We start from the raw sequence: 54,144 nt of genomic DNA, 5'->3' as shown, positions 1-54,144 counted from the left end.
AAATTTTAAAATTAGAGACAAAAATATATTTGAAGGCTATCACAAAGATTTTCAATATTGAAACTAGCTTTCTCGACATTATTTGAAAGTGCACTTTACTTTGATTGTTTAAAGCCTCGGATTTATTTGAGGAGACGTAGAGTTTTATCATCTAAAATAATTTATTTCAATCATTTATGAATCTTTGAAGGAATATTTCAACAAAAAAATGATTTTAATGCTAAAATAAATCTATTCCAGTTATTTTTGAAAGATCAACTTCTTAAAAATTTAATGAATAAACTAAATCGAGGTTGTACTTACCGGAAAAGTATAGAATGTGGCTATTTACTTTTGGTACAAGGTGGTCACAATTAATTTTGACCATTGGATGTGAAATTTGGTGGTTGTATTTATTCCATTGACCAAGCTCAAACTTCAAAAGAAAATTTTTCAAACTTTGTAACACATCCAAGCTATAGAATTTCACATCGAACAGTTGTAAGTACATGTGACCACCTTGTATTAAATATAAATGGTTTCATTGTATACAATCCCATACTTATAAATATGAATTAAAATTTTATCATTGGTCGATATCATTAATTAATAAATAAAAATAAAATTATATTATAATTATCTTTTAATTGTAAAGGAAATATATATGAACATTCACATTGTCTATTATCTAGAAGGCTAGAAGGCACCAAATGCAGTTAAATTCGTGGTTGATCAAACTTCGAGAGGCCACAAGTACTCTTATAAGGTATTAATCTTGAATCTTAATTAACCAATTGTCAATATTACTTTACAACATTTAAACCATATTTTCATGACAAAATAAATCTATTCTAGTTATTTTTATTTTATAATATTCCCAAAGAGGACTTTTAAAATATGAAAATTGTATGTTATAGATTAAATTTTGGATATCTAAAGCGTTGTAGGATAAGTTCATTTTATGAGCATAACATAAAAAGATCCATTTCTCATAAAGTAATAAACTAAAGTGAGGTTACATTTATAAGTATGAATTAAAATTTATAATTGGTCATATCATTAATTAATAAATAAAATAAATTTATGTTATGACCATTTTTTAATTGTAAAGGCCATAGATCTATATAAGTTACATGATCGACACCTAACTCATTCTTCGACTCTATGACTCTTAAGAAGAATGTGAATATGAGGACTGACAAGCCTCCACTTGCTGTTAAGACCACACATATCTCAAAATTACTTACTTGAGTTGATTGCTATTCTTTTTGTGACAAGAAAGTTGTCTATTGATTCACCCGAAAAGTGTGCTTTAATTTATTTGTTAATTTTATTTTAGAAAAATTTTCCCCATTTTCAAAATTTTACTCTTAAAATACTTTAAAAAAAGAAAGAGTTCGAGAGTTCACTCGAGATTGCTTGATTGAGAAGCAGTCTAGCACTGGGAAATGAGGACAGTGTTGTTGTTAATGGAAAAGTCTAAATTAAAGATTTACGAGAGTTGGTTGCTTGAATCAGAGAAATATCAACCCAAGCGAATCTAGCTAAAATTGTAAACACATAGCTCTAGGAAATTCCAAAAGAGAAAAGGAACAGTGGAAAAGCAGTCCTATTTAAAAAAAAAAATTAAAGAATTCAGAAATTCAAAGGTTTAGAATTTGATAAAGCCTAAGATTAAATGGCATGTTGCTAGAAAATCTATTTCGGAGTTTGATGGCAATCAACGCAAAGAAACATCCTAAGAAAAGCTTCAGTCGAAGACATCTCAAGGATGCTCCAAAAACGCACTGGTGTGCCCTATGACCATTTGGTATAAGGAATATCCAAAAGATTGAGAGATGCTGCAGGTATCTACTTCTTTACCACTCACTTATTCTTCGAAAAATAGAATGTGCCAAACAAAAGTAATTGTAGACACTCAATTTGAAATTGAATAATTTTCTTAACTCGTAAAACCCTAAATTTCAAGAAACTTGTAACTTGGCACCTTGGTCAGCTTCTCAAACCTGAAACCCACCAACTTTAAACTAACCTAATACCCAAACTAGTCATCTTAAGCAGGTCTAAGCCTAACAAATAAAAAATTCACCTGAATACTAATTCGAGACCCAAAAACTTGAAAACTGATACCTTAATTCCTAACCTTTTAGACCCTACTCACTCAAATTGGACCAAATGATTCCATATTGTAGAGGAGTTTGTAAGCATTCTAACAGTCAATAATCGCTCAATTTCTATGTACGGTTTTTAAGTTATGGCCCAAACAAATTTGTTTGTACAAATTCTATTTTGGTCCTGCATACACGGATTTTTCATCTCAAAGATTTTGGAAGCTTCCGGAATCTTTTAAGAGGCAATTTGACTCTGAAATTAACCTTAAAAATCTCTATTCTTAAGGAAATATTTCTTAGAACATGCCAAGATCAAAACCTATATAAACCCCCTAATCCTATAGAGATGGCGAGCCACTTCGATGGGCAATCATCAACAACCTCAAAGTTCAACCTTATTCCCCTTATTACAAGATGTGTGAGTTTTGTGTAAGGTGCCCACCTTATACTATACAAATAAGGTGTATCTATAAATTTTGCCAAAAGATGTAATTCAGGCGTTGGAAAACTTTATGATGGTTTGAAAATATATGTTTAATTCTAATCAAAAATTAAAAATTTCATAAATAATGCAGATTGAATAGCTCTATAAACAATTGAAAATCTTAGAAATAGATAGTCCAAAAAATTTCTTACAAGATGTATTATCTTTAGGCCTTGAAATTTGTTTTTCTTTATATCCATATATCTTGAAGTTTAGATGATCAATTAAAAGGTTTTTCAATTTTTAGAACACTCTTTCCTACTGGAATTTTGAGGTGCGCCTTACTTCTATAGTATAAGGTTGCAACCTTATATATACTTTTTCCTTATGGGATATATCACAAAATCATCATAAAGCAATTTTTGTCAATAATATCCCTTTATTTATCACCACCTTAATTTTGAAAAATATCATCTGAAAATTTGAATGTTTTGAAATCTTATGAAAAATTGAATTTTTTGTTTTGGAATGTTTGAATTAGTTCTGGGTACTGTGTTTGATAACATATATATATATATATAGTATATTATGTTATATTATATTGCATTAATAATACTGATATCAACAAAAACGTTTTGAAAGATTAAGTTCCTACCCTCTCCCCTCCCCCCTTTTGGAACTTAATCTTTCATATTTTAGTAAGGAATGAGAACTTCATTAGAAGATTGCTTTATGAACTTTTAGATGGAAATGGAAATAATGAGTCAAAACCCTGAACTTTTGGAAAATCTTTATAAAAAACAAACGCGCCCTTAGAGAAGTCCTACCTTTATCGAATTTCAAACCCAAATCAGCTTTTCAATTAAACAATCAAAGGAAAGTCCTTAAAAACTTGCACTATTTTGAATTTCCTAGCCCCTAAGCTAATTTAATTGGTTGTAATGTGTTTGTTAATGTCATTTTGTAAAAGATTGGAAAGTGTTTTGGCCATGAATATTTACTTTTACATTTTTTCCATCTTTTTTAGAAAATTTATTTCCATGTTTTTTTAAAAAAATTGAAATTTCCCCTTAACACAAATCAATTTTTTAAAATCCATTTTTTTCAATACTTTTCAACTTCATGTGAATGTGATTTTTTTTTAATCATGCTTTAAGTATATATTTTTATTTTTTTGGATTTGTTTTCTATTTTTTAGTACTTTTTGGACCGGCCAGGACTTGCCCGGTAAGTCCGGTTGAGCTGGCCGGTTTACCGGTTACTTGAACTGGCCTTAGCCGGTTTTTTAGGCCGATTCGATTTTTTGAGCTGATTGTCTTCCCTAGTACCACTTTTTACTTAGGTGGTCTCCAGACCACTTTTTACACTCGATTAGGCACCCAAACACAGATAGTAGTTGGTCTCCATATGCTTTGAAGCTATGCTAACAACTGAACTGTTGGGGCCCCGTAGAGTCTCATGTTTACGAAATGCATGCTAAATACTACCAAAACCCTGGACTACAAATAAAATTAAATGTAGTATTCCGAAAACATTGTTAATATACATCTTTCATTCATCTTTAAACAATTAAAAAAACAGAGAAGATTGTAAGCTTTTTAGAAGCGCTGGATCAGCTTCTCCCTCATATGGAGGGTTAAGAATCATCTTCAAGGGCAAATTGAATGGAGCATTTTTCGAGCTCCAAATCATTAAATTGATTTATGGATGAGTAAATAGAAAAGAATTTCCAGATAGAAGTACTCTCCTTGCGTTTTGGAAGTGGGACCAAATGCAAACCGCAGTCTTACCATTACCACCAAATATTTTCACCTTTTAATGATAAATAGGGCTCTGTGTTAAACCACCTACCTCATTGGACAATATACAATACAATATATTAGGGTGCACTTTCCCATATAAAACTATTAATAAGTTCACATAACACTCTATGATAACAAAAAAAAAAACTCTTATGATAATAAAAGTTACCTTGTGTTTGGCTGCAAATGGAAATGAATCTCTATTTTTTAAAATGAAAATAAATGAACAATTGTTTTACTAGATTTTACAAACTGCATTAAAACTCACTAATGATTGAGGTCCATCTGGCTACCAACTACACCTCCATATCTGACCACTAACTCCTGCATTTGCAACCACCACCTCACCTGGCTCCATCCACCCCACATCCACCATCCCTTCTCCAACCACCATATCAAAACCCATCAAAAAGGAAAATTCCCTATTTTTCTCTCTAAAATCCCCACTATTAGGTTCTCTCTCTACAATATATTTCTCTAGCTTCTCCCCTCTCTCTCCTTGATAGAATGCTTTTAAGACGAATTTATTCTCTCTAAAATCTTTATTGAGTCACATATCCCCTCAAGCTTATCCCCCTATTGGTCGTGCCGGTCCCAAGGGTTCATAAAGGCAGAGGATTATGTTAAGTAGGCAGCATGAAACTTTACCACAACTTTTTATGAATTTTGAATCTAACACGATTCATGTAGCCAACCCCAAATAGCTGGGATAAAGCTCTGATGATGATGATAATGATGATGATAGTGATCTCTCTTCAAGCTTATACTCAATTGACAACATCTTCATTTAGTCGAGGCATTATCGATCATACAGGATGTCCAGTAAGCTTCCACAACTCTTCTACCTGAATTCATGATGATATAAAAACCCTAAAAACCTGTATTCCACTTGATTCTTACACCGATTCTTACAGAAAACAATTCATATGACCAAGCATATAGAGGTAAAAATGTGTTCTCGTTGATTTTCACTAGATAAGAACCATCTACTCAAATCCACACCAGCGAAATCCTAGTTCTGCCGATCCTCACAAGAAACCCATAAATTTGCTTCAATTCGTCACAATGCAAGCACCCAAACATGCCCTTAGAAATGTTGTAAAATTGAAATAAAACATGAATAAAGTTCAATGCATTGCAATTTAACAAAATATGAAGAAGGTATGAATGCCACGTCTTTATTGAGTGAAACATATGGACATTAATTTCATTTATTATTTCGTCACCAAGCTTTATACAAGTGGGATCTCCGTAATATCATGTATTCCTCCCACAACAATATCTCAACTTATTAGATAACTTCATCCATTATAACACACGAACAACTATTATTATTTTGCAGGCGGTCAACCCTTTCCAGTTCACCACCATGGCACCACATCTAAGAGATAAGTGGTTAGAATTATAAGAATTCTATTTTTCTGTACCTGCATCGTCTGCGTACCTGTGGTAGAAGAACTAAACTCTAATATCTGCCAAAAAAAGATGTTACGGACATCAGTCCAAAATATAGGCAGCTTTTAGCATAGTTTAAGCGCATGAGAATCTTCTATCAATAAAAAAGAAATAACAATTGGGTACCTGCATTTTTCAATCAAAAAGTAAGCTTAGCTAAGGAACTCCATTTGTGGGATTTGGTGCTGCTTCTGGCCTCTGACCCGAAACACTTGAATTTTGTCTGACCAATTCGTATGGAGTTTCTTGCTCTTCGTCCTGAATGATATTTACAGAGGTGGAGCAGAGGAAGAAGAAGGATGCTGTGTATATGGAAACATGCCATAAACTGCAATTTCAACAGAAACCACATCACTACTTTGATATGGCATTCATGGGTTTCACTAGATTACAGTGCTCATGAACTCAGACTTAGGCATGGAACCAGGCAGGGCGCTAGTCCGAGTCACAGACCTGGCCAAGTCTGAATCATACTCTGCCGAATCTTTAAGATAACACTAAACATCGGGAACTGGTGAGACAGCTAATTCCCAAGGGTTTTCACTCGACCTGGCAAGGACCCAACTCCCTGATGGGTCCAACTAATGCGGCCAAGTGTGAATAAGAACTCGGCAAGTTTAAAATCCCAGCCAGATCAAGAAGGTTCTGATTTTAAAGCAGGAAATTTGAATAAATAAAAAGTAAATGCATGTTGTAAGTGTATGTGAGCATGAGAGAGAGAGAGAGAGAGAGAGAGAGATGTGAGCACGAGAGAGAGATAGAGAGAGGGAGAGATGTGAGCACGAGAGAGAGAGAGAGAGAGAGAGAGAGATGTGAGCACGAGAGAGAGAGAGAGAGAGAGAGAGAGAGAGAGAGAGAGAGAGAGAGAGATGTGAGCACGAGAGAGTGAGAGAGAGAGTACCTATGCCAAATCCAGTAACTTTCAACAGATTCCAGATTCCAGCATGTACCAGCTGCAAGTAATGCAATGAACCCTAGGAAGATGAAACGCCATTGGAATCTCTTCCTCAACCAGTCTATGAGTTTAACCACTCCTGTTTTTAGTTCTTGCCATCTGCAGTAAATAATAAATGGATATCGCTGATTAATGTTTCTTTGTTCAGTTGTACATTTGTATTTGGACTTTGAATTTTCTGATTAGTCCATTTTCCCCATTGAACCTACTTTTTAAGCACCTAAAATACATTAACATATCCTTATTCTAATTTTCTGATGGATGAGAAAAGGCTGTGAATTTTTAAGGGGATAATTCATTAAAAAATAAGTTAATTATGATTAAATAATTTTGACAGAGGTTACGATAGTCTTCTACAGTGGGAAAACATCCTGTGATAAGGAACGTTTTGTCCTTTTTAAAAAGTGAAAACATCTGAAAGGATTTGCGTGTTCCTTCCTAGTATAGTATTTTCCATTTTTAGAAATACACCCCTCCCCTCAACCCCTCCAAAAGGAAAAGACAAAAGGAAGAAAACAAAAAGTATTCACTTGATTGATCTTTATCATGTAAATCCCAATTGTACAAACAATCGATACTTTTGAGATGAATCGGAAACTGAATTTCAGCTAGGTCAATACAATATTGGCATTTCCAAAACAAATGTAGGCTGCAGTAAAGGTGTTCTTGAACTATAGCATCATGTAACATAAATTTTCTCTGAATAGGACATGAATTCACTAGGGTTTGTATATATTTCTTCATGTACAAATGCTTACACACTTGAACTCATAATTTCATTCCACTGAAAAGAAAGAAAGAAAGAATGAGCTATGTCGGAAGCTTACTTCCTTAGAAGTAACAAGATTTGACTGATAAGGCCTTCATACCTTTCCATTACATTTAGATTGAATTGGGGACAACTAAGTGTATGGGCTCGTGAAGAGTAAAGCTCTATCATCCATCCAACAACAAGCCCTAAGATGCCAAGAGAAACAACAATGATGATATTTTCTGACCTGCATAATTAGCTGGGGGTTAACCAATGATTTCTAAAGAAGGAAAGTAAACCATAATCTACTGGTGTATGAAAAACCATGGTCCCCAGAGGTCATTACCATCAAGTGAAATGATGGATAATGATTGGGAGAAAGAGGCTCCTAACAGAACAAGACATGGCGTCAATGGTGAGCTCCACTCTCCATCACCATCAGTCATTTCATTGAACGGTGATTACCTCCATGGACCATCGTGTTCCATAATCTGCTTGATCATAGTATATATACAGAATCTCCTATGTGTGCCAAATAAGTAAGTTTGTCACCCTAAAAATTGTATTATACCTGGTGGGCCCTTCTGCAGCAATAAGAGCAGTGAGAATAGCAACACTTGTATGAATTGCTCTTTTAGAGACTTCTTCTATTTTAGCCATGTATATGAAAGTGCTTACAACCGCCACAAATGAAAGCCAAAAGTCCATGAACTGATATTCAATTCATTTAATAGAGTTAGAAGGTGATCATTCCTATAGAGCAAATATAGTTATATAACATAACAGGTAACTTAATAATCAGATTAATAAATGAAAATACTTAGATAAATATGAGCAACATATAGAAACCAGCATGAGAAAGGAAACATAATTTCATATGAATGAACAAGGGAAAATACAAGAAACAAAAGAAAGAATGATGGATCCACATGACATTATTACCTTTTGATATGGTTAATACACACACACATAACAAAGTCAAAAGGAAAGGCAGTTTCTGGATATGTGGCATCTGAAGATCTTAGCTCTTCTAAATACCCCATGTACAGTGCATTCACGATATTTATAATAATAAAGGATACTCTTGTTTGAGTGGGAGTGTTGGAATTTATCCATACAGGACCACTGGGCTCTAGCAATGAAAAAGGCCTTAAAAGTGGTGTGCATGAGTGAAATGGATCTCGCATTGGTTTTTGGACTAAGTCTTGGCTGATTGAGTCAGCGAAACCGGACACTGGGTGCAACGGTGGCTCAAGGACTAAGGCACCAACTGCTAGGCTTTACAGGTCAGCCCTCGTCAAGATTGGCAGAGAGCTCAGTGGTTTGTAGCTAGGGAGAAAGGATACTCCTACCGCCTGCATGAGGGTTGGACTCCACTAAGGGCAAGGGCCAAAGCCGCGACACATCAAGCTTACAACACGGATGCATGATAGCATGTATTTTTTAGTTAGGACCAGTGAGGTCTACATGCATGTGCTTAGAGAGGATGCCTACACCTGCGTAATGTTAGTCTTAGTGACTTGTCCTTGGGGGAGCACCAGAAATCCATGGTAACTCGGTAGTTCATCTTCATCTTAGCTAACTTTGATAGGCCAATCATGAATCCCTACAAATGGACAAATGGGTCATGGTTGTTGGGTTGTTTGAGTGGAGGAGTGTGATTACTGGGTTAGGTAGTGTGAAGTGCCTAGTTATTAGTTGGTACTTTATCCCATAGCATACTCACTCTTTCAGGGTTTGGAAAGATTGGTTCTTTATCCCATAGCATACTCCCTCTTTCAGGGTTTTCCAAATCTTTCCAAATACACCCCTAGGCATTTATAAATAAGGCACTTGTCTCTCTATTCCATTATCCAATCAAGTGAGTTTTTTAGCCCAACGAGGAACAACATTGAGAATGGTATTCTAAAAATAATGATACAATGAAAATTTTTGAATTTCCTAAAGATACATCTTCCAGTTCTCTGCCAAATGCTATCCAGACAGCATAATCACTCTTCTAGGAAATGCCAATTCCAAGAGACACATTTTCCTAGGAATCCCATTTCCAAGGAACCAAACGGGGCCTAAATGCACCGCAGACGAGCCTCGGTTCACATACATCATATAAATGGTTTTAAGTCAAACATAGTGATGGAGCAGAACAAACATAAGCATACCAGATTTTGAATGCAGAAAAATAACATAACATGGTGAATGAAGAAAAAAACACAGTGGCTTGAAAACTTCCCAATGCCTTACATGGCAAATTGAGGACAAGAGTTACAGACCATTCTTGAAACAAACACAAATTTGAAGAAGAAACTTTATATGTTTTTTTATTATTAAAAAGGATGAATCTCTCTCTCTCTCTCTCTCTCTCTCTCTTTCTCTCTCATGTCCATTGCCATGCTCTTATGAGAACAATGTTGTCAGTTGGAGCATAAGTAGGTTATAGCATACACGCATCCTTCGTCCACACTTGGATCATTTAATGATCACCTTGAACACTAGCAATATCATTCATAACTTGTTTCTAAGCTAAGATAACCCTGATCATTAGCAAGACCAACTTCTCTTTTGATTGTTTAAGACCCAAACGCAAAGGACAACAGAGTTATAACAACAAAAATGCCACAATTCAACAGATGAAACAATTAAGTATAGCGTGCATGAGGTAGGCCTCTCAATTATAATATCTCTGAGCATTGAGATGAAACCAAAATTTAAGTGAAACCTTGGTTTACCTGTAAAACATGGAAAGATAGAGCACACCAACTACCAACATCACATGCATGATACAGCCCACTTGATAGTCCACTTGAAGTGAAGAGTACCCATTCAGCAAAAGCCTGAGCAAACGAATCCAAAAAGCTCATATACCAAGCTAACATTAAACAAATGTTTCATTTAACAAACACAAGCTTGATAACAACAGCAAAACCTTACGAGGTATAGAAGGGTATGCCATATTATTTTGAACAACATCAATGAAAAAACACCGAAAATCATAGTAGCTCAAACAAAATACCTAATAACTTACCACATCAATTGAATTTTTGAGGCAAAAAAGAGAGATTCCCACAAAAGAAATAATCCAAAGAAATATGTTTGTGTAGCAGAATGCCAGGTTTGATGCTGTAGGAGACAAAATTCAGTAAGAGTGCTATGGCTAGTCTGGCACCCTAGTTTCACAACATTTATCCAAACCATTCCGAAGGAACATAATCAAAGGGGAAAGAATGAAAGCAACATGAGACCTATGCACAACAGGTAACATCACTACATGTTACAGAGCATATGCCCATGGCTCCACTAATTTTAACACATTCTTTAACAAATAGAAGTTCAGTGGAAATCATTCCAACTGACCATGATTCCAAATATTGACAGCAGGTACATAATAAGCTGGGAAAGCATACTATGATTGGGCTACAAAATATCACAGTTCCTAACGGTCATCTACGTCCCAATAACATGGATAATGATGGAGTGAAAGAATGGACCTACCACAACAGGACATGACCTATACAGATTCCATCCGCCCGTAGGTGTGCAACACTGAGATGATCTATATATACATTACATGGATAAGTGGCACAAGAACAACAAATATTGGAGTCATTGTTTGAAAACCCAAAACTGATTATTGAACCAGTCAACAACTAGACCAGTCCAGATAGGTAATCCAGACCCAACCGGACCAGTTCGATCAAGAGAAAACAGAAAAAAACGACACTTCATGGTTTTAAGCATTTTAAACTATAAAACCATGAAAACTCTCCAATAGAACCCCCTTTTCCCTTTTCCCCTTTCACCCCACATCTCTTCCCTTGCCCCCCCCTCCCCACAGCCCAAAAAAAAAGGGGGGGCCCCAACCCAAAGTCTAAAAACCATCACTTGACCCATCTTCATCTTTCCAACTCAAAACCACCTCATTCATCCCCTTCTCTGCAACATCATACCAACCAACCCAAATCCACCCAAGCCATCTTCTTATTTGTGACTGAAAATTACCGACGATTCAATCCGGAAACAACTCAACCAATTTTCTCAAAATCACCATTTCAGTCCTAAAACCACTCAACCAATCTTCTTCTTAGCAACTCAAAACCACCAATTCAATCTCAAAACCACTCTATCAATCTTCTTTTTAACTCAAAACCACCAATTGAATCCCAAAACCACCCAATCTATCTCTCTCTCTCCCCTTCAAGCCCCCTTAAAATCCATGAAATGGTAATAACCATGGTTCCAAAGTCCATCATTTTTATTAATGTTTTCAAATCTCAAAAAAACATAAAAATAAAAATCAACTCTTGATTTCATCTATAGTGGTTTAAAATAAAATTATTGTTATGGATCTAGTAAAGCATTAAAAAAAAAACATAAAAAAAATAAAAAACAAAAATCACCTCTTTATTTCATCTATAGCAGTTTAAATCCCAAATTTATTGTTATGGATCTTGTAGAGCATTCAAAATAGAAACAAAATGGATAGTTCCTAAGAAAAAATAGAGATAAAATGAGAGAGAAATCAAAAGAATGGCAGACTAGGGGAAAAAAAGGGATTTTCAAGGGTACATTTAAGGGATTTGCCCGACTTTTCACTTAATCGGGTGACTTCTAACAAAATTGACAGGTTTTCTGATAAAACAGAGCTCTATATAAATTAGACCAAGTCCCAGTTAAGTAAAGGAACAAGGGCGGTCAACATTGCAAAAAAAACAAAAAACAAAAGCGGTCCCTCACCAAATCCGATCCAGAATGAAGCTTTTTAAAACCTTGATTACAACCAACCCCATGTACAAAACAAATACAAATTATCATATTGCTAATAGATCGTATAACTGGAGTACGAATCCATGTGCATTGACTCCAACATCAAGTACTCCTCAATTGCTTTCTCTCTAAATGATAGAACAAGTCCTCAAGGCAATTGAGGCCAAGGGAGCCTTGTCAGGTGTGTTTTCATCTATTCTTTAGGTCATTGATTCTAGTGCTACCACACATATGACAGATGATATGCCGAATATTTGGCACATCACTCATTATAATGGACAAAAGGAGTGTCTAACGCTGATGGAAAGTTTCTTCCAATATGAGTTGTTGGTTACCTATTTTTCCTTTCAACTCCTCTCCTCTCTCATAGAATGGCTATCCATGTTCCTAAACCCCATGCAAATTTTTGGGTTTTGGGTGTTTCACCGCGGTTTACAAGACATCACAATGGACATGAATGACCAAATAACCGGGACCAAGTTTTAAGAGATCTGGAGGCACAAGATGCTCTCACTGTCTTCGAAGTATTAAACGCCCCCATCTAAGTAAAAATCTGAGGTGCTAATGGATCCCAGCGAGTACACTCCTAAGATACAGCCAGATCAAAAACAAATTCCTGAGTCCCTAAGTTACACGTTCAGAAGACCCGTACAAAACTACAGTCTATAAATCTCACATGTTTTTCCAATTGGTATAATGCTACAAACATCAAGTGGAACAAGACTTCTCTCACAACATAAACATCATCCAATCAGTATAATACAAACATTGATTGGGAAACATAAAAAAGCTAATAACAATAAATGTTACCTGAAAATGAGAGAACAAAGATTAAAAAACAATCCTTTCTCTCACTAGAGAGAGTACACCCAAAAGAGTATGGTACCTCACCCATGTGGTGGCCCTTTCTCTCTCTAGTTCTTCCTCTTACCTCATTATTTCCTCTTGAAACTTAAGGCCTCACCTTAACTCGTACCACTCTCTCTCCTCCAAAACCCTTTTATATGAGTGAAACAATATTATAATAAAATACAAGATAGGTGGCAAGAGAAAAGAATGTAAGAGTGTCACGTGGAGAGAGAGAAGTGCCATGTATCAAAGCACATGGCTCCATAAGGGGGAAGAGATGGGTGCGGTCAGCATGAGGTAAGGTGCATTAAACGCATTAAATGCAAGAGAGAAGTGAAAAAGAGAGATGATAAGTGGGTAGTGGTCCTACAAGGCAACAAAGAGCCAAATAAAATAGCAGCCAAATAATGTTGTTTTGAAACACATTTTTCGCAAAAAGCTAACAATTCCCCACCTGTTTCAAAACAACAGGTCTCTCTCTGAACATATTAGGAAAGAAGAATGCACAAGTGAAGGTGTCTTTTGGACTTGAATCTTCATGTAGTGTTATGCGGAACTCTTACCACGACAGTGAGTGGACACACCTTGAACTATGTCCTTTATTGATAAGCCTCCCATATGCCACAAATTCTCTTTCAAAAACTAACATTTTCTAAAAAGCTGGCGCTTTTAAAAGCCCTGTGGCGATCTTGTTTTCATGAGCACTCTAGGGAATGCCCAATTCCCATAGGAAGCAACCTTTACTTCCACACTCATATAGGTGAATCTATGGAAGATGTCCTACAGTACGATACACTAGCCTAAGCCTTACATCATCTTGGAAAATGGAATCATTAAGAGCAAAGCTCAACCTCTCGATTCATTGAAGTAAATTGTACCACACAGCCAAGTATGGGGCAAAATTTTTATAGATTTTTATAATATAAATTTTGTGGTACCCACATCCTTCATACATCACACGAGCGACTTGTTTTCCCCTTGAACCTTGGACTTGGGATCTCCTTATCCTAGGTAGGTTTCCCATCGCCATGTGGCAATAATACATTTGAGCTCAATCTCATCCCTCTAGCTTTCTTCCAGACTTGGTGCCTCGCAAGGTTTTCTTAATATTCTACCAAGTGCTGGTATAACTGATATGGAGTACTAATATGACTCCATCTCATGCATGAGTCTCAACTGATTATGCCTCAAGCATGTATAACTGGATTTGTTGAAATAAATCCCTAACCATTCGCTTGGTATACAAAAGCTTCACATTCATACTGTATGAGATTGCAAGCAAGGGTCTTGAACATGTGGTACGTCTACCATCAAGTCCTTAGCCAATGCCTCCTCACAATGGGTTTCAAGGCAATTTTCTCCAATCATTTGGAGATACAAATCTACCTCTTGGAATCCCAAAAATACACCCCCACCACCAGTGGAGATACATCTGAAAGTCATAGATTCATAAGAATCTTGAAAACATCACTGTACCTTTTAATACAATGGATCACCCACATTAAGTAGGTCATGATCTATAGTTCCTTTCAAATTGACCCTACAAGCCGCATCCAATGCTCTTAACTTGGGTACTGGTATTTCTATCCACAACAGAGGTATAAATCCAAGACTTAACGAAATATTTTCGGATTTCAAGGGAATAAGGACCTCACCAGATGGGACTTGTAACTCAAATGTACCTTTGCCAAAAACCTTAGCAGAGATAGGGTAGCCACGCTACAAACATCAATTGGAACAAGACTTCTCTCACAACATAAACATCATCCAATCGGTATAATACAAACATTGATTGGGAAAAAAATAAAAGATCTTATAACAATAAATGCTACCTGAAAATGAGAGAACAAAGCTTTAAAAACAAATCATTCTCTCACTAGACAGAGTACATCCAAAAGCGTATTGTACGTCACCCATGTGGTTGCCCTTTCTCTCTCTAGTTCTTCCTCTTACCTCACTCTTTCCTCTTCAAGCTTAAGGCCTCAACTTAACTCGTACCACTCTTTCTCACTATCTATCCTCCAAAACCTTTTTATATGGGTGAAACAATATTATAATAGTGTACAAGATAGGTGGCGAGAGAAAAGAGTGTAAGAGTGTCACATAGAGACAGAGAAGTGCCTTGTATCAAAGCACGTGGCTCCACAAGGGGGAAGAGAGGGGTGAGGTCAGCACATTGTTAGAAAAACCGGGTGATCTAACCACTAACCACCCAGTTAGATCAGAACCGGCCAGTGGCCAGTCCCGGTTTTGGGTGGTTTTGGTGATCGACCGGTATTTTAAAAAAAAAATCAAAACAATGCATATAAATTCCCAAAAATAAGGAACTTGGTTTGTAATGAATTTTTTAATATTTTTTACATTATGGTAAAGATTAAAAGTTGTTTTTGTCATTGTCACATTAATTAAAATATCGATTTGTTAAAATCTATTTTTTTCATTAATTTTCAACTTCATTTGAATGTGTTTTGTTTTAATCATTCTTTATATGCTTTTCATATTTTCGTAGAGTATTTTTTTTTGTATCTTTTTTATTTTTTCAACATGTTTTTGACCGCTCGGGACTTGCCAAGTTAGAACAGTTTAATAGGTCAGTTTACCGATTAGGGCTGATTAAACCACTTACGGGCCCATGTCTGCTTAACCGCTCCGGTTCGATTTTGCGAACACTGGGTCAACATCAGGTAAGGAGCATTAAAAGCATTAAATGCAAGAGAGAAATGAAAAAGACAGGTGATAAGTGGGTAGTAGTCCTACAAGACCACAAAAAGCCAAATAAAATAGCAACCAAATAATATTGTTTTGAAACACATTTTTACCAAAAAGCTCACAATCAATCTCATACCTGTTTCAAAACAACATATCTCTCTCTGAACATATCAGGAAAGACGAATGCACAAGTGAAGGTGTCTTTTGGACTTGAACCTTCACATAGTGTTATGTGGAACGCTCACCACGACTAGTGAGTGGACTCACCTTGAACTATGTCCTTTATTGATAAGCCTCCCACATACCGCACATTCTCTTTCAAAAACTGTGATTTTCTAAAAAGCTTGCACTTTTCCAGGCTCTACGCCGATCTTGTTTTCATGAGTGCTCTAGGGAATGCCCAATTGCCATAGGAAGCGGCCTTTACTTCCACACTCATATAGGTGAATCTATGGAAAATGTCCGACAGTACAACACCCTAGCTTAAGCCTTACATTATCTTGGAAAATGGAATCATTGAGAGCGAAGTTCAACGTCTCGATTCATTGTAGTAAATTGTACCACACAGCTAGGGATGGGGCAGAAATTTTATAGATTTCTATAATATAAATTTTGTGGAAACCACATCCTTCATACATCACACGAGCGACTTGTTTTCCCCTTGAACCTTGGACTTGGGATCTCCTTACCCTACGTAGTGCTCCCATCGCCCTGTGGCAATAATACATTTGGACTCAATCCCATCCCTCTAGAATTCTTCCAGACTTGGTGCCTTGCAAGGTTTTTCTCAATATTCTACCAAGTGCTGGGTATAACTGATATGGCGTACTACTATGACTCCATCTCAAGCATGAATCTCAACTGACTATACCTCAAGTGAGTATAACTGGATTTGTGGAAATAATTCCCTAACCAATCGCTTTGTACACAAAATTTGTAATTTAAAACTGAATAAAAGAGATTTAAAATTTGATTAATCATTTTTACTAAAACAAAAAACAATCGTTTGGAATTAGAGAATCAAGTAAATCAAGTTGCATCAATCGTTTTTCTTTTAATAACTCAAGTCACATCAATCGTTTCAAAAAAACCATTTAAATAAAACAAACACAAATTTAAACCAGATTAAAATATCGAGCTCAAAATGGAAAAGGGGACAAAAGGCCGAAATTTGATCATCTGATTTCTTTGATTTAGGGTTTCGATCTGAAACATTTTCACATAGATCTGCTATAGCAATGAGGAAGTATGAAAATAAACCAATGCTTTTCACACACTAGATTCAAATCGAGTGAGAATGGGGCAAAATGGAGTATTGGAGCTCAATAAAGGGGAAAAAGGCTCCAAATTTGGTACTCTAATTTCTTTGATTTCAGCTTTATATCCAATAATCTTTCCTATTGACCTAGTAAGCAATGACACATGAACAAAATAATTCAAATTTCACAGAAAATTGATGAAAATGAGAGAGAATGGGGAAGAAAAAAATAGATCACAACAAAAAAGGGAAAAAGCATGTTCAATTGTTGAACATGTGAGAAGTCCCAATTACTAGGGCAATTTGTGAGAGTCTAGCAAAACTCACCCGGTTCCCTACAGTGAATCGGGTGAGTCCCCAAGAACCGGAGGGCCCAACCAACCTCCCCCCGCACCCACCTCCCCCCCCCCCCCCCCCCACACCACACACCTCTTGGGGTTTTTCTCATAAGCACATCAAGATAACAAGATCAGATATAGAAGGAAAATACTGGTCACAGGAGTTTCAAGAGTTCTCATTGGATCCTGGAATCATACATTAGAGGTTTGACTCTTACCCTAGAACATAATAGTCTTGCAAATTGAAAGAAGTGTCACATCAAGGAGACCTGTAGAGCGCTAATACATCACTCTCAAATCCCTAAGGTATATTTAGCTGAAACATGTCATACAAACATTCATTTGATTAATAGAATGCCTAGTAAAAAATTTAGATGGCATGAGCCCAACCGAGCGCTTGTTTAACCAGAAGCCTACATATAATTAACTTGAGATTATTTGTTTGTGTCTGCTATACTCCTCTCCCTAATAAAGACATGATAAGCCGCGACCAAAGTCTGTCAAATGTGAATTTTTGGGATAATGTGATGTACAAAAAGGGTAGAAGTAATAAATAAAGTGGAAATCTCGCGGCGTTATTTTTATTGAACACATGCATAATTTCCAGTCTGCACACATTTCTCCTTCATAAGATAGTGCTCCAATTTTGTCTTTCTGATTCTTTGTCTCCATCCTTGATACTAACCATAGCCCACACCTATTCCAGAATGGAAAGAGCTGTCCCACTTTGTGGCACCGTCTAGCCCTTCACTAGTGTCACATCCTCCCAAAGTATCCACTTCAAAAACATCTTCCAATATAATTGTACGCTGTCAATATCATATTTCACAATCTCCATATCACATCATGCCCTCATATTGTTCGTATATAGCATTCTGACCACATTGCCCCCATTCCTATCTCTTACAAATAAGCAAATGAGCACTAATGCTCGAAGCAGGTTTGCAAGAGAAAGTTGAAGCTTTAGAACTAAATCATAGCATATAAAGTTGGAAGTGTTAAGAGAGAGATAGTAGTGTCATGTCCTTTCTATAAGTGTCTGGGTTATTCACCCAAGGGTAACATAGTCATTTATTCTTTTGTAACATATATTTGCATTCTTTTCAATGTAAATGGTATGTGAGCTATTCACGTGAAGTGGGTTGTCTTCTCTCTCCCTCTCAAAGTCCTCAATCCAAGATTTGCAATTCCTAACATGGTATCAGAGCCAGTGGAATCTACTCGTCTCTCTCTACTCAAGCACGAGCCAGTGGAATCTGCCCGCCTCTCTCTACTCAAGCACAATCTATAAGTGCACTGCCTCTTTCTCTCGCTAAATATTACGTTGCATCTCTTCCTCTCTGTTTTTCTGGTAATCCACTCTTCCAACCCCATCTCCCTGCAAGTCATTCTTCCGACTTCCAACTCCTCTTTGCAAGTCACCATTTCTCTCTCTAAATTTGTTATCTTTAAACTCGAATCCATGTGTTTTTCTCTAAAAGCAAATCTTCTCCAAAGGCACCTCTGTATACAAACCTTTCTTGTCCTTTACCACAAAGTGTTCTCATGTCGTTTCTTCATGAAGTGTCTTCCATAAAATATTCTCCTTACAATCTTGCAAACAAGTAATTGTGGTTCATTTGCCTTACAAAAATAGTGAAGGTCAATTTATCATTGGTACAATAGGTACCGAACTCACTTCTGAAACTTCAGCTACTCCTACACCGAAGTAGTGTCTGTTTTAACTCAATGACCATCGGCACACTAAGTACCGAACTTATCTGGGTTGTTGTTGTTGAAACTTCGACAATCTTCGTACCGAAGTGACACCTGTTAGTTGTCATAATCATCTCTTTTCCGTAAATAGTTTCTGTCATGGCATCGCTGAATTTTCCGTCCTTTCATCTCTATCAATCTTTGTAGAGACAATTATTTAAAATGGAGGCTCAAGTCCTAAATTGCATTGAAGACCTGAATCTTGAAGGTCACCTTGATTGGTCTAGTTGACCACTGAATGAATATGTCTCTAAGGAATCAAAAGAAGATCAAGGCACCAATTTGGCCCCGTCACAACCCTTAAGAAAGAAATTGATCCTAAGTACCTATAATGGCGAATGAAAGATAAAATTTTGTTGAGTAGGTTACTTTCTACTCTTTCTGATGACTTGCTCATTGAAGTGATGCACCTGAAGACATCTCAAGAAGTGTGGGAGATCCTTTATAATACATACCAAAGGAAAACATTTGCCAATGTCCTCCAACTCAAGACTGAACTGATCAACTTACAAAGAGGCTCACATTCCGTAACCGAATATTTGAACAAGTTCAAGATTACATGTGACAATCTTGAATCAATTGGTAGTCCAGTAAGTGATCAAGAGATGGTTTTTTATACACTCAAAAGCCTTGGTCCAGAGTTTAAGTCTTTTGAGACATCCTTATTAACCAAACCTCCCTTCCTTCATTTTCTGAGCTTCAATCTTTTGTTCTCACATATGAAGCTCGTTTTGAGTCTTCATCAATTGTTGAGAGTAGCCCTGAAGCGCTTGTTAGTACACCATCATGGCAAAGAGGTTGCTATAGTCGAGGGCATGGACGTTATGGAGGTAACGGTCGTAACCAAAATCAACAAGTTATTCTTGGAACCAATCCAACTTATCACAGACTCCAACAACCAAGAGTGGGTACACAACCTCGTGTTACTTGCCAATTTTGTGGACGATATGGGCACATTGCTAAAAACTGATGGGACATCAAGGGTGCCTGATCTTCTCATCATGCATAGCTCACAACATCAGCAACATGTCAGTCACTGCACCAACCAATCGTTCTTGGATTATGGACATTGGTGCAACTACTCACATGACAGATGACAACTCCCAACTTCGAGGTATAGTTCCTTATCATGGTTCTTGCATAGTATTCACTGGGGAAGGCATTGCCTTGCCCATCACTCATATTGGAACTGTCTACATTTCTACTAACGTTGGTTCTTTAAACATTCCAAATGTTTTACTTGTGCCAAAATTAAAGAAACAACTCATATTTGTGTCTCAATTTACTAAAGAATTTAAATGCAGTTTTGAGTTTACTCCTCATGGCAGTGTTGTGAAGGATCTACAGAGCAGGAAGGTGATTGCAGAGGGAGTGCTGAGAAAGGACTCCATGTACTCCAAAATGATCAACTGTATGGTCTTGTTATGTCCATCTCAAAAGCTAAAAGAGGAATGTTTATTTTGTGGCATGAGCGCTTAGGTCACCCTAGTTTCTTTATTGTTTTGTCGTCTTGGAAGAGAGTCAACTCTCCCAAAGTTTGTTGATGATTTACTGTCTAGTTCATTGTATTCATTTTGCCAGTTGGGTAAGCATTCCGAGGTTTTGCTTAACTCCATTGGTAGAAAGACTAATGCCCCTCTTGATCTAATTCACAGTGATGTTTGGGGTTCAGCTCCAGTTACTTCATTGTCTAGCTCTCGGTTTTATGTAATTTTTGTGGATGATTATACTCGATATACTTGGATATTTTTCTTGAAATCTAAGTCTATTGTGTTTGATTGTTTTGTTAAGTTTCACACCTATGTTGAACACCAATTTTCTTGCAAACTTAAGACTCTTAGGTCTGATGGTGGTGGTGAATTTACCTCTTATGCATTTAGAGAATATTTGAGTCAACATGGCATCCACCATCAACACTCATGTCCCTACACACAAGCACAAAATCGTGTTGCGGAATGCAAGCACCGTCATATTGTTGAGAGTAGTCTCTCAATGAAGTTTGCAATTGATCTCCCGCAGGTTCTTTGGCCAGAAGCCTTCTCCACTGCAATGTATCTCATTAATAGATTACCAAGTTCTGTGTTGACCTTCATATCTCCTTTCCAAATGTTTTTCTGTAGGAAACCAGATTACTCCATTCTTCGTATCTTTGGTTGTGTTTGCTTTCCACATATTCATCCCTCTAAAAGAAACAAGTTCTCTCCCAAGGCTCAAGAATGTGGTTTTGTTGGATATAGTTTAGAACATAAAGGTTATCGGTGTTATGACAAAGCGTCGCACCGCTCCTTTATTGCCAGATATGTAACTTTTGATGAAACAAGGTTCTAGTTTAAGGATCATTGTTCTCCAGCTCATACAAGTAACACTATGCCAAATAAAATGCAAGTGCCTACTCCAATATCCTCTCAATGGTAGGGAGAAGCTCCTTCTCAAGTACATTCTTCTTCTGGGGTTATAGAAACACTATCTCAGCATCCTCACCCTCAGGCCTCAGCAATCACCCTCTCAATCTGACAGGTTTGATTCACAACCTTCTTCTTCAATGGAGCACTCACCACAACCTCTTCTTTCACCTATTTCAAGCCTTGATGCATCTCCCATCACATCACCTAACCTACCTAAACCACCCTCCGAAGACCTACCTATGCCACAACGCCATTCCTCTCGTTCTACAACAACCTCTGAAACACCTATCAGATTACCATGTCTACTCTACAACTACTTCCACTCCAAACTCCACCTTGCACAATGCAAAAACTAAGTACCCAATTGAAAGGTTTACCTCTTGTTGTGAGTTGTCTTCCAATCATAAAGCCTTTGCAATGAAAATTTCCCAAATCCAAGAACCGATTACCTATGAAGATACTGCCTCTGACACTAGTTGGCTCGCTTCGATGAAAGAAGAAATCGATGCCCTTAAAAGGAATAAGACATGGGTTTTAGTACTATTGCCACATGGGAAAAGCATTGCGGGCTGAAAGTGGGTGTACAAAGTCAAGGTCAGATCAAATGGTTCAATAGAAAGACTAAGTCAAGACTGGTAGCCAAAGGGTTTAGTCATGAATATGGCATTGATTATCTTGACTATACATTGTATCTTGACTATGGCCTCTAAACTCAATTGGAAACTTCATCAACTTGATGTGAAGAATGCATTCCTTCATGATGACTTGAAAGAGGAGGTGTACATGCAACAACCCAAAGGCTTTGAAGATCCCTTACATCGACATTATGTTTGTAAACTCCAAAAAGCTATCTATGGTCTCAAGCAAGCTCCTTGTGCATGGTTTGATAAATTTAGCTCCTTACTCAATAATATTGGTTTTCGAAGGAGCAGGGTTGACTACTCTTTCTTTCCGAAAAAGTCAACCTCAGGTATCATTCTATTCTTAATCTATGTGGATGACATTTTCATTACTGGAAATGATATGAGAGGCCTTCAACATCTTAAGAAGGTTTTGAACTTGAAATTTGAAATGAAAGACCTAGGGGAATTGAAATACTTTTTAGGTATTGAAATTCATCGAACAAGGGGAGGAATCGTTCTCACTTAGCACAAGTATATCCTTGATCTACTCTCCAAAGCTAAAATGTTGGAGTGTAAGCCTGTACCTACCCCTGCTGAAGTAAGCAAGAAGCTACAGACTGAAGAAGGGGTGCTCTTACCTAATCCATTTCTTTATAGAACCATTATTGACAGTCTCCGATACCTTACATTTACACTACTTGACATTGCCTATGCTGTAAATACAGTCTGTCAGTTTATGCCATCTCCTCGACAACCTCATTGGGAAGCAACCAAAAGAATTTTGAGATACTTGAAAGGTACTATACATAATGGTTTATTCTATACATCCTCTGGATCTCTGGACCTTAAAGCATATAGTGATGCTGATTGGGCAGGATGTCCCAATGACCGTCGCTCCATTACTGGATTCTGCATCTTCTTGAGTAATAGCCTTATTTCTTGGAGCAGCAAGAAACAAACATCAGTATCAAGATCAAGCACAAAGTCGGAATATAGAGCTATGAGCACTGTGGCAACGGAAATCACTTGATTGTGCATGCTTCTTAAAGAAATTGGAGTTTCCTTAACCAAGTCCACCACTCTAGCCTGTGATAATCAAAGTGCAATGCAACTAGCTACAAATCCTATTTTTCATGCCCGGACTAAACATATAGATTTCGATTATCACTTCATCGGGGAAAAGGTCATATCAGGTGCTATTTCCATGGTATTCATTCCTTCATCCCATCAGATTGCAGACATGTTCACCAAAGCATTGACTAGAGGCAAACACCTTGAGTCAATAAACAAGCTCTCAATGCACCAAACGCATGTTCGGCTTGAGGGGGGGTGTTAAGAAAGAGATAGTAGTGTCTTGTTCTTTCTATAATTTTCTGAGTTATTCACCCAATGATAACATAGTCATTTATTCTTTTGTAACATATATATGTATTCTTTTCAATGTAAATGGTATGTGAGCAATTCGTGTGAAGTGGGTTGTCTTCTCTCTCTCTCTCAAAGTCCCCATTCTAGGGTTTGCAATTCCTAACAGGAAGCCAATGGGTTTACTCTGAAAAGTTTAACCTGATAACTCTCTTGATAAGTATGGGACACACACAGGTGCAGAAGGGTATAGAGTATGACTTGGACTTTATGAACAAAAACTTTGCACTGTAGCCATAATGACCATTATTAAAACCTTTGTAGCTGCTGGAAAGAATTGAGATATATTCCAGATGGAGGTTAAGAATGCCTTCCTAAATGGCAATCTTAAGGAAGTTGTCTATATGACACAACTCCCAAGGTATAATTCTACTAACCACAGTATGTGCACTTGTGTCAGAAAGCTTTATATGGGATGAAACAAGCTCCTAGAGCTGGGTTTCACCATTTAAAATCAGTTGGATATTTGTGGAGCTGGCCATGCTTAAAGCCCTAATGACCACATCTAGTTTACTCGGCATATATGTGCTGCAGAATCCTTCTTCATGTATATGTTGATGATCTCTCATAACTGAAGATAATTGAGCAAGAGTTCAGGCATTGAAGAAGGTTCTCCTCAACACCTTTAAAACGAAGGACATGGGAATTCTTCAATATTTCTGGGACTAGAATGTCCCGTACTCCACAAGGTTAGTGAATTGCACAACAGAAATATACCCAAAATCAAGATCTTATATAACTTCCCAATCTCACAGATTCAAAGACTATTGATACTCCATTAGAATGTAATCAGAAGTATACAAAGGATGATGGCGATAGAATCTCCGATCCTTCTACTTGTTGACACCTTGTTGGGAGTCTTGAACACCTCAAGATGACCAGACATTAGCCATGCTGTCCATGGCCTGGGCCAATTGTCTCATGTCCTTGTTACCCAATCTTAACTGTTGTGCATCAAGCCATTTGCTATCTGTATGGAATTAAGACATATTTTTTCTGTTCTATTAAAAGTCAACTCAAGCTGGTGGCCTTTATTGATAATGACTATGCTGGACATCCTGACACTTGTTGCTCCACTACAGGACACTGTTTATCCCTTGGTTCATCAATTGTCTCATAGAAATATAAGAAGCAATCAACTGTTTCCAAATCCATATCTAAACCAGATTACTATAGCTATCCCTTCTGCCAATACTGAGGCTGTGTGGATTAGATGACTTCTTAATGATACGGAATTCAGCAGACTGCTCTGACTCCACCTTATTCTGAAAATATTAGTCATCCAAGACTAGTCTTTCATTAAAGGTCAAACTATTGAAGTTGATTGTCACTTTGTTTGGGTTAGTAACAATAGGGTGATCTAATTCTTCCACATATTCCTTCAGTTGCCCAAGTGGCAGATATATTTACAGAAGCTATGCCTTGGAAGTGTCATGATCTTTTTATACATACCAATGCTTGTTGATTACCCATGCCAATTTGAGAAGTGCAGAGAGAACGGCAATTTGGGAAGTGAAAATATGTAATTAACTTTTGTACTTTTCACGTATATTTTCTTCTTATTATGGTCATCTAGTAATTGTAAACATGACCAAGAGATGTTTATGGTATTATAGTTCATTAGGGGTATTGTTGTAAATTATAGTTTATTATACATTTAATATGAGAAACCATGGGACCAGAGGGGACACGCGACTAGTCATATTTTGATTGACTGTGCAGCAAATTTTTCTTGAAACTTCTCTGGTAGTTTGGTTATTCATCCGTTTGATGAATCTTAAGGCAGACCTGAGATATCAAAATCGTCTATTTGTGTTCTAATATAAAAGCAATAAGGTACACTTATGAACAACAATAAGATGGAAGCATATGATTAGAAACATGCAACTGGTCGCAATGATAGTCTGTAAGATTCAAATAAGAAAAGACCGATTTCTAAAGTTCCAATGGTTTATTTCATTATAAAATGGGAATCAAATTAATAAAGTTTTGATATACTAAAGGCCATGCCATATCACTCTGACTTTCTAGAGAAAACAGCTTTAAGATCTATAGCCATGAACGTGTTCATACCTTCTGGCGAAGAGCCCATAATGCAGGAAATACAGCTGCTATATTTGAAAATATAAGTGCAATAGACTGCCACATATGTTCTGCACTTAAATTTTCAGATGACAGTAAATCAGGCACTTGAAGAAAGCAAGCCAAGAAGTGTTAATCCTATGACTTTAGGCACAAACAGCATAAATCCAACAAGAAATACAAGTCTAGAAATTATTGAGAGACATACCAGTCTAGAATTCATATTGGGAATTTGTCGTTTAGATATTTCAGTAAAGAGAAAGGATCACTTTTTAAGTAGTACAAGGAAAAGATAAGAATAACACTCCTGTGAAAAGATGGCCAACTATATGATACCAGAAGATAACACGATGATATGGAATAGCTCAAGATTACTTAAATTTGAATTGCAAGAACATGTACAGCAGTAAAAAAAGAAAGTAGTCCATATTTAAGCAATAGAAAAAATTATTTCATGCCATGACATGCTTGCAGGCACACATACAAACACAATTATATATTCGTATGAAGCCTTCAAAATAGAAATAAGAGGAATTTTGTATTGATTGGTTTAGATCTACCTTCATGTGATACAAGTTCCACAGAACAGTCAAAGCCTCCATGCCTCCGGTCACAAGTGCAATAGCTGAGAAAGGAATCATTTATAAGAAACTCAAAGCATAACAGATATCGTGCACAAGACCAAAAACTAACAGATGTAATACATTAGCCGACCCAAATTAAAATGATTACACTTAAAAGAATTGAAATAATGGAAATCAAGTGAAGGAAATGATTTCTGAGAAATGGGAAACCTGTATAAAGTTAGACCACTGTCATCTACTGCAGAATGGCACTTCCCACTATTAGAGCATCGATCTGGGCATCCCTCAAGAGCTACAGACATGGTATCCTGATTGCTCAGCTGAGCATCCAAAGGATGCCTCAGTCCAAAAACCCAAATGCCTTCTCTAACATATAACATAAGAAATTTTATATTTCCTCTCCCAGACCCATTTGAAATCCGAAATATAGAATCATTGTCGGTGCTTGTCCCATTTGTCTGGTAGTCCCAAATGTCAATAGATGGTATTCCACCAAATCTGATATAAATTTCATATTTTATTTTTGCATCAGACTTCAATTCAAGTTGTAGATTCCCTCCAGCCGCACCACGAGGTACATCTACAATAAAGTATGTCCAAGCAAGTTGCAGCTTGTTATCAAAAGAAGAGTTGCTTAAAAGGGGTCCCAGGGGAAACACTGCTGACTTTTCACCAGTTGGAACATAGTAAGACTCAAAAGGTACAGATCCACCTCTTCTAAGAACCCGCTGCACAAAACCATTCTCCTCCAATCAATGGTAATAAAAAGAACAATCAAATCCAGACCAAATAATGAGCAAAGAAAAGCAATAAATTATAAGCGTCCTAATTATGAAACATCTAATCATCATTTCCATACCGAAGGGATATGACGGCGAATTGCATTCATGAAAATTCAAGGCAGAGAGAATGGAACCCAATAGACAAAGACATGACCTCATGGAGGCAATGGTGGGTCACATTCTCTCCATCACAATCCATCATTTCAATAGACAGTGATGACCCAATGAATCATTGGTTTTCATTAGCCCAATTGATTATAGTATAGAACTCTCACTGCGTCACATGCATATTTACCAATTAACCCACCTGAAGCATATTCCTGTCCCATGTACAATTTGCTCCTGCCTTTTCAGAAGGACACACATCTATTTGCCACTCCAAAGAAAAGCATACAACTTCCTCATCTCCTTGTGTTCTTGAGTGGTTCCCAATAACATAAATAGCAATATACCACCTCCCCAATTTTGGGAACTGGATGGTCAAAGTATTATTACTTATATTCCCAGAGTGATCATATGAAGCCCTAGTGGGAATAGCATCATGACATGCATAAGCCATTATTTGTATTTGATCATCAATGACAGAGTTGTTACCATTGCCATCCAGTTCATTAGAAGTTTGATTAACTGCTATATTTCCAGCCAAAATATTCAACTGGGAGGAAATGCCCAATAACTCCAAGGAATACACTTCCCATTCACCTTCCTTAAGGCACACCTCACCATAAGGATTCTTGCAAATTATTGCATCTTCTGCTGCCTCTCGTAAATGGCGTTTTTTAACAGGTTTATTCACATGAAAGTTGGGAGTTGCTTTCTGTAAACTGTGCCCATCAAGAGTAATCTTGGGTCTAGATGTTAAAGTATCATTGTCCATTGAAAACCCAGAAGTCCCAAAATCATAATTAGTATACTTCAGAGGCTTATGAATGCCTAAATCCAAAAGATTCCTCGGATTTTTGTACAAATCGGATTTAGCACAGGAAAGCATGACAAATGTTTGATTGCAGTACGGGCCCCAAAAGGATGGGGCACTGCATCCAAGCACACTGATATTGGCACTGAATCTGTATGTTGGGCCTCGATTAATCTGCATTTTCAGAAACATTTATCAGACAGAATTGGGGATTATGTGTGTGTATTGTGTGCAGGCATAAAGTTGAGTTAATGACCATAGAACAAAAATCACATAAAGTTTTGCATTTATGTTATGAAATTTTAGCACAAAGTTCTAGCTAAAAAGCAAATAATTATGAGACATATGAATCTCAAAACACATAGAATAGACGTAGCAAATTGTTAACAATCAGTACGTCTCATTTTGGTATCAAAAGCAATAAGATCACAATTTCTGCATAAAGATTTTAATAAGACGGCCTCTTATATTTCCAAATAAATCGCCTCTCATAATAACAAAATCAATATTGTGAACAGCAATTAATCATAAAAAATATTGTGAATGGCAATTAACCTGCAAATAGTGAATCACACTATAAAAAAACGGATAAGTTCATAGGCAAATATACCTAAATTTCCACTAACAAATAAATTAATCATTGTACTATACTACAATTGAATAAGATATTGATGATTAAAGAAACATGTGAAACTACAACATAGTGTTTTACAACTTGTCGAGTCAATTTGCATTGGCCCCCTGATGAGTCTCATGGTTTGAGTCAACTAATTCTTGCCCTCATTTGTTGTTTATAGAGATACTCAGCATGTTCAAATTGATATGATTCAAATGGGACCATGCCAAGTCCCAAGCCAAGTCAGAGGTTAAATTCACTACTAATAAGAGAGGAAATGCACATGCAGAAATTTGATAAATTGATTCACAATAGAGGCACGTCTTTATTATAATTTTATTTGCCATCTTCCATTCATGTGCATGTAATTTTTCTTTCGTTTCATACATATTAGATCATTTGTTGCATTTCAGTCTTGTAGGTCACTGGCATATGCTCTATATAATGCCATTTGTCAAATCTTGGCCCATCAGAAATCACAAATATGTTGCATATAAAAATTTTCCGTTAACCATTGCTTTAACTTCCTTTTTCCCCAAATTTTTCTTTTTTCCATACATAAATTATTGAATCAAGGAAAATATACAAAAATTGTTTTTCCATTAGCTTATTGTATCTCTACCCAGAAAAGGTATGTGCTTGACTGTCTTTGGAATAGTATGTAAACAAAGCAGATTGTGTTCTTTGAGCTCATTCACTCATCTTGTCATTTTGCAAAAGGATCTTGCATATCATGAACTCAAAAAATGGATGATGCCAAAGCTTCCAGCACATTTAACATTCTCAAAACTGAATGTGAAAACCCCATAAATAGAAAAACAAATAAGGAAAAAAAAGAGGAAAGTTCGATTGACTTCATAATCATCATCTGAGCCTTATCCCAACTATTGGGGGTTGGCTAGTTGAATTCCTTCAAAGAAAAAAAAATTAAAATCCAAAAAGAAATTTAGCAATTCCAGGCCCAAAATATACTATACTATGTTGCATGTGCAAGAATGTGCAAAAGATACCATAGTATGTTGGTATAAGGCTCGGATAATGATGATGTGCAAAAGCTTAGAATGTGCATTTACTTACCAGAAAAAATAAAACCCAGGTGTACAATTCACAAAAAAGAACCTACCATCTTTGATTGTGTCCTCACAGGTCCAATGCCATTGAAAAATCCAATATACAGGATTCCTGGAGAAACCTGCATGGTCCTAATTAGCTATGGCCACATGAATTTTTCTTTCACAAAAGAAATACGAATTAAAGCGAAGTATTCATAATAGCCTCTAAACCGTGAACACGAGCATTTCAGTATAATTTGCTTAAAAGCATAGAGACACAGAACCAGGGAGAAAAACACATTCAAACGAGCACACAAATGTTGACATCAACAAAAGCAGAAGCCATGTTGAAAAACACCAGGGACAAAAAGCTTCTAAATAGATACCAAATAAAAGCATGAAACTTGCAGCAAAACAAATTTGACATGTCGTTAATACTAATCACAACATGCTTCCACAAATACAGAGTTTTTCAAAATTTGAAATAGTTTTGATATTGAGGGAATTTTAATTTCTTGACTATTTCCTTTTTTTCTAATAAAGAATTCCTTTTTAATTTTTTTCATGAGGTTCTCTCAAAAAAAAAAACAGAATTTATGAAGATCTCAAAGGAAATCATCTCCATAAGAGAGGGCCAGAAACAAAATTGTGACTCTTAAGACATGAAATATAGTTGTATTATATTGAAATAATCAATTTCAACACAAACCTGCTCATTTGTTAAGGCCAATGCCAAGCTTTTCTGAAAGAAAAAGCATTGATCCATAGCAGGGAGAGCTCTTATATCATTAAGGAATCTATTGATATCTACATCAAGTACTGCATCAAAGAAGAAGGGATTTATCATCAAAGAAGAAGAGATTTTACATAAAAGATCTTATGAAGATTCAAGTTTCAATGCACTATTTTAGTCCCAGTGGTAAGCATGATGCATTCAACTAATTTAACGGCCTTTGATATTTTCGTCTTAAAGAAATAAAACCCAATCTATCCAGAACAGGTGTAGATTCAAAAGTATTACAAAAACAACTTAGTCAAAATTCATATTAATGCTTACAAGTATCAATATTTCACAACATAGTCAGTATTTGGTAATGCAACTCATGCAAAAAAATAGCATACTGAATGAGCATTCATTTCTATGAGTATCCTCATCTTTGCAATCTAGTGATACAAACTTGGAGGCAGTAGAAGCTTTACTAGAAATAGTCATTGACCCCTTTGGCAGTAGAAGCTTATACTGTGTTGCCTATACACAAGTATAACTCTTAGTACTGGACACACCTTAAAAGGCATTGACCCCTTTGGTAGTTTTGATATTTCAAAGATAATCACTAAAATCTACACAATGAGAATATGTTGACACCAAAGCAGCCGGATCACTTCCGAACACCACTACACAACAAGCAAGATGCCAATTTATCAATTCCCCTCTAGCTCCCTGATCTGCTGCATATTTCTTCTTTATTGTAGCTTTAAAATAGATAAGAACATTTAAGAGATGTGTCCCCCACACCCAAGAAAGTATTTGTATAGCCTAAGCTTACAATCCCATACCTAAGAACCTTCTTCCCTCTTATCGTTACATGATTCCAATCATCCAATGCACCCCATAATCAACTTCTACTTTGAATGTGAAGATCCAGTCACCTAACCATCTACTTCCTCTCATGGCAAGAATAAAAGCATGAAAGCACATATATACCACCATCATGGCATATATGGCATAAATACCCTTACTGGAGAAATGGCATAAATACCCTTACTGGGGAAAGAATAAAAACGGATAAAAGAAGTTATAGACCTTAGCTGTCTTGCATAACATTTGCATATGACGAGATAAATTCCTTCATTAGTTTGAAAATATATCTTAGGATAGCTATTCAAGGAGAACATGACATGCAACATACTATATATAATAGATGAATAAAATCATTACCTACAGAAACAAAGCAGAATGTTGGTGAAGTTGCAGAATACCTTCACGTTTCAAAGAGTTATTAGATGCATCAGGGAGTGGGGGACCACCAACCCTTATGCATATAACTGGCAACATATCCTTGGGAAGTTTTTTTGAGCTTTCCTCATCCTGCATAATGCATGATGTAAGTCAAACTGTCGAGGATTGTCATTGCATGTAACCAAACTGGGTATAAGAAGCAACAAGAACAAAATTCCATCTTTTATGCATTTGACTTTCAAATCATGGTACAAAAATGTCAAAACTTAATATGTACTGTTGACAAACCTAATTTGAGAAAGAAAGTTGGTAGTAGTGTTGAACTAAATGATGAAAACTGTTGCATGCTTTGTGAAATTAAAAATTGTTCAAGTAACAAGGAACTCAAAACCTGACAGGATTCTGGAAGCAGCGTATATAACTAAGAAGCTTGCGCTGGTTTCTGACAGGAGGCCATCATTTCTCAATGTTTGAATACATCTTTAGCTTCCTATATTTCACTCTCTGAAAAGCCAGTTCCACTCTATCATGATGAACAAATTATGATGTGGTATTCATGAAGATGAATATCTAAGGGGTAAGGTAAACAAATCATTAGGAAGTGTCTTTCCAACACAAGCCCTCCATGAAAAATATGAAATAGTTCACAATCAGCCCATAAATCAAGTGAAGGGACTTTATGGTTTACAACATCTTTCGATTAGGCCAAGGAACTGAAATCAAAAGAAGTGAAACAGTTGTGTTAAGAAACAGCATCTATTGACATAAATCAAACTATGCCAATAGGAATAGAAGCAATTATATACTCGCTGCCATCACATAACACAGCTAATAATAAAGCCAAAAAATGTATTTCAGTGAAAAACTGAATTCAATGAGAAATGAGAAGACCCAGGAGATATGGTGGTGCACGGGGGCGGAGGAGAGTACACGTCAAGTGATAAACCATCTCACCAATACTATTCCCTAACAATGAAGGTATTAATATGATTACATGTTCCCTCACAGAGTTCAGTGAGAAGGAATACCATTTATCACTAGCAGTCATAAAGCCAAATACATTAATGGGTAAAGAATAGCACAGGAGATATTCAGACTTCATTCATGAAAGCAACAGTATGCATACTCACATAATCAGCATTTGATGTCAGAATCATGGACATGGAAGAAAACCAAGGCGATATCTCAACTGAAACAAAGCATACAAAATAGAAATGAATGCAATTTCCATAAAAGAAAATAATTTAGACTCAAAAAAAAAAAAGATTTGCACCATATGTCATCCCATCCAAGCATTTGCATATTAAAGATCAGCACATTATTTAATAATCATCTTTCATAACACAATAAAGAATAAGCTTTGCAAAAAATCTGCACATAGGTTGCTTAAATATGAAAGAATCGATGAAAGAAAATCACATGCAAATAGAGAAAAAAAGCTATGGCTCATATTGCAGAATCAGTAACATCCAAAGCAAAATATTAGTTAGTAAGAATCATGGATGCACTAATAGACAATATGAGGTAGAGTTAAGTTCGTTATTCATTGTTAATATACTATTGTTCCTATAAGAGTATATAAAATGTTATATCAGGGGATATTCACTTACTTGTTTTATACTGTTATGAGAACAAAAAGCTTTCGTGATAAAAATTACTACATAAGATGATATGCAATTTATTCATTCAGAATTTTATATTAATGTAATTAGAGTGGCTTAGAAATGGATTACTTCATCTCCATGTAGGTTCTACTGTAAGGTAATTTGTATAGAATAATAACTAAATATATACTAATACATGTGATATATGAATATACAAGTTTTACTAAGAGAATTAAAGATGAGAAGAATATAAAAATAGCTGGCTGAAACATGCCCATTTTTTGCTGAAAGTTTATCGAAATTCCGCATGGATTTCATTTTATGAAAAAGCCAGCATCTTAACATTCAAATTTCGGTCATCTAAATGCCAGTACTTGTCGATATACAAGATAGGAATTCAAAATTAGGCCAAAGGTTTGCTAGGTTCACAATACACAAATAACTGAACTTCTCACAAAAAAAAATGTAGAAATTTGAAGAGGTGTGGTAAGCAAGCCATGGTGCATAGGCAGTACATGGACACCACTATAGCATGTCAAGTTGTAAAGAGTTGATACTAAAAATGGGCCTGATCCAAACTAAAACCAAATTAGTAAAGGAAAAAATGAATCAGAAACCCCTTCGACTTAATCAAGGAAACCAGTGACTTCGAGTGCGATGAATTTTTGTTGAAGCAGAATTTTATCACAAATTGAATAACATTAAGATCATACTAACCCCATCCATACTCAGGCAAAATAATGACCTCTGAGTGTGAAGAACAAGAACTCTAGTATTCTCAAATTATTTTTGTATAATAACACGTCTAGATTTACAAATTGAATCATCAACAGGCCATGACCAACCCAAAAAAAAAGAATAAAAAATGACATATTAATCAAAATCCATAAATAAGAACAAGTAAGAGGATGCAATCAAATTCCAATCCAATTTACTCACGAAAAAATAATTATTTCTGAATGTGAAGAACTTTCATGTTTTCAATTTTTCATTCATAATTAACATCCATATCAAACACAATCCTAAAACACCACGTTAATCAGAACCCACTGATCAAATCAAACAGGCCCGGGCCATCAAAATCCGATCCAATTTACTGAAAAGTAAAGACTTCGAGCACAAAGAACTTCTATACTTTCAATCTTTCCATATAGTGACCACTATATTTACAAATTCATTCATAAAATCAGCATGTTAATCAAAGCCCATCAAATTAATCAAATCGGACGGTGCGATCATAACTCAATCCCTCTCATTCAGGGAGAAGTAATGACTCTGAGTGTGAAGAACTTATTACTTTCAACTTTTCTTTTTTTTTTTACATCACAACCTCTACATGTACAAATCAACTCACAAAAAGATCAATCATAACCCATAAATTGAATAAAAAAGGACCATGCTATCAAAAACAATAAGCAGCAAACGATGAAAACAAAAAGGAGGGAACAATTAATCACTAGACAAAAAACATGAGGAAGGAACCCATAAAAAACCAGCAAATTGAATTAGACAAACCCAATTCACTCAAAACTCACTTAGGAGCAACCGAAGAAGATTCGAAAAACTAAAGCCAAAAAAAATAAAAGTAAAGCCAACAGATTAAATCATGTAGAACCCCACACAGAGCACAAAAGAACCTGGACTATGTCATCATAAGCAGAGAGTAAAGAGCACCATACCTCTTATGTAACGCCAATCATAGTGCTTGAGACTAGTTTCAGGATAAACAATATTGGAAATAACATACTGCTCTCCATTAGAGAGAGAGCCATGGACTTTAAACACAGTCAAGTACGATAATGAAGCCCAGCACACAAGAACCCAGAAATTAACAGTGCATGGAACGCATTTCATGGCGATCATTCTGGAGAGAGAAAACTGTGAAGGGGCCGGGATTCTCATTGTGGGGGAATATTCAAGTAGAAAGAGAATTCAAAGGCGACTGAAGAGGTTCAAAGAAAAGAAAAGAAAAGTATTCCACGGCTAATCAGAATATCTATTTCTGTATCAGTACGGGAGATGAACAGAGAGACGATCGTGGGAGAAAATCCTAGACCTTTGTGAAATGAATATATCTTTCCTTTGAGGAGCATCCCTTTTGTATAGAGCCGTGGCTCCAAACAATCAAAGTACAGCGCACCTTCTAATAGCATAGAGAAACGTGGAAATTTTTGTAATAGTTTTAAAATATATTTTTATTTTTAATCATAAAATTTAAGGCTTCAAGATTTATAAAAAAAATTAAAAATCTTGAAATTTTTTTGTTTTTGGGTAATCCAATGGAGAAGATAGGACTGTATCCATTTTTTCAATAAATTAGGGAGTTACATTTTGAAAGTTTTAATTGGGGATGTCCGTGGTAGAAATAGATATTACAATGTGGTAAATGAGTGCGGGTGCCCTATCACCACGACCCTAACCTTTTTTTAAAAAAAAAAAAATCTTGAACATTGACAGTCAAAAAATACATTACAAAATGCACTATTTTCAAAACATAAAATCCTACTTCTGTTTTTTGTTCTGTTCTTTTTTTTTCTCTAATGTCCATGCATCTTGATGTCAAGTTGATCAATTGAGGATATTTGGCATCAAAACAACATTTTATAGTGAAATTGTTGAGGTAGGCTCCAATTTGATTGTTTAGAACCTCGACTCTATATAAACTTTAAAATAAGGCACACCTCTAAATTCTATTGCAATATGTAATTTTCTTGTAAAAATTTCTTAGGATAGCATGAAAGTCCCTTTTTTATCTCTAATTATAATTCTAAAAATAGTTCAAATCAAGTAGATCTATAAACATACGTAATTCTTGAAAATAGACGGTCCAGATAATATATTGTAAAATACATTATTTATGAGACTCGATATCTTTTTTTTTTTTAATCTCCATACATTTCATTTCAAATGGCGAGATGATCCACTAGAGAGCTTTTCAACATCAAAACATCGTTTTCCAATTAGTTTTTTGGTGCACCTTAATACAACCTTATATAAACTTTTCCAACCTTATATAAATTTTTTTTTAATTTAAATTTAAAGGAGAAAAATATTTTTATTAATTAATTAAAGAATCAACATATCTAAATTTAAATATTATATTGGGAAATATCAATATGTTTGTATTAAAAAAAAAAAACAAAAGTAAGTATAAACTCTAATGTCATACTAAAAACATGTAAAACATCAAATATTATGTCTCCTAAAATGAGAAGTCAAGTTAAAAGTTCTAATGTCATGCCTCCCAAAATGAAACATTTAGATGGTCCATAATCACTCATATTATCTACACCCAAAATCAAATTTCATTCCTCCCAAAATGAGACATCTAGATGTTCCATAAACAATCATATTGCCTAGGCCTAAATTTATAGACAGGATCCCAAAATCCTTTATATATATATATATATATATATATATATATATATATATATATATATATATATATATATATATATATATATATATATATATATATATATATATATATATATATATATGGAAAAAGCTGGGTTAGCCCACTAGTTCATATAAACATATGAGTTCATATGAGCCCAATGGCCCAGATTGAATCTGGACCGATCTAACGGTCACAGATGTCTATCAGTGTTTGAATTTTAATTTTTTATCTACAAATCCAAATAACTTGAAATTTTAGATGTGTATCTATAAAAAATAGATGAATCTTTGAAAAATATAAAAAACTTATTTTACATGAAATAAATTGATCAAAATACCCCCGAAATGTTTTAGGGGTATTTTGGTTATTTTATTTTTACGAATAATTTTTTTTATATTTTTATTAGGTGCGCCTTGATGAGAATCTGGACCAAAGTACCCCCAAAACTTTTTAGGGGTATTTTGATCAATTAAATTTATACGAATTATTTTTTTGATATTTTTATTAGCTAGCTCCAAATTTTAAGTAATATAGATTTGTAGAAAAAAAAATTAAAATTTAATTACGAAATACAATTGTGATAATTGGATCGGCCCAAATTCAATCTATATATATATATATATATATATATGGGAAAAGATGAGATTAGCCCACTAGGTCATATGAACATATCAGCAAACGTCCCAGATTGATTTTGGGCCGATCTGACGATTACTGATGTCCGGTAGTATTTGAATTTTAGTTTTTTTTTCTACAAATCTAAATCAGTTGAAATTTTATATGTGTGTTCATAAAAAATAAGTGACTCTTTTAAAAAATCAAAACAATATTTTACTTGAAATAAATTAACCAAAATACCCTTGAAAATCTTCAAGGGGTATTTTTATCTTTTTTTTCACAAATAATTTTTTATATATTTTTATTTGGTGCGCCTTGATGAGAAAAACACACACTTAAAATTTTAAGTGATTTGGATTTGTAGAAAATAAAATAAAATTCAAGCACTACTGGATATCTGTGATCGTCAGATTGGCCCAAATTCAATCTGGGCCGTTGGGCTCATATGTTATATGAGCTAGTGGATTTATTAATTTTGCAGTATATTTTTTAAAAATACTTACTTTTCTGGGGCAATTTTGTAAATATTACTACAAAAAAAATGGTATTTTTGTCATCTCCATAAAGGGTAAAGTTGAAATTTTAACCAAAAGACAATGAAATTTTACAAATAAGTTCTAGGACACTAACTTGCAAAATGCCATTGCATTTTTGTGAAAATTTCAAATCTGGCCTTAGTTGAGAGTAAAGTTACCTATTTAAATAATTTTTTAATAAAAAAATAATGATTGTTTTGATAAATACACCCATCACAACTCCTTCTAACTTGAACCTTTGTATTTTGAGGAGTTGTTAACTCTAGACAAACCCATATATATATATATATATATATATATATATATATATATATATATATATAAACAAATATTTTTCTCCAAACAATAGAAAAACAAACTACAAGAATAGAAAATGCAGTAAATAAGTTAAATCCAATTGCAGAAACCAAAAGGATTGGTAAGCAAAAAGAAATTGTCATATTCAAACTTCCTCCAACTATTGAGACAGAAAAGTTTAGCTTACAAGGAATAAAGAAAAAAGAGAAAAATAGTGACAATCCGGGACCTTTTCTATCACATTCATACCGGTTTTGGAGGCTTCAGGTTTATGAAGGGTATCTTTAACCTCGGGTGGTAAAGGGATATCATATTCAGTTACCAGATTATCAAATTCTCTTTCTATGTTTTCTTCTTCAATTCCTTCATTGATAGGGTTCTGCGTTAATTCTAAGATTTGAACCGTTGCTTTTAGAGCTATCAACTCGCTTCTAACCTCATTGATTTCATATTTTAACTCAGATATTGCAGGTTCTCTTACTTCCTGTGTTTTATTTTGTACTCCTTTAAGAATGTCATGTAAACTATAATCTTCTTTTGTTGGGACAAGAGAAGACTTTGTTTTTTATGATGGGGTTTTAGACATATTGATGTATTGGACTAAGGTTTCTCTTTTAGCCTCTGAATCTGATATTTTGTCAATAAGTCTATAATCAGATCTTCTTCTTTTGTAAGGGTGTTGATACTTAACCCATTCATATCCATTATTGCCTTGTAAAAATCACATTGACAATTTTCTTCTTTTGGATTATCTTCATCACCAGAGTCTGAATCAGAACTGCTGATAATTATATTCTCATCATCTATTTCTCTAATTAATATTTCTTCTTCCGAATCAGAAGAATCAGGGGCTTCATTTTTTATTTGGAGTATCTCAAATAATTAAATTTTAATATTATCATCTATTTCAAGAGAGTTAATTTTTCTTTTAACTCTACAATTGTTTTTGTAATGGCCTATTTTGCCACAATTATAACAAACATGGACTTTCCTTTGCCCCTTATCTTTAAAGGATGGATTATGTTGTAAGAATTTCTTGGAAAATTTTTCTTTTAGCTCTGATACCATAAATCTTACATGAATATATGATCATATATATAATTTAATTTTTCTTTTTGCTCTAATACAATTTTATATCTGAGCCAAAAGAATTTCCATTGATAAAGGACATGATTATATGTATAATTTAATTGAAAATTTTTCTTTTGGCTCTAATACACTTTTATAGAAGAAAAGAAAATTGGGTGGCTAGATACACCACCAGATATACAGAAAAAGATGACTGTATAAGAGAGAGAGAGAGAGAGAGAGAGAGAGAGAGAGAGAGAGAGAGAGAGAGAGCACACCACTTAATACTTAAAACTCAGAAAACTTCGGATCTCTAAATGAAAGGAGCCTTCCTCCTTTTAAATCCGCACCGACAGCTTTTTCAAAGATGCTTATCTTCTATAGTGAAAAGAAGATTCTATCGGTAGTGGCTACAGTGACTTTCAAAGATGCTTATCTTCTATAGTGAAAAGTAGATTCTGTCGGTAGTGGCTACAGTGAAAAACAGGTAGTGGCTACACTGACTGTCGTTTTTCTAGGATACGTGTCTTGGATAAAGATGGAGTCGTTCTGATCCCTCTGTGAATTTTTTTTATTTTGAAGAAAATTCAATTCCTGCACAATCATCACTGTTATAGTCTCTTTTAAGACTTTGACTATTATAATCAAAGAATTTTCTCTATGAAATTTGTAGTTATGTTGGTAGAATTTGATTTGTTGATCCCCATATAGATAACCAATTTTAAACCAATTTGGGAACTCATTTGACTCAGTTATTTTAAACTGAATATACCAATTATATGAAATTTTTGTATTCTGGTATGAAAAGACTTCATCCCAAGCCTTTATGTATTCGAAACAGTGATAAGATTTAATTTTAAATCCTTTCGTATTGATGACCTTTGGTTTTAAAGGATCTAGTCCTCATTCTCTATAAGATATAACCTTTTTTATTTGGAATTTAGAGTATGCTATTTCTGTATTATTATTTTGGTAATGGTGAACTATGAATACCGAACTTGTTTCCATAATGATATTTTCATACCATTCTCTGCATCTGTCACCCATATTAGGATGCATATGTTGCATCACTGTGTCCGGTAATAATTGATTTTTTTTTTCTATATATCCAAATCATTTAAATTTTAGGTGTGTGTTTATAAAAAATAGATAAATCTTCAAAAAAAACCACAAAGTTCTTGTGGTTGTAGGCGAGTACTACGTCTGTTGTGTTCTATAAAAATATGCGTACGCAAAAGAGCGCAGCTATAGCTGCTTTGGCTTGGCTGTTAATAATCTAAAGCGCTTGCATTAATTTGCTAAAGCGCCTTACTCTCTTTGCCGTGATTCCCGTTACCCGACCCGACCCGACCCCCGTTACCCCAGTAAGGGGGTAACGGGGGTCGGGTCGGGGAGCGTCGCATACCGGTATTGAGCAAAGCTAAAGCGCTTTTAGCTGTGCCATTGAAAGATCTGTTAAGGACGGGTCCTCTACTTATAGCGGATTAGACCGCCTGGACTCGCTATGTGAGTGCTACTGGCGGAGCTGTTTTATAAGTCACACTGCGGGTCCAGGTAGCTTAAAGAGTCGAGCCAAGCGAAGAGTCATTTTGTACACTAATTATAATTGACCACTGAACGCGGAAGTAGCTCAATGGTTATCAAAAAAATATTTTACATGAAATAAATTAACCAAAATTCCCCCGAAAAATTTCGGAAGGTATTTTGGTCATTTTGTTTTTTGCGAATAATTTGTTTTACATTTTTATTAGGTACAACTTGATGAGAAAAACACACACCTAAAATTTCAAGTAATTTAAATTTGTAGAAAAATAAATAAAATTCAAACATTATCGGACATCCGTGATCGTCAGATCGGCCCATATTCAATATGGGCCGTTGGGCTTATATGTTCATATGAGCTAGTGTGCTAACCCCAGCTTTTATATATATATATATATATATATATATATATAGGCAAGCTTTCTATGCTTCCCCTACAACATAGAAGTTCTATCTTCCCCCTTATCCAACCGTCCATTCTGAATGGAGGGCTAAGATTGCTCCAATCACAATGTCATGTCTATACACTATTTTATTTTTAATTATTTTTCTATAAATTATTTTGACACCAAATTTTGGAGGTCCATCCCTCTATTAAATTCGCACTAGTGAAAAATACTAAGAAAATATTTTCAGTGAAATAAAATGATCAAAATACCCTTGAAATTTTTAAAGGGTATTTTTATCATTATATTTTATCGAAAAATTATTTTTAATATTTTTTATAGGTGCGCCCCAATGAGAAGATGACACGTACTAAATTTCATATTTATATAATTTGTATAAAAAAAATGACGTCGGATCTAAGATCAAACAACGAGTGACTCTCTTGATCAAAATTGGACGGCTGGATGGTAGGGGGTGGACAAAACTTATATGCTATAGGGGAAACATAGAAACCTTTCCCAAAAAATTTTGGGGGTATTGTGGTGGATTTATTTTATGTAAACTATTTTTTTGAAATTTTTCGAATACTTACCTATTTTTTATGTATACAAGCTCCAAATTTCCAATGATTTGGATTCAATATGGGATGTTGGGTTTATATTTTCTTGTGAGCTAGTGGGCTCACCCAAACTTTTTCCATATGTATATATATAGCGGGAGAGAGATCAATATGTCAACGGTAAACATTAGTTTATGTAGTGCTTTCCTTAATGGTAAATTTAACTGTAAGACGTTTTGATGTTGCTGTGTACTTGCTTCTCATAATCCCATACAAATTTTTAGAACACATACCACGCTCTATTTTTTCAATATGTTGATAAAGTTTTTTATTGTGTCCTCTTTCTCCCTGTAGTTTAATAACATGTTATAGTTAGGGATCATAAATTGAGAAAAGGGTAAAATTAAATTTGTATCCGGAAAAAAGGGGGGAAATAGAATATAGCATACCTCCTCCACAATCTGTTGAACTTAATCTATAGAAATGTCTGTTAGTTGCTCTATATCTTGTTAAAAATTGTGATTCTCAAGGAAGAATATTCCCCATCTTCGATAAACATATCTGTGACAAAATTGTTCTTAAAAATGTAATTTAGTTATATAAATATTTGAAAAGATTTTATATGGTAAAAAACAATTCTGGTAGTGATAATACTTTTTGGTTAGCTTATCATTTGTTGCTTGCCAAGATATGCAAATGAATTCTCCTTTTATTATTTGGAATATAGCTTTGGAACATTTCTTACACCCATCATACCAATAATTCTTTTATGGTGAAATTTTGATGATGCTTCATTCCATTTGTCCAAATATTGGCTCAAACTGTTATTTCAATAAATGAATAAAAAAAAAAAGTTGTCATTATTGTAATGACAAAGGAGAAAGAAGGGCAAAGTGTTTTAACTTGGGTGGATCATATATTGTTCTAAATAGGCATCAAAGAAAGAACTATTTGTAACCGCAAATTTTGCTGAGCTTAGTGCGCTACTCCATGGTTTGAAGATTCTTATTGATAGAAATTGTGGCAACAACTGCTGGTTAGAAAGGGATTCCCTGAATGTGATTAGGTGGTGTAATAAGGAACAATGTGTCCTATGGGAACTGCGGCTTTTATGATTACGAATTATGGACTTGTTTTCCTTCATATCGGATTCTTTCTCTCATGTTTATCGTGAAGTGAATTCTGTGGTGGATGCGTGACCTTTCTCTCATGTTTATCGTGAATCAGTGGGTTAAAAAATGGATGGTACCCCTGATCGGGCACTCCAACAACCCATCCGGATCGGTAAATCGGCGATTCGGATCGGGATTTAGCCGACTCGGAAGGATTAAGCTTTAAAAAAAATCTAAAAAAATTATTAAAATTCATTATAAATGTTGTTTTTTAGGAATCCAATAAGAAATGTGGTACTACATTGTTAACTTTCATTTTTTTCATCAATTTGTGAATATTGAGATGTTCTTTTCCAGTATAAACTTATGTTAACTATTAAATTTACATTACACAAAAGAAAAATCATAAAATTATCATGGACAAAATATATAATCATACATGGACTACAATAAAGAGTAGACTAAATCGATGAAAAAATGGTCACTAAAATCTCGAATTGGCGAAAAACCCTAATCCGCTAAAAAATGTCAAATTATTACAACCTAACAAACTATAATCCAAAATTATTGCAACCTAACTAACTATAATATTATATATTGAAATTAAAATTGTTGGTTTACATTTTATAATTATTTTATTTTACAAATAATAACAAATCCCAAATATTTTATAATATCATCAAATTTAAAATGTATTATTGATAACTGTAAGAAAAATAGTACATTACATGATTTATAATATAAAAATTAATAAATAAAATAAAAGATTTGGTTATCAATATATAAATTATTATCATGTGTACCAATTTTCGAAATAACATTTTAATTTTTCAAAATTTTAATATTTTAGATTTCTAGAATAAATTTAGTAAAAGAGATTGTTAGTAGAAATATAGAGATTTCAAATGGAATAAACTTTCTTTTTAAAAAAAAAAAAAAAACTTTATTTTCTGCTTTTTTTTACAACAAAACTTAAATAAAATTACATGTAGATTCAAACCTCAAACGTGAAAGAGGTAAGTATGAGTGATAACAATAAAGCCACATCATGACATATGTATAAAGTTTCTATATTAATAATACTTATTCAACTGTATTAATTTGATGCACTGTTTGTGGGAATTATCCTACATCCGAAAAATGAGAATTACATTTATACATATAAATGGCTTTGTCACATACATCTAAGCGCATGCATGAAGGCGTGGGGGCATTGTGGGCAGGTTGAAGGTTTGCCGACACATATGGTCAATAGGGATGAAGGTTTGTCACGTGTCGCCACATATTATTGAGAATTGGAACATATTATTGAGAATCGGCACATATTATTGAGAATCAATGGTTTGCGTCATACCATATTATTGAGAATTGGCACATATTATTGAGAATCGGCACATATTATTGAGAATCAATGATTTGCGTCATACCGGTGGTTTTGTTCTAAAACATATTATTGAGAATTGGCACGTATTATTGAGAATCAACGATTTGCGTTATAATGGGCACGGGGTTATCGGTTCCCCACATATTATTGAGAACACCTGGTTTTACAAAGTAATCGGCACGCGGTTCCCCACATATTATTGAGAATTGGCACATATTATTGAGAATCAGCGATTTGCTTCATAATCGTCCGATTTTACAAAGTAATCGGCATGGGGTTATCAGTTCCCCACATATTATTGAGAATTGGCATATATTATTGAGAATCAGCGATTTGCATCATACCGATGGTTTTGTTCTAAAACCAGGCGATTCCCGGTTTTACAAAGTAATCGGCACGGGGTTATCGGTTCGCGTACCGACTCGGGCGAGTCCGTTGCAACCAGTCGATTTTTAAATCATTGTTGTCCGTTGTGACTCGTCGATTTTTAAATCATTGTCGTCAAAACGGGATTATCAATTCCCGTACGTTATCGATTCTTGTACCGACTCCGGCGAGTCTGTTGCGACTTGTCGATTTTTTTAAATCATTATCATGAAATGGGGTTATCGATTCCCCTGTTGTGAAACGGGGTTATTGATTCCCGTACCAACTCGGGCGAGTCCGTTGCGACTCGCCGATTTTTAAATCATTGTCGTTAAGCGATTTCTATGGTGGATGTGTTGGCAAAGGGTGGTGCTTATTTACCTTCTCTTGTTATTTCTAATGTTGTAACCACATTTCTTTAGTATTCAATAAAAATATTAATATTTGTCCAAAAAAAAAAAATAGTAAATTTATAAAGAATTAAAAGTGATAGAGTTGGAAGGGATGCACCTTTTTCACACGATCTAGTGTTATGTCTTGAACATCAATGAAAGATAGAAGTTGGGTGAGTTGCCATCTCTTAATAGGCGTCATAGAGTTTAATAATGTGGGATGTAATTGCAAAGGATTCTCTTGGATGCTTTAGTAATATTAAATTAATTAATATATTTTTAATAAATATGATGAACTATTGCCGTGAAATGTAGAATAACTTACAAAGATGATAATAATTTGAATATTGAGTCTGATCAAGAAGTAATTATTTTTGTAATATGAGTTGAATTTGATTGGGATTTTGTTATAATAAATACATACTATTACATATCATATTAGTCAGAAAAAATTACATATATATATCTATTATAGTTTCCATTATTACGGCTGTACCGAATAGTTTTCGTTATTACCATTGTGTCCATTTTTTTCATGTCAAAACATAAATTTTTTTAAAAAACTTTGTTTTTTTTGGTTGTTGAACAAGAATTCAAAGTATTTTCGGTTGTTCAACCATGAAAATACACCAATTTTAGTTCTTGAAGAAAATTTAAATTTTCAGTTCTTCAAGAACCTAAAAATGCTTTCTCTCTCTTGTGGCATTTTTTTTCTACCTCTCTAAAGTCATAGTTAACCTATAAAATCAAAGGGGAACAACTAGTTTGAGCCCTTAAATTTTAAATTTAGGAAAAATCTTAGGGATTATGAGATTAGAAGATTAGGAGAAATTTTGTGGCAGATTCTCTCTCTACCTCTTTGAAGTCATGGTTATCTGATGAAATCCGGGGAATAGCTAGTTTGAGCCCCTAAATTTTGGAGAAATCTCAGGGATTATGGACTTACCCAAAAAGGGGCGCTCGGTAAAAGGGAGAGAGAGAGTTAAAAAAAAAAACCATTTTTACCCATCTAACATAGAGAGAGCGGTAGAGAGAGGATACATAGACCCACAAGAGAGAAAAAACAATCGGTTCTTGAATAATATAACATTTTATTTTTAAAATTTTCGGTTATTCAAAAATCGAAATTGACCCCGTTTTTCGTTGTTGAACAACCGAAAATATTTGAATTCGGTTGTTCAACATTCGACAAAAAGGTAAAGTCTTTTTTTTTTTAAATTTCCGTTTTGACATGAAAGAAACAGACATAATGGTAATAACGAAAACTATTCGATAGAGCCGTACTAATGAGAACTATAACGAATATGTACATAATTTTCTTTATTGGTTATTGTCCATTTATTGAATTTAAGTAACGGAAATTATCAAAAATATCCTCTTTTTTTTTTCTTCAGATTATTAAAAATAAATCCCAAAATTTTCAAAACTTCATCATACCCCTTTCACCATTGTTTATATTTTTTGACAAAAATATTTTTTATGGTAGTCTTAAAGTCCTGATGGCATCAACTAAAAGTGTATTAAAAGCGTCTTAATGGGTTATTCAACTATCACGGTTCTAATTAAACCGTGAAGGTTATGTAAGGTGTGAGATTCCTGATAATCAAGGTGACGATCACGGTTATGTAAGTATCCCATTTTCACAGTCCTAATGGAACCATTAAGACTTAAGCTTCACACCAACAACTTGTACACCGTCCACGAGGTCTGAGTTAACCGTGTATGGACCTAACACACACCAACAACTTGTACACCATCCACGAGGTCTGATTTAACCGTGTGTGGACCTAACACTTCTATAAAAGGTATTTTAGTTAAAAAAAGTGCGGTGAAAAAGTATATGGATGAGGTTTTGAAAATTTTGAGATTTATTTTTAATAATCTAAAAAAATAGATATTTTTATAATTTGTTTTTAATTAACAATGGTTACCTCCTCTATATTCTTAAATTTTTATATACACAACAATGATGGGCTTTTGAATTAGAGAATGGTTAAGGTTTTCATTTCCTAGTTCTCCCCATAATGCTACTCGAATGATTTCATTTATTTTGAAATATGAGCTAATTTTAATTAGACAATGAAATAATATTAAATTAATTTATGATAGATAAAAAAATAGGGATATGACGCACCTTTCATTCATTAGGTATATCTTCCTTTTAGCAGAAATTGCCTTGGATGAAAATTCTTTAATATTTGTGATGGCCATTACATTTGTATAAGATAAGATTGCAACCTTTAAACAATCCAATTAAAGCGTACCTCTAAATTTTATCATAAATGTAATTCTTGATATAAATTTTTTTTAGGACGACGACTCGAAAATCTCTTTTCATCTCTAATTATAAAACTTTAAACTCTAAAAATGATTCAACTCAAGTAGTCTATAAACACATGAAAATCTTGAAAATAGACGGTCCAGATAATATAATGCAAGATACATTGACTCAAAATCTTTTTTTCTTTTGATATTCATGCATCTCGATGTCAAGATGATCAAATAGAGAGTTTTCCAACATCCAAACAACCTTTTATGATGGATTTTTTAGGTGTATCTTTAAATCTACATTTTAAGGTTGCAAGCTTATTTAAACTTTTTCCGTGGAAGATATAAGTTCTCTAAATAAAACATAATACAATGTGATGCAAAAATATAGCTATATATTGTATATATTATAGATTTGTACTTGTGTATAAAGCTTCATTTTTATGCCTAGAGAAAATGCGAAAGTCTATAAAATTATAATTCCTTTTTTTTTTGCTCATTGGTTTGTTTCTATATGGATGATTATAGGGAAAGTTTCATATAGAACCGTAATTCCTCATACTATTTCATGGTAGACCTTTATTCCTTTTTTTTTTTGAAGAGGAGTAAGAAAACCGTTAAAGATTTCGCAATACCCACTCATCTCTTATCTCTATTTTTATTGAATTTTTATCATAAAAATTAGCCACAACAAATCTTTTTATACCATTGCAACCCAAAAACTTTTTTGATAGGTACAAAAGGAAAAAGATGGTTAAAAAACTTTTTGGGATGAAATAGTATAAAAATATTTATTGGGGCTAATTTTTATGGTCAAAAGTCAATAAAAGTGGGAGATAAGAGATGAGGGGGTACGATGAAATCCTCATCGATTTCCTTATCCAGCTTGAAAGAAAAATGGAAAGATGGTCTACCATGAAATAATATGAAGAATTAGAGTTCTGTACGAAACTTTCCCATGATTTTATGTCATACTTATTTTCCACCAGTATATATGGAAATAGAGTGATATTCAATCTTGCATTTTCTTGTCTTGTATATAAATCCTTCCTCAAGTCAAGTATGAAAAGTGTGATATCTTCATTGAATATGGCCGTAAATATTTCTTCAACCTTTAAATATTGGGTAATTAGGAAATTCAAACTTTTATTTAGGAAAGTAAAATTAAGAATCTTGAAATACCTTTTTGTCCAAGAATAATAATTTTATGAATCATTTTTGGCTAGCTTCTTTGTATGTCCGTTGATGGCTAACATGGACAAGGCTACACAACAAATAAATGCTTATTTGATCTTCAAAAATTTGTTGAAATATTGATATATTGTATTTATGATGATGCTCCCTCCATTTTTTGCAATAGAAAAGGGAAAATAGTTAGTATATTATACATATTTCAGGGAAATATGCATTTAATGAAGATAATATTGAGAAAAAATGAGTACTCACATATACACACCCCAGTACATACAACATACACACAGACTATTAATTTTTCTTATATGAATATAAGTATAATTATCATGTTCTTGTAAAGGCCAAAGGCACTTTCTATATGAACATAAATATTTTAAATATAATAATAATGCAAGAGAGACTAAAGGGAATGAGTGATAAATAAATTTGATTGGAGATAGTAGTCGCATATATAAAGCGCAACTAGTAAAGAGTGGGTAAGAAGCAGTGTTCGCAAAATCGAAACGGAGCGGTTAACTGGACATGGGCCCGGAAGCGATTTAACCGGTCTAACTGGTAAATCGGCTGATTCAACTGCTCTGACCGGACATGTCTCGAACGATCAAAAAAATGTTGAAAAAAATAAAAAAGATACAAAAAATCTACTAAAATATGAAAAACATAAAAAAAATGTGATTAAAACAAAACACACTCAAATGAAGTTGAAAATGATTGAAAAAATAGTTTTTAACGGATTGATTTGTGCCTATGAGTATTTTTAAAATTTTCTGAAAAAGATGGAAAAATATAAAAGTGAGTATCAATGACCACAATTTTTTAATCTTTACCATAATGTAAATAATATTATAATAGTGTTAAAAAATCAACTTGACCAACTCTTTTTAAAAAAAAAAATGAAAAAATTAAGTTATATTCAATATAGATAATTCTTTTTATAAATACGTAATAAATGACATATTGGTTAATAGATCTAATAGACAACTAAATAATATATGGTACATTGGTTAGTGGGTTAAATAACAAATTATTTCTTTACAAGAATTTTCAAGCTCGATTCATGTGGGCAAATTTTTTTTCTAACTTCTTACCAATATAAGAATTCTTAGAATTGTTAAAAACTTAAAATGAACCTGAACTTCTTACCAATAAGAATTTTTAAATGAACCACACCATGTTTAAAAAGATGAACCACCCCTGAACTTCTTACTAATGTAAGAATTTTTAATGAACGTAATAATTTTTAAAGGGTGCGGTTTATATAGAGCCTAGGCTCTAAACAATCGCCTATATTCAAATAAAGTTGAGAATTGTGGTTTCAATACTGAAAATTTTTGTGATAGCATTAAAATATATTTTCATCTTTATTTATAGAGTTTAAAGTTTAAAAAATAGTGTAGATCGACGTATCTATGAAAACTTGAAAATCTTGAAAATTGACGGTCCAAAAATGCATTACAAACTACACTATTTTCAAAACTGGAAATCCATTTTTTTCTCATGTCCATGCATCTTGATGTTAAGATGATTAATTTGAAAATATTTGGGCATCAAAACAACTTCTAATGGAATTTTTATGGTAGGCTCCAATTTGATTGTTTAGAGCCTCGACTCTATATAAACTTTTCTCATTTTTAAATGTCTATGCATCTTGATGTTAAGATTATCAATTTGAGAATATTTGGGCATCAAAACAACTTCTTCTTATGAAATTTTTATGGTAGGCTCCAATTTGATTGTTTAGAGCCTCGGCTCTATATAAGCTTTTCCATTTTTAAATGAACCACGCAATGTTTCAAAAGAAGACAGCGGGATTCGAACTGCGGTTCTATTAACTGAAGTCGCCCACGATAACCATTGCACCATTTAAAAGTTTGAAGTAATAATTTATTTAAACTTTAAAAAATCGGTTGATCACCAAAACCGGAACAGGCCGGTTCCGATCTAATCGGCCGGATAGCAATTAGATTGGCCGATTTTGCAGATACTGGTAATAAGCTTACAATTTAATAAAATACTTTTGTGTAGATGATATCTTTTGCACGGTATCCTCTTATCTGTTATTTTTTTTTCTTGTAAGTAATTTTATATTTCTCATAGATATTCCTCTCGAAAATGCTATGTTATATATAGTTGTCCATAACTAAGACATCTTCAGGCAAATATATGGGAAAGGCTTCTATACTTCCCCTATAGCATAGAGATCTATGTTTCCCCTACCATCTAGCTGTCCAATTTTGATGAAGAGAGCCACTCACCGTTTGATCTTAGATCTGACGTCTCAAAGTATTTTATTTTTAGTTTTATTATACATATTGTATGAATATGAAATTTGGTACGTGCCATCTTTTCATTGGGGCGCATAAAAAATATTAAAAATAATTTTTTAATAAAATATAATGACCAAAATACCCGTTAAAATTTTTAGGGGTATTTTGGTCATTTTATTTTATTGAAAATATTTTTTTTAATATTTTTCACTAGTGCGATTTTAGTAAAGGATTAGACATCTAAAATTTAGTGTCAAAATAGTTTATATAAGAAAAATTTAAAATAAAATAGTATAAAGACGTGACATTTTGATTGGGGCAATCTTAGCCCACCATTCAGAATAGACGGTTGGATAAGGGGAAGTATATAAGCTTTAGGGAAAATATCTCCATATCCCATATTTTTAAGTTTCATTTCACAATAGGCCTAAGGTTTTAAAAGATATCTTGGGGCATAAAATTTATAGATTTTATATCTTCTAATCCCCTGAGCTAATTTAAACCTGTTTTTTTAGGCCAAACAAATCTTAAAAGACACACTTTTTCTAAAAGCCATCCCCCAAACTTCTAGCGAAAGATAAAGGCTTTATGGAGGAGAGAGAATATCGGGAGGAGAGAGATAGGTGTTTGAAAAAATACATAAGGAAAAAGAGATGTTTGAAAAAATATGGGAGGAGAGAGAGTAAGAGACGTAAGAAGATAGAGAAAGAGATAAATTTGGGGTATATAAGTGAAGAGAGATAAATGATTAGGTTTAGAAAGAGCATGGCTTTCTCACATTTGTTTAGGTTAAAAAATAAGTTCAAAGTTGTCAGGGGGTTAGAAGATATCTTCTGAAACTTTGGGTTTATCTATGAATAAAACTTAAAAATGGGGGATATGGAGATATTTTCCCTAAGTTTTATGTTATAGGGGTAGAATAGAAAGCTTACCCCAAATATATATCTATGTTATATATTGTTTGTCCTTGTGGTTTGTTGACAATCATTGCAAATGCTAAATGAATAGGAAATTGCTTTCTTTTGAAATTAAAGTGTAAATTTATTTATCTAGAAGAATGTAATCGAATCCTTTGGATAAATATTGCATTTTCAAACTACATTCTTGAAAGAGTTTTAGCTTCTATTTTATCTGAAATCTTAACAAAACTTAATTGGGGACTTTTGGATTTATCTACAGCATTTTTAAAAAGTAAAAATTTTAATATCTTGAAATTAGGTAAACCTTAATTTTTTATTTTTCAGATTTAGAATATCTAAATATTTGGATAGAAAAACTTAATTCCAACGTTGTTTAATAATCAAATGTTTATTCAAAATAGCTTAACTTTATTCAAAAACTTTAGTCAAAATTGATTCTTAATTTCTAATTTTCAACATTAAAACTAAAGAAAATTTAATTTTTCTAATTTTTAAAATTTAAAATATAAAATGTAAAATGTAAAATTAATTTGTTTTATAAACATAATTCTTAGTTTTAGATTTTTTTTTTCCAAATAGATGCAAGTAATTTCCTATAAAAAAAAACGTAGAATACAATATTGTCATAAATGAAAAACCACTAGCCCTCAAAGAAAAAAGGAGAAAACATGTATAAAAGTGCATGACCATGACATAACAAAATCAAAATCAAGGAACCACATAAATAATATCAAATCATTCATTGATATGATATTAGCCTCTTTGAAATATTGGTCAAAAAATTTAATTCATCAATCATAGAACATTTTTACAACATAATAAATTATAAAAAATAAAAATAGCGTACATAATCAATACATAAAGAGAAAAAAAAAAAATCCAATGAAAGATTGAAACAACTAAATTAAAACCCTAATTCTCATTAACAAATATCAATTCAACCATAAACAATAAAAAATTAAGGAAAAAGATTAATTACACCTCTTGGAATCAATATAGGAATTAAGGTGTTGGGAATTTTATTTGTAATGTACAATACTAATACGTACCCCCGAATCAAAGGCCTTGGATGTGTTGGAGATAGAAATATGGAGTAACAAACCAACTATGAGTTCTTGCCTTTGGTGGTTTATAGTTTTTTTCTGTTGAGGAGGAAGATGAACCACATGTAGTTAGGGTTTTAGCTGTTGAGGAGGATGACGAAAGACATATTTGTGGTGTGACTGGCACAGGGAGAGACAGGAAGTAGGAAAGTATTTGTATGGGATCATTAGCACTTAAACGGTCGCAATACCAACAATTATATCCCTAAAGATGACCAATTATTTACCAAGGCTACGGGGACAACGCTGCTAAATGCCATGTACTGCACATAGCATGTTGTGCTTTAATATTAAGATATGGCATTCTCCCCTAGGGGTGACAACGGGTCAGGTATAGGTCGGGTCCAACTGGCCCCAGACACGAACCTAAAAGAGACTATATAAACCTGGACCCGGACCCGGACCCGACAGATCCAAATTAACAGTACTTGTACCTAGACCCGATGGATATTTTGGACCCGTGACCCGTACCCATACCCGTACCCAACACTAGAATTTTCTGTCTCTAGATTCTTCTCTTTCTAGATATCCTCCTCTCTCTCTCGCTCTCGCTCTCTCTAGGTTCCCTCTCTCCCAATGGTTTCTCTCTATGATCTCTCTTTCTTAGCCCTACTCAATGGCTCTCGTCTTATGACTGGTCGGGGCCTCGTTTCGCTTCGGTCCTCACGTGGAGGGGGGTGCACGTGCAAGGGGGAGACCTCTCTCAAACAACCGTGGGGATCCGTACGTACTGGGCACCTATGGGTGTACGTGCATGGGCTCTCATGTGCCTGGATAGGAACCAATAACGAGAGACATTTTTACGGCAAGGGTATGTTCGAACGTTTACCTCGCCGTTTGGGGTTCGGGGGGGACACACCCGGGCGATTCGCTCTCTTAGAACAATCACGAAGTCTCCGGCTGTTTGCCAGCGTGGTTAAGACATGGACTCTCTTTAGGCTTTCAAACAATCTATTCTCTCTCTCTCTCTCTCTCATGCTTGCAATGTCGATGGGGGTTCGATTATCCCTCAAAGTAGTTGACTGGCTGGTGGAAGGGTGCGCAAGACCAGAGGGTTGGAATCCGTGGATTCACTTGGGACTGTGCGTCTGTTGCGGACGTGTTTGTCGTGGACGCGGGTTGCTGCGTAGGGCAGATGGCATGTAGAGGAGAAGAGAGAGGGCTCAGGATGTGGCCTGACTTAGGAAAGAAAGAGAATGAGTTCGTGCACTCCGGGGTATTCTCCCTCTTTGAGAGGGAATGGGACCACGCACTCGGGGGTATTTTCTCTACGAAAGTTTTCGCTCTCCTCTCGGCGGATTAAAGGTTTAGAATAAAAAGATGAGTGGAAACAAGCGTTATGCCTCTATTTTAGCGATGAATAATCCGCCTTTTTACAAATGACTTAAGCTCGTTTATATAGAGAACTCACTAAACATGGGTGAATGCCAAAAAACTAAGCCTAATTACAATTACAAAAATTAGAATAAAATCTTGAAATTAGGTACAATGATCAAAACGCCCCTAAAACCTTTTATGCTAATGGCGAAACCATCCTT

At 34.5% G+C, this 54,144-nt stretch overlaps 1 protein-coding gene across 4 annotated transcripts; it reads right to left on the bottom strand.

Annotated features, from left to right (window-relative positions):
- Nucleotides 1–5,493: 5,493 nt before the first annotated feature.
- LOC18422823 (transmembrane protein-like protein) lies at nucleotides 5,494–35,311 on the bottom strand. Of its 4 annotated transcripts, none has more exons than XR_016059581.1 (15): nucleotides 34,873–35,311; nucleotides 32,720–32,778; nucleotides 31,610–31,718; nucleotides 30,339–30,448; nucleotides 29,701–29,769; nucleotides 27,353–28,135; nucleotides 26,474–26,991; nucleotides 26,240–26,304; nucleotides 25,671–25,755; nucleotides 10,204–10,308; nucleotides 8,049–8,188; nucleotides 7,596–7,724; nucleotides 6,673–6,825; nucleotides 5,898–6,099; nucleotides 5,494–5,788 (listed from the first exon to the last, which is right to left on the bottom strand). XR_016059581.1 is itself a non-coding variant. In XM_006827462.4 (15 exons), the coding sequence occupies exons 1-14, from the start codon at nucleotides 35,093–35,095 to the stop codon at nucleotides 5,928–5,930; spliced, it is 2,715 nt and encodes a 904-aa protein (XP_006827525.2). In that variant the 5' UTR covers nucleotides 35,096–35,311; the 3' UTR covers nucleotides 5,494–5,788; nucleotides 5,898–5,927. The 4 variants fall into 4 exon arrangements, 2 of the variants coding, with proteins under 2 accessions (XP_006827525.2, XP_088728567.1); XM_006827462.4 differs by having other exon boundaries at nucleotides 25,671–25,750; XR_016059582.1 differs by lacking the exon at nucleotides 25,671–25,755.
- Nucleotides 35,312–54,144: the final 18,833 nt, after the last annotated feature.

The sequence above is a fragment of the Amborella trichopoda genome, chromosome 7, assembly GCF_054954075.1.
Source record: "Amborella trichopoda isolate Santa Cruz 75 chromosome 7, AtrichopodaSantaCruz75HAP2 v2.0, whole genome shotgun sequence".
NCBI classification, from domain to species: Eukaryota; Viridiplantae; Streptophyta; class Magnoliopsida; order Amborellales; family Amborellaceae; genus Amborella; species Amborella trichopoda.
Note: the sequence above shows the minus strand (reverse complement) of the source record. Positions and strands in the feature narration are given on the sequence as shown.

Coding starts and splice junctions, on each gene's coding strand:
- LOC18422823 (XM_006827462.4), bottom strand. CDS start 35,095: ATGAGAATCCCGGCCCCTTCACAGTTTTCTCTCTCCAGAATGATCGCC. Junction 31,719..32,719: donor TGACATCAAATGCTGATTAT/GTGAGTATGCAT, acceptor TGCATTATGCAG/GATGAGGAAAGCTCAAAAAA. Junction 30,449..31,609: donor TAACTCTTTGAAACGTGAAG/GTATTCTGCAAC, acceptor TCTTTGATGCAG/TACTTGATGTAGATATCAAT.